This window comes from Cydia splendana, chromosome 21, assembly GCF_910591565.1.
Source record: "Cydia splendana chromosome 21, ilCydSple1.2, whole genome shotgun sequence".
Taxonomy (NCBI): domain Eukaryota; kingdom Metazoa; phylum Arthropoda; class Insecta; order Lepidoptera; family Tortricidae; genus Cydia; species Cydia splendana.
The window spans coordinates 11,869,913-11,942,001 of NC_085980.1; the positions used below are offsets into that span (position 1 = coordinate 11,869,913).

Consider the following 72,089-nt stretch of genomic DNA (forward strand, 5'->3'; position numbering starts at 1 on the left):
CTTAGTAATGACCTATAATATTTATTTATTTATTTTTATTTTTTATGTGCCTGTCAGATGCAAACAGATTTCCGGCAGACACATAATTATGTGCCTTAATTCCTAACATATACAACACAAATTACACCGACTATGATCTCAAAACACATCTACCAGAGATAAATCTGACGAATCTAAATCCATACTAATCCATACTATTATAAAATTCGGAAGTCTGTCTGTCAGTCTGTTACCTCTTCACGCATAAACCGCTGAACCGATTTAGATGAAAATTGGTATAGAGATTGTTTGAGTCCCGAGGAAGGACATAGGATAGTTTTTATCCCAGAAATCATCCCTTAAAGGGGTGGAATTTTGTATGGGGACTTAACAACAACTACATAACAAACCTTGTCAATAGGAACTGTCCCGCCCGCGCGGTGTAGCACCGGCGCTGGTGCACGATTTAGTTGAAATTTGGTATAGAGTTAGTTTGAGTCCCGGGGAAGGACAATTAGGACAAAGGGTAGTTTTCATTTAAGAAATCACTCTTTAAGGGGGTGAAAAGGGGGGTTGAAGTTTGTATGGGGAATCAGCAAAACGCAAATTGGATAAGATAATAGCTACCTACCTAAATTAATAATTCCACGCTGACGAAGTTGCGGGCAAAAGCTAGTATTTTATATAATCCGAGCTATTTCAACTTCATCCCGATTTTTTCCGTACCTACATGTTCTCAATTCCAGAACCTTTCCCCCCCAGCGACCATCGGGGCCCTAGACAGTACATTTTCTTGAAACTAAGACCTTTTGTTCTCGAACGAACTGAGAGGCGTATTTTCCATCAGCTTAACATTTTGAATGAATGCAGGCTGCGGTGCATAGTTTTTCATTAAAAGTATTCTGCTACCGTCTTTACACCGCTATTCTTCTTATACGAGTATTTTCGTTGGCTTAGACTACCTTTGGACATAGAGAAATATAAGTAAACAAAGGGTCTCTACCAGTATAATACTAGAAATTATAGCAAATTACGCTCTAAATTATGTTTAAATTCAATCTGAAACCCTTACTAGGTTTTTGTATGGAACAGGTGCAGTGCCCCGCACGTCTGCCATGCATTGATACCCAGTACAAAAACCTAGTAAGCCTGCCTGCTTGCTGGATAACCACGCTAAAACCTAGTATGTCTCAGTCCCTTACTAGGTTTTGATATGAAATTTGTGACTTGCTGAGTTTTACAATGGTAAACCGTCACTAGACATGCTTCTTACTAGGTTTGGAGGTGTCGAAATCTCTGTTATTTATGCCGATTTTTTACTATAGGTAGGTCCAAATAATAACACAAAAATCCAATTTTGAGAAATTTGTCACTTACTAGGTTTTGATATGGGACAGCCGAATGGGAAACGGGTCTAATTTAGCTTACAAGAGATTTGACAATGCAGTGCAATCAATCAATCAATCAAAATATACTTTATTCATGTAGGCCTAGCAACAAGCTCTTATGAATCGTAATTAATCTTAATCTAATTATCAGAGCAATTTATTGATGTTAATATTATTCCATAATAAAATTGGATTATTATACATATCAAATTTAACACTAAGAATTTCACAAAAGGATCGTCAAACATTAAAAAGATTGTATAAAAAAATACTAGTCTAGAATTTCTAGAATAAAATCTAAATGTCAAAAAAAAAGCATAAGTAACAAAAGAAGTAGATAGTATTACATCGGAATATCCATTTCCTCATCAATAATCAAATATACCTAATAAATAAATAATCATGTCGAATAACAATTAATCCCACGTTGTAATATCATTCATGTAGTCTTGTGTGGTATAATAAGCTTTAGAAATAAGTTTACGCTTTACATAATTCTTAAATTTATTAATAGATAATTCAGTAATATGGTTTGGAAGTTTATTATAAAATCTTACACAATTACCCATGAATGATTTTTTAATTTTATGGAGCCGAGTGAAGGGCACTGCGAGCTTATGTTTATTTCTAGTATTAATATTATGAATTTCACAATTTTTCCTAAAATTTACAATATTTTTATGTACATACAGAATATTCTCATAAATGTATTGACAGTGCACTGTCATTATGTCAATTTCCTTAAATTTATCTCTAAGTGAGTCTCTATGGTTCATTTTGTATATTGCTCGAATAGCCCTCTTCTGCAGAACAAAAATGGTATTTATCTCTGAAGCACCGCCCCACAGTAAAATACCATATGCCATAATGCTATGGAAGTAACTAAAATATACTAATCGAGCTGTTTTCACGTCAGTTAACTGACGGATTTTGCTCACTGCAAAAGCTGCAGAGCTCAGTCTATTCGAAAGAGTAGCAATATGGGGACCCCACTGGAGTTTAGAATCTAAAGTTATACCAAGAAAAACTGTACTATCAACTAATTCCAATTCCTCATCCTTCACAATGACACTTGTTTGCACATGCCTTACGTTACTACTAGTGACAAACTTAATACATTTAGTCTTTTTCTCATTTAACAATAAATTATTAACATTGAACCAAGTTAAGTGTTAAGTTAAGTGCAAGTTAAATATAAGCTTGTAATAAAGGCGATCGCCACTGTTAGCTGCAGCGACGGTGTGACAGGGTGCCAAAGTAAAGCGCCCAAAAATGTTTTGTTGTGAACTTGCTAAATCAACAATGTAGGTCACGTTTTGGATAATTTTAAAACATCACGAAAAAGAAGATTGGTAAGTTAGGGCATATCTGAGCGGCCGAGTATGTAAATATCGTGAAAAAATATGGTTGTCTGTAAAGTGGGTTTACGGACGATAATTTTGCGTGATAACGTCATAAGAAAACATTACCATTACATTAGGTAACGTTACCATGGAGATTTGTCCACAACGTTACCATGGAGATCCGTCCACAACGTGACACTTTTTCGTGCATGCTACCGGTGTTCATCGATTTATAAGACGTTATCACGTCAAAAATTACCATTGTTCACTATTAAATCTCATTCTACAAATAGTTGTCGACCCATGAGCGTAGGGATCAGCGAACTAAATTCACAAATACAAATTCTAAAAAAAATCCTTGTTCACTGCAATTATAAAAACATTCATACTTTCAACGTTTAAAGAAAAAAATAACAATTAAAGTCATTTGCTCAAAGAAAACGAAACAAAAACTCTTTTTAACGACGGTCTCGCCGGAAAATTTTAATTAAAAATTCGTTTATTAATGTCCGAGAACATTAAATAATGAAGTATATTAAATTAAATAATAAATTAAGTAAAAATGCAACTGCCTCGTTTTCATTTCATTTTCGTTTCGTTGCCTTTCGTTTCGTTTCGATTCATTTGATTTCGTTTCGTTACCTTTCGTTTCGTATTATTTCATCTACATCTAATATCACTTTCATAGGTACCTACTTCATTTAAGTAACTGAAAAATCATATTGAGTTAAATAGCATGTGTTGGAGGCCAAGACTCATTTTGGGTCACCACGCCAACCAAGTAAGTAAGTAAAAGTTTTTTTTAATTGTAATTTATGGTATAAGGTGAATTTAGAAATCAGATAAGGGGTCATCCATTAATTACGTCACACGAATTTCTAGGTGTTTTTACCCCTCCCCCCTCCTTGTCACACTTGGTCACATTTGGCAAACCCCTCCCCCCTGGTGTGACGTCACATTTCTTCAACGAAATCGGCAAATATTTATTTAATATTTTGTCAAAATATTTTTGACAAAAGAAATATTAGTAATTGTATAACCCAAAACTGATTAAGAAATAAAATTAAACGAATAAAAACGATTATCGTTTCAAAAACTTGTTATTTAACTGTGTAGCGAATAAAATAATTTAAATACATTTTCGGTTACTGATGAAGTTAAAAGTGACGTCACCAAGTTTGTGACTCCCCCCCTCCCCCTTGTCACAACATGTCACATTTTCTTGACCCCCTCCCTCCCCCTAAACGTGTGATGTAATTAATGGATAACCCCTAAATATTTAAAATTTACAAAAATAATTCACAGATATATTAGAGATCTCGATTCTAGTATTTATGTTTACAGTCTTTGTTCTTCACGTGTCTCCAAATTAAGAAATTTTAAAATTCAAGTCACGCTAGAGAGTTTCTCACTGTCTTGAAAAATACGTACCGCCCCGCGTCCGCTGCAGACGGTCCCGCGTGCTGAAGTTTCAACTAATAAACGGGTTCGTAATAAATTAACGCGTTAATATATCCAAACATTGTGACATATTTTTTTTGTATTTAGGTAGGTATAAGACGCGACCATACGAACGATGTTGGAGTTCACATAAGCTATCTCTGCAGTAGGGAATGCAAATCGGTTATTTTCGGTTATTTTTTGTATGGAAATTATCGGTTATTAACCGAAACCGCGGTTATTTCCATACAAAAAATAACCGATTTGCATTCCCTACTCTGCAGACTTTGATGAAATTTGACGTTTCCTGCCGTAATACAGTCGAGTCAGTATTGCAGCGCGAACGACGCGGACTGCATTACTGCAGCATATGTCAAAATCTATTTTGCTGCCAGGATTTTTGACATCTGTGGCAGCAAAAATATTGCAGCAGAATGCTGGTGTAGTCTGAAGCCAAATGCTATCTAAAGTTTGTAGTGACAGGCCATTTTTAGGGTTCCATACCCAAAGGGTAAAACGGGACCCTATTACCTATTACTAAGACTCCGCTGTCTGTCCGTCCGTCTGTCACCAGGCTGTATCTCACGAACCGTGATAGTTAGACAGTTGAAATTTTCACAGATGATGTATTTCTGTTGCCGCTATAACAACAAATACTAAAAACAGAATAAAATAAAGATTTAAGTGGGGCTCCCATACAACAAACGTGATTTTTGACCGAAGTTAAGCAATGTCGGGCGCGGTCAGTACTTGGATGGGTGACCGTTTTTTTTTAGTTTTTTGCATTATGGTACGGAACCCTTCGTGCGCGAGTCCCACTCGCACTTGCCCGGTTTTTTCCATATTAGGTAAATATTTCGTTGTCCGAGTACTCACAACACAAGCCTTCTGGAGCTTATTGTGGGGCTTAGTCAATTTTTGTAACAGTATGACATTTGTTACTGATACTACTTGACGCTAAATGTCAACTACGAAATAACTCGCGTTTTGGTAAGAAAACTGATGTATGGAACTATCTCTTTCCTTACTTATACTTCTCTATGCTCATATAATATTATATCTCATACCTACTAACAAACATACTTTCCGTTATTTTCCCACTAACCCTAAAATACCCGGAATCTTGACTTTGGAACCACAACAATAGCAGCAGGAAATCGGCCACATTTTCCTGTTAGGAACAAATTGTAATCAATCCGGAACAGATGGCATGGAACATTAGGTTAATTGGAAATGGAACTGCGATTATCGGGCGCACGTATCACAGTGGAATTACGGTGTTGGTAATTGTTTTTAATTATAAATGACGGGGAAGGAACAACTAAATTATTAATTTATGGAATTGCCAAGTTTCCACGTCTAAGAAGTTTGTACAAAACATAAAACTTCTTGCTTATTTAACTTAAATCAAAATAAAATAATGCTTTTAAGCACCTTTATCATTTTATTAAATTTATTATAATGATAGAGGAATAAAAATCTCTAAGGATTCAGGCATAACATTAATTACATTTAAGGTAATGGAATAATAAAGATAGATAAATCCGATTTAAACCCATCATTTTTAGGGTTCCGTACCCAAAGGGTAAAACGGGACCCTATTACTAAGACTCCGCTGTCCGTCAGTCCTTCCGTCCGTCCGTCCATCCGTCTGTCACCAGGCTGTATCTCGTGATCTGTGATACTACTAGACAGCTGAAATTTTCACAGATGATGTATTTCTGTTGCCGCTATAACAACAAATACTAAAAACAGAATAAAATAAAGATTTAAGTGGGGCTCCCATACAAACAAACGTGATTTTTGACCGAAATTAAGCAACGTCGGGCGGGGTCAGTACTTGGATGGGTGGCCGTTTTTATACCTAGATAATGGTACGGAACCCTTCGTGTGTGTGCGAGTCCGACTCGCACTTGGCCGGTTTTTTTATTTTTAGTTTTCACACATAGATAAAGCGCCTGTAGTTTTTTGCGGGCAATTTCGATGGAACCTGCATTTATCATATATGATTGAAAGGCGTAATTAGAATAAAATCTAACCCCCCTTATTCATAAACGTCTACTACTAAAGTTGACAAGCCGATAATAATAGTTTGTCCCTTTCCAACGTATTGGTATGATGGAAAGCGACAAACGATTATTACCTTGGAAGAGAAAAGAGAAAGAGAATTTAGACTAGAGGAATATTGTCAAAGCAAATTATGTAGTCAGTACATTTACTGCCATCTTTTGACACAAAGTTTAACACTTTTAGAACATTTGACTTTGATCCTTATTTTTTCACTGATTATGTGTTGTTAAATATTTAACTTAAATATCAAAAAGTTTAAATAACGACAGATAAATTTGTTAAAAATATGTATACAAGACCATCATACCTATACATTAAGGTAGTGTGTACATTTTTTTGCCCATATTTAAAACCTTGGCAAATTATCTTGTTCCTGAGACATAATGGAGAAATTCAGCAAACGTTTCAAAATTTACATAAGTTTAGTGTGGTCCAAGTTAGCACCGTCCCGTCCTGTTAGTCCCAGCGCCTCATTGACACCTCAGGTGACCGGAGGGCTGGCAGCTACCTCGGCCAGAGGATAAGTCTGGCAACCAAAAAGGTAACGCTGCCAGCTTTCTGGGCACCATAACGCATAAAGGTGACCAGGGGAGCATTTTTTACTTATAAGTTTAGTTTAAGATTTGTATATTTTAGTTTTAATTTTACCGTTTTTTTTTTGTTTGTTTTTAATAAATAATTTGTCTCAGTTAGCACAAACAAAAACAAGACGTAACCTACCGTCTCGCGAGTACGTGACAAAAGGCTTAATGCTTTAAGTAATTAAAATACAAAACGTTTAATCACATTACCAATTTCAAAGTGGCTTGCGGCTCTACTACGAAAAGGCGTGCGTGCCTCGTAATTATCGTTGATGGCGCTATTAATTAGGTATATTTACATCTCGTATGTCATCTTGCTTTTAAATAAAATATATAATATATAATTGCTTTTTGTCAAATAAATATTAAACTTAACTTACTTAACTTAACTATGTCTCTCTGTGCAGGTAGTCGAGTTTTTTAGGCAAGAAAAATGAGACGAATCTTGTTTTGAAAAATGCTGTTTTTGACGCCATCTATCGTTTTCTTAAAACACCAAAGACAAGCGTAAGCGGTGTACTTTCACGTTTCAAGCGTAACAAGACTTACAACAACTTTCACTTGGTGTTTGGAATGGCGGAGAATGTTCACAGATGGCGTTATTTGTGATATGTACGTAGGTACTCTACCAGGCGTGGCTCACTCCGCGATTTCGTCGCTTTGCTACAGGTACTTAGCCAAAACTACATCCGATCGGCCCCAATTTTGGGGTTTGCCATAAGCCGCGCGTGGCGCTGTCGCCACCTAGCGGCCATATCTGTGCTGATCGTAACAGACGCGTTTTGTTAGAGAGTGAGTCTTCTGTACCTAGTACTATTATTTATTCTGTGACTCTACTAACTAGAAATGATTCTACAGTAGGTCATTATTATACGGTTTAACCGGTTACATATCAGAATACCGAAAATCGATTTACCTAATGTTGAATCACCTAAGCTCGTTTCACCTATTTTTTTAAATACCTAATGATCAATTAACCTAAGTTCATAACACCTAATGAACGAATTACCTATTGCACGTTTCACCTACAATTGGTTTACCTAAGCTCAGAATACCTATGCTCGATTTACCTAAAGTTGAAACACCTAATACTCGAAATACCTAAAGCTAATATACCTAATACACGAAACACCTAATGTTGATATACCTAATGCACGAAATACCTAAACTCGGTATACCTAATGATCGAATTGCCTAAAGTTAACATACCTACTGCACGAATTACCTAAAGTCGGTATACCTAATGATCGCATTACCTAAAGTTAACATACCTAATGAACGAAATACCTAAATTTGATACACCTAATGCACGAAATACCTGAAGTTGATGGACTTAATGAACGAAATATGTACAGTAGAGTCCGGTTAGTACGACTCCGCATATAACAACCAACCGCTTATAGCGACGAAAGTATAGGCACTTGTTTGGTTTTAGTACAAGCTACTATGAAAGCACAACCGTTTATTACGACTCCGCTTATAACGACCGATCGCTTTTAACGACGGAAATTGACTCAAAATCCGTCCATTAAGTCCGGTTACAACGACGAGCGACGTAGTTTTTACAAATTAATTGTTGGTAAGAAGCTTACTCCGTCCCGCGCATCCAACTACCCTCCCCCTTTTGCCTATACGGAGCAAGATGAAATAGTCATGTGACTTTTCGTAATTTTGCAAACTAAATAAAACCCAATTCCCATTATTCAGTTGAGCTTAAACTTCACATACATAATTATGTAAGTTGGGTGACAATGCAATACATATTTTGGTAGGTAAGTACCTTCGAGCTGATCTGATGATGGACACAGGAGGTGGCCATAGGAACTGTGTGATAAAACAACGTCATCTTGATTAGATCCCCAAGAATTACGACTTTATATTTTACGGGATTCGAGTAATTTGCGGATGACGAGTGAGTACGCGTACCTTGAAAAGTGGCTTCTTCTAAACACACAAGTCTCTCCATTTAAGACAAGGTGTCGTAATACTAACGTAAATAAATATTTTAAAAGAAATGTTTTTTTTCTTCGATTATCGCATAAGTATTAATAAATACAATATGATGTAATTATTTTGATTAAATAAAATATATTAAAATTGGCAGTTCGTTTTGTACGACGTCCGGTTAGTACGACGTAATATCAGCGGTCCCTTGGGCGTCGTTATAACGGTTTTGTTTTGATTTTTATGGTAGATTATTAGATAATGTATGTGTAGTAAGTCATAACTTACCTCAGTTATTGTTTTCTGATAAAATATTCGATCTAAAAGTATGTGGTCCGTATGAACCCTCTGCCCGTCTGGGGCACGTTCGAGTGGTTTATAAGTGGTATCTGCCCTGCAGGGAGTTTACATGACATTTAAGGGTAAGATTCATTACTATGAATGAACCCTCATAGTACAAAAGTAATATATTTTCCTTTGGTTTTTAAATTAAATATTTATTCAACGGTCAATCTTACGAGCCACGACATCCATGCGAGCCAAGAAAGTGCTGGCAGTTAGTGCATTTTGTGACGCAAGTGTAAATGTGATGTGCACATGACTTGCCCTTAAAACTACTCTGTATGGCTAACAAGGCAGTGGCCATATAAGGACCACGTAGCACCATTGGTCACAAGCAGTGGGCATATAAAAACCACCGGGTTTTTTTTTATTTAATTAGGGCTAAAAAAAATCAAGAAATTACTTATAATTTTCAGCTATTACCTACCCGAATCAGTAACAAAAGTAAAAAATGCGTCAGGCCTTTTTAAGGGTTAAAACAGGGTGGCTTCAGGAAAATTTGGAACTTTGATAGTTTTAAAATGGCCACGAAACGTTCATCATATTTTGATATTTACTGAAACTGTTCGTGTAACTAGTGTCGACTTTAATAAGTCCAGCATAAAAATATATTATGGCTTACAAACTGAAATTTCAAAGTCACCCCTGCATTTTAAAGCCACCCCGTTTTACGGTGTTCCCTTTTTTGGAAAGGTAATAAAGTTCCCTTTCTTATCAGATCCGACTCGACGTCAAAGAAAATCATCAGATCTTCACATGTTCCAATTCCAATGTTTATGATGAGAAGACACTACTGTGTGAACTGTTAGTCATATCGTATATCGTTTATCGTATATCTGTTCACAATAATCTCGAACGTGCCTGTCAGTCTTCACTGTTAGCTGTTTTGTAAGCCGGTGGCATAGAGATAAAAATGCATAGAGTGCTCGTTCCATACATAAATTTTGATACCAAAACGACTATTATTTTCGTAGTCGACACCTAGTATCGAGTAACGGAATTATCAGTAGGTACTGCTACTTGACAATAGATGTTTCGACAACCGAAAAGTCTAATGCTCAACCATTTTCAGCTAATATTATAACCGGATTAACCGGAACTCTTTTTTTTATATAATAGTCAGCAAACAAGCAAACGAAGCCGCCTGATGGGATGACATACGGCCCGATTCGAACTTTAAGATACGTCAAATATTACGACAAGATACCATATGGATTATATAGGTATGTCAGTGTCAAAAGTGACGTTTTTATTTGAAGAAACGTCACTTTTGACACTGACATTTATCTAATAGATATTAGTTATAAAGCAACATTGTAGGAGCCATTTAATGCGTTGCCGACCCTTGAAACCCCATATCGCTAAGGAAATACCTTAAGATATAACTCATCCCACATTCTGCACGTTCGCGCGTTCTGGGGAGAAACAAGCGAGATAAGAAGAGAGATAATAATAATAAGAATCATATTTATTTAAAAGAAAAACCCTTATTAACAAATTATCAATGCCTTGTGGCCCCACACTAGGCTATGCCTGTCACGTGGTAGCCAAGAAAAAGTGTGTGTGTGTGTGTGTGTGTGTGTGTGTGTGTGTGTGTGTGTGTGTGTGTGTGTGTGTGTGTGTGTGGGGTGTGTGTGTGTGTGTGTGGTGTGTGTGTGTGTGTGTGTGTGTGTGTGTGTGTGTGTGTGTGTGTGTGTGTGTGTGTGTGTGTGTGTTAATCATTCAATGGCATTCTAAGGTTCTAAGCCGTCAGCAAGTTTAGGACCGCCAACTACTCTGACACCAATTGGATGGAGTGAAGAGGGAGGTATAAATAAATAAGTATTAATAAAGATAGCCTTTTTGAGCAGGTGTGATGAAAAAACATTAGCATCCCGCTTACACTAGAACCACCAGTGGACCACAATGCTGATGTAGGTTAGAAGGTGACGCGAATAAAGTGATCGCTTTTTTTGCTCTTGAAAAACGAACATTAAAACTCATGTTTACCACCGCTTTACATACTGGGTTTATATCGACAACATGGTCATAATATGTGTAATACATGTTCTGTGAATAAATGAGCAATTATTAGTGATTACACACACATAATTATCGTAAGCTCTCTGTGATGTGTTCAGGAACCAAATGTTACGACCGCCATTGTAGCCTTTGACCACACAAGTCATCTCATATGATACTAGAAACGATGTCAAATCAAACTCATTTATTTTATTTTTCAGAAATGTTCGAAATTTGAATGTCATTATTAAATCGATATTGACGTTATTAAAACGCAATAATAACATTTTCAACAATATCAATAACAATCAAATATTGTCAAATTGATATAAAAAAAATTGATAAGAAGAGTACTAGTGCAGTATCCTTAGTGTCAAATTGACTGATAGAATCAGCCGGTCTAGCCAAGGTGACAATCGCTTGCGCTTCGCCATCGAATCGCTTTGTATCTCTCTATCACTCTTCCATACTAGTGTGACAATTGCGTTTCGTTCGCTACACAGCGTTAGCGATAGGCATGTTGTCTACGGGGCCAGAAATTCCATCTTGCGCTCTAAAACCAAAGTAGCCGACATAGCCCTGACAGCCGCTAAGCTTTAATGGGACTGGGTTGGACACATCTGCCGTATGCCAAACGACTTGTGGGCCAAGAAAACTACCGAATGGACACCAAACATAGTGCGGCGTCACGGCAGACCTCGAAAGAAATGGCACGATCTTGACGTCTTTCGGAAAGATTGGCCTAACATTGCCATAGAACGAGACGCGTGGAAGAAAGAGGCCTTTGCCCAGCAGTAGGACACAACAGGCTAACAAATAAAAATACAAAAATAAAAAATGACGGAATGACGCTGATGCCTTGGAGTATGGGCCGGCCACTTGTCTGGGACGCTACGTGTGAAGATACCCTGGAGCTGTCCCATATTCCAGGCACCAAAGTTGGCGCTGCATGGTGCGGCCGCTTCCTCGGCCGAAAACCTCAAACACCACAAATATGTCACACTAGGTAGTAGCTACATATTTGCGGCGTTTGGTGTGGAGACCTTGGGGCCGTGGGGACCTAGCGCGTCATATGAGGAGCTGTCAAAGCAGGAGGCTTCCGGTGACCAGAGGGCTGGCCAATATTTTGCCCAACGGATCAGTACCGACGTGGTTTAAGTGTTCTTATTATGTTATAAAAATGTTAATAAATAAATAATTTTCATTAAGAAATTTGTTGAAACATATGATATGTGTAACAACAAGCTCACAAAGGCACGCGTCACACGGTTGCGAAGTAAAAGCAGCTTAATAGTATAATAGGCGGCATGTCCCGCCGATTGGATCATTACGGGAGAGACCGCGTTTTCTACACATAACCGGACGCTTGCAGGACAGTCGGCTGCATTTTCGATTTAGCACTATAATTATTTTATCTAAATGTACCTAAATCATAAATTTTCCATAATACGTTCAAAGATCTTAAATTACGGGAGCCTGTGCGGAAAAAGAAGAGTCGTGAAATATAAGACAAGACAAGAGCGTACTCCCATTTTAAATACCGGCAACGCACTTACAAACTTTCTGGTGTTGCGGATGTACATGGGTGGCGGTAATCGCTTACCATCAGCCGATACGTCTGCTCGTCTGCCTTCTATATCATAAAAAAAATAAGGGACCCAATACCTACTATGACTCTCAGTAGTAGTAAAACACTTTATTGTACAAAAATCTAAACAAAACAGGAAAAATAACATTCGTCATTAGTACAAAGGCGAACTTATCCCTTTAAGGGACTCTTCTCTTTCCGAACAGACTAGTTCAAAATAAAACGTCAATTGCAAACAGTGTCATCAATTGCTCAATACCGGTCGTTAATTTGCGGTTCTTGAACACATCATACAGAGCTTATAATATGTGGGTAGGTAAAGCAGTGTGTTACACTGTACATTTAAAAAAAAAGAAACCTACTTTGGAAACGATAAAATATAATATTATATTCCTTTTTCGAGGTGCTAGCAACTGATACGTTTAAAGTTGGTGCCATACGTGATTCTGATTCCATTAAGAAGCCGCTATAGAAATGCTTAACGGTAAGCGGCCACCTTGACTTATGAACGCCTGCAACCATCTGCCTAACCGGCCCTTTAAACACCTGTATATACGTTCCTAATCCTTGTTTTAAGGCGCCGTAGGTTCACAGAGCGGCTTTTTTAAATCACACTACGGTTGCCAGAACTACTTGCTCACGCTTGTGCTCAGTGAGAGAAAAGAACCTGGACCTACGGGGCCTTAAAGCATTCTTGGATAAAACGTCGGCATTCGTCAGTAAAGTATTATATTATAGCTGACTATACCACACTTGTCTAGCCGTGGCCTTGTTGTAGAAACTGCACCGCTTACTGCACTTTATGTAGCTGCTGTCGGATACAGCTATTTACGGATATTATTCCACTGCAGCTAACACTGTTGGCAAGCGCTCTAAAAATATAGGGCCTAGCCAACTAACAGTTTACAGAAAACGTTTATCCTTAACTGATCACGTGATATTTCATTCGTATACACAGCTGTAAAATTGCAGGGCCCCTTTATGGATGAATTCCATTCATAATGTGGCCATGCACTTGTGCATCTCGCTCTACTGTCGTACATCAATTGAACCTAATTAATGCATGTAATCACATCGTTTAGTAATACCACTGTATATCATCATCATCATCATTCAGCCTATATACGTCCCACTGCTGGGCACAGGCCTCCTCTCACTCGCAAGAGGGCTTGGGCTATAGTCCCCACGCTGGCCCAATGCGGATTGGGGACTTCACATACACCTTTTGAATTTCTTCGCGGATGTATGCAGGTTTCCTCACGATGTTTTCCTTCACCGCAACGCAAATGGTAAATATCAAATGATATTTCGTACATAAGTTCCGAAAAACTCATTGGTACGAGCCAGGATTTGAACCCGCGACCTCCGGATTGAAAGTCGGACGTCATAATAATATCCACTCGGCCACCACCGCTTTTACCACCACCACTGTATATATCTCGTTTGTAAATATGTAAATGATTTCAATTAATGCATGTTAATTTATGATAGAATTTTTAGGGTCGGTAAGGTGACTGCTCACAATCAGGCGGGCCGTATGCTTGTTTGCCACCAACGTGGTATAAAAAAACACACCAGTTATTTAAAATTGACCACGTCCAGACGGACAGAAACAGAGATATTTGGAAGTGGGCAATTGGGCATCCTGCAAAAGGCCTACGGAGCCTTCAGTGTCAAAAATTAGGCAGTTTACGGCATTAAGTAGTAGTTCATAATGGCACCAATTTGTAACAACAACTATAACGTTCTACAAGATAACATTAGTTGTTTAATCTCAATACAAATAAAAAACCTATTCTTGGTTTGCATCCCATCAGCAAAGCGGGGTCAAGCGTGGCTCACTCCGCGATTTCGTCGCTTTGCAACAGGTAGCTACAAATAGATCCATCCCACACCAATTTTGGTGGCTAGCCATAAGCCGCGCGTGGCGCTGTCATATCTGTCCTAATCGTAACAGATGCGTTTTGTTAGAGAGTGAATCTTCTGTACCTAGTACTATTATTTATTCTATGGCGGGGTCCATATATAATTATAAACTTAATTTTAAGACGAAACAGGAGCTAAGTTTTAAATATTTTAGGTAAATATACCCGTCTCGCTAACGGAAGCGGCACCTAAAAGTAGTGCGATAAGGACAAGGCGAAAAAGCCTGCGTGAAAATCTCAAAGATCGAGGTTTCGTACTCCTCTGTTTCCTCCTCCAAAACTTAACCAATCGTAACTAAATTTGGAAATCTAAATGATTATGAAATTATCTGTGTCAGACCGTTTTGCTTTTTTGGCTAATTGATATCAGTTTTGAATGCCACGCCTCTCATTGCGGCATAGTCAATTAGGCCATTTTGGCCATTTTTGAAGGGCTCTAGCGCCTTAAAAACAAAAATATCAAAAAAAGCAAAACGGTCCGACACAGATATTGACAATATTAATCTGTGTTGAAAAAATCATTGCTCTAGCTTCAAAAACCACGGAGGAAAACGAGGAGTACGTTTGTATGGAGAAATTACCACTCCCGTTGGCTCTTAAATGCATTTACATTTTCAACAACGGAGTTTTAACTATACTACGGGGTTTTTACCATAGTCGATAAATCGCGAGGCAAACCCTAAATCGGAGTCCCGAGCTATCATAGGTCCGGTTTCCTGTAAGTGATTTCTGTAGAAAGTAACATCCTACGATCAGCAACTAACATGATTCTTAAACCTTCATAAATAAGGATGAAAATAGCTTGAAGTTTTGTTGATCACCGTACCACGATTTACCTCGAAACACAGAAACTGGACGCGTGCTGTTGCTGTATTATACTGCAACATTTGTATGTTATAAGAAAGTGATATTAGGATACAAATGCATCGGATGTGTCAAGACACAGGGTTTTGCATTCAAATGTTGAAAGGAAAACTAACCGCTTGTTGTATTTACTTTGAAGAGAAAAGAGGATAACATGACACTTATATACCTTTACCAAATGAGGGAAGTCTTGGGAAGGTATCAAATTAAATTAAACTGTTTATAGGTACCATGCAATAGATGAATAGAGAAGACAAACTAAAGCTGATGCCTTGTCTTCTCTTTTATCTACCTTTTGCTTGCTAAATCTACCCATTGAAAAAAATAGGTACGTAGGTGGGCTGATGAGCAGATCTCGGACAGGGTGAGCTATTTGCCTTATAATATGACGTAAGACATGTCAAATTATAAGGTAAATAGCCCACCCTGTCCGACCTCTGCTGATGTGTTGAAAATAATCTGAACTCAAATTTATTGTCAAGGGAATAAGTAAGAGAGTGTGCTGAGCATTCTGATCGTCTAACAATAAAACTGCAAATACTTGGATTTTGGTAACATACTTTGGTAATAATTATACTATACGGATCAGTACGGTTACCATCAGTTTGTCACTGACATAAACGCCGTCGAGAACGTAATTTACTTTCTATACATCCCGTGCGCGGTGGTGGCCGAGTGGATATGACGTCCGACTTTCAATCCGGAGGTCGCGGGTTCAAATCCTGGCTCGTACCAATGAGTTTTTCGGAACTTATGTACGAAATATCATTTGATGTTTACCACTAGCTTTTCGGTGAAGGAAAACATCGTGAGGAAACCTGCATACATCTGCGAAGAAATTCAAAGGTGTATGTGAAGTCCCCAATCCGCATTGGGCTAGCGTGGGGACTATAGCCCAAGCCCTCTCGCGCATGAGAGGAGGCCTGTGCCCAGCAGTGGGACGTATATAGGCTGAAATGATGATGATGATGATGACATCCCGTTTGCACTAATATGCGAGTGCGAGCGAGATGTATAGAAAGTAAATTACGTTCTCGACGGCGTTTATGTCAGTGACAAACTGATGGTAACCGTACAGTACTTTTATGACAAACTCGCGAATCTGCGTAAGTAAAATCGAAATGAAAACCTTAAACCGTTCGAATTCACACTGCACAGGTAGCAATGTACAAGTTGCAGAACATTCTCAAAAATTCAGTAACATTCTGGGGAATTTCCGGAGCCTTACACGAGAATTTAAATTAAATTTCCAATGAGAACATTCCCTATGAGAATTATCAAAAACTGTACTATTAGTATTATTTTAATAAACTCGCAAATAAGACAGTCAGTTAGAATTATTGATAACGGCGGTGTCCAGCGACTTCCTGAATAATTTTTATGGTTCGTAAAATTTAAGTTCTGAGAACATTCCGTATGGAAAATTTCGCAACTTTGGAAACTTCTCGTTGGTGCATTGCTATGCACAGGCGTTCCTGCTGCAATATTTCGGAGTGACGTGACATTACTGCCGACTTTTAAGTCAAGGTTTTAAATCCGTAACTGATTCGCAACTTTGCCATGCATGGGACGATGCAGTACTAGTGATTAATCCACCATGTCCCAATTTTTACACCATCCCAGCCCAGTAACCTGACCTAATCGACAATGCTGTGAACTTTGCACAAAGGCTGCGCTGGTTCGCACTGGAGTAAAAAGCTTGACAATGGCCGTACATTTCATTAACACGGAGCTGGCTTGTTAATGGGTTTTAAACAATCTGTTAATTTCTTTTTTCAATCTTCTGTAGAAGACAAGGTGCGTAATATAAAGAAAATTTATTATTCGTAATAGTAATTTGCAAGCCGATTTTCTCTTTCTCTTGTCTACGATTGAGTCGCAGATCTAGAGTGTAAAATTGAGTATCAACGATCAAAATCGCTACCCACAACTTTTCTTTCACCGAGCCAATATGTACAGTCACCTGCAATAATATGTTACTCTTCGAAGGCCGCAAAATCATCTGACACGATCTTATTTGTAGAGCGATAAGAGCGTGTCGCGTATTTTTGCGGCCTTGGAAGAGTAACATATTATTGCAGGTGACTGTACAAGTAGGCATCAAAAATATTGTATTGTTTCATTTTACTCTAATTTCGTTGCTATGTACATGTATATTTATTAGGAACTAACGTTATTGCAGATTTTGCAACAAAAACGCTCTTATCTATGTTCACACTCTTAATTTCTCAGGCTTTTGAGCAAAGAATCCAACTTTTACTATTGTGTATGCTAACAAACATATACAGTTTGCTAATTGCATATCTTTAGCCGAGAACATTATGACTTCTGATACAGTTATACGTGAGAGTAAATAATGTATGGCCTTTCTTACTAATTAATGATATAAAGTTGCCAGTCATGAAAGGAAAAGTGTTTTTATGTCTTTTCACTCATTAAATTTTACCGTCATCATTATAATTATGTAGTACCAATAGAAACATATATTGTGAATATAGACGTAAAAGATTCAGTATATCCGGATGTACGTTTTCTATGAATAAAAAAAACTATGTATCTAAAAACACATCAAAAGTAAAATTTCTATTATAAAGAAACACATGCTTAAAATGAGAGAATAATCGAAAAAAATAATAAATATGTATGTAATAGTATTGTATAATTTATTCTAGGTATGACTACCTAGACTCCATCTTATTAATTTAAGTTTTGTAAAAATGCATGCTTTTTATGAAATGAACAGATTGTTTTTAATAATTTTGTCTGATGGAAGGTGGAATACCTTGTAGCGCTGCCTGGCAGATTAGTTCTACTGTCCGACTTTCAATCCGGATGTTGCTGGTTGAAATCCTGGCTCCGACCAATAGCTTTTTTTATTGAACTTATCTGAAAATATCATTTGATATTTACCACTAGCTTCCGTACATACAATACAATACCTACATCCGCGAATAAATTCAAAGGTATATGTGAGGTCCCTAACTCTCGCCAGCGTGGGGACTATTACCCAAGTCCGCTCGCACATGAAAGGAGGCCTGTGCCAAGCAGGGCGTATATAGGCTGAATAATAATTCCACCTTGTTGTGAGCTTTCCTACTTCGTTTTCCAATATGTGAATGCCACTCAATAAAGATTTCTGCTTCAGTGCTCCGCGTTACCTAACAGTATTTTAGGGTTCCGTACCCGAAGGGTAAAAACGGGAGGACTCCTCTGTCCGTCTGTCTGTCCGTCTGTCTGTCCGTCTATCTGTCTGTCTGTCACCAAGCTGTATCTTATAAACCGTGATAGCTAGACAGTTGAAATTTTCACAGATGATGTATATTATTGCCGCTATAACAACAAATACGAAAAACAGAATAAGTGGGGCTCCCATACAACAAACGTGATTTTATTGCCGTTTTTTGCGTAATGCTACGGAACGCTAATTGCACGAGTCTGACTCGCACTTGGCCGGTTTTTTATCACCGTTTAGTGTATTTATGAGTTCACTTTCATAAAAGCACTACCTACACATTGCAGTCATGATTTTGTCATCAAATGACTTTGAAATAAAATCATAATAAAAAGCTTTCTACCTACAGTCAAGCATGAGTCATAAGTCATGACTCTCATGAGTCATGACTCATGACTCTCATGAGTGAACGATCCGTAATAACAATTTAAATGTGTTGGTATTAGCGGTCATAGAGGTTACTTTTCACAAAATGGTGATTAGCCATATAATTAAATTAAGCGCTTCAGTATGATAAAGATAAAGATAAAGATAAAAAATAGTTTCTTCAAGTAGGCATATTACAATGCGCTTATGAACGTCAAATAAACCTTTACCGGCTCCAACCGTACACCTCTGCCCCGAGAAGATTTAAATCCCCCCTCAATTGGAGGAGGGTATCCCAATATGGGACCGGCAACAAACTCGGCGTTAACATGCATAATATGCATTATGATGCCATTATTAGATAGTGTTTCCGATGAAGAATAGTACATTACTACAGAGGCTGGGAAGTAAGGGGTTGCCGGCCGAATGCATATGGACAGTTATGAGGCCCTCTAATCTGCTCGTTTGGGCACAGAATAAATAATAGTACTAGGTACAGAAGACTCACCTGGAGTGAGCCACGCCTGGTTTGGGGCACATTCTAGTGGTCTATGTGGCCACTGCCCTGCAGGGAGTTTACATGAAATTTAAGGGTAAGTTTCATTAGTATGAATGAACCCTCAGAGTACAAAAGTTAAATATATATTTTTTTGTTTTTAAATTCAATATTTATTCAACGGGCAATCTTATGAGCTACGACATCCGCGCGAGCCATGCAAGTGCTGGGAGTTAGTGCATTTTGTAACGCAAGTGTAAATGTGATGTGCACATTACTTACCTACCCTTAAAACTACTCTGTATGGCTGACAAGGCAGTGGCCATATAAGGACCACGTAGCACCATTGGTAACGGGCAGTGGGCATATAAAAACCACCAAGATTTTTTTTACTAAATAATTAACAATAAAAAAAAAACAAGAAATAACTTGTCTTTTAAAGCTATTACCTACCCAAATCAGTAGGTAATCAAAAGGAGAAAGTAATAAAAAATGGGTCTGGCCTGTTTAAAGGTTAAAATCTTAAAATATACCAGGGCTGAGAGCGCCATCTACGTTTACTTTTTACCACAGCCTTCCCCATTTTTATCGCCTAAAGGAGACAGCAAACACTCATAATAACTCACTACTAGTAAGAATAGAACACACATATCACATAATGAGTGTTTGTGGAACATAATACGTCAACGTTTACACACAGCTTCCCGCGTTTGCGCTTCGCCACGCACCGAGAGTCACACAGACTGATTCAGATACATCACTTGACGACACCCCGTTTTAACCCTTTCGAGCGTCGGTGTCTAGTCAGCGCTATGGAAAATGGTGTCTCTGCGCAGTTGCATCAGACTAAACGTATGCTGAGCCGCAGGCGACGCAGTTCACGCAGTCGCAGAGCAAGTATGGAACGTCCTTACGGTCCTATACTTTACAAAATTTGCTCTGCGCTGCGCTGCGTAAACTGCGTCGCCCGCGTCCCAGCATACGCTTAGCCGCAGAATAAATAATAGTACTACCGTACAGAAAGGAAACTTCCTACAAAACCGAAGTTTGACAGCGGTTCAAGGTCGAATCATGCTGTCCCTTTCTAATATATGGCACTATCCCTTTCGGCTATTTAGGGTTGTCAAAAATTCAAGTCATTATCTTATCTGTGGTCGTGCATGCAAAGGGACGCCAAGTTGTGCCAACCCTAATAATTGCTCGGAGCAATGCAGGGCCGAAAAAAAAATTTGGCTGTTTCATACATTCCGGCTGACTTGATGCCGCTGATTTATATGGGACAGCCAAATTTATTTCGCGATTTCGGCATTGGCCCCATAATAAAAGTTGTTCAGTATGACCTATTAAGTCACTACGCAGAGTAGAACGGTGGTTAAAATTTCACCCTGTATAAGGAGTGAAGTTTACATCCACTCAAGAGTTCTGGAAAACTAAGTACTCCATAGACTGAGGCAGCCGTCAACCGATGTCGGCGTCATCAAACCTTGAGCATTGTAATCATCGTATGCGCACAAAGCTCGTCCCACATTACTATGAGAACGTCATAAAGCGATCCAGTTCACAACATTTTGCTTCTACTGACAATCCATTCGAGAAATGCTGGATCTTGTTCGTTATTTATTACTATTGTTAAGTACAGTCGCCATCAGATATTTCGAAGCGACCGAGGTGGTCAAATATATCTGAACACGCACTCTAGCGCCTTGACAATAGAGACCTGGTCGGATATTTGTAAGCACCTTGGCCGCTCCGATATATTATATGTATGTCGGAACCTGACACCAGAAAGACGTATTGCAGCGTTATAGTTCATTATTTTAGACGCCTGTATAAAATCGATTAGCAATGTTGAGCTACGTATTATTTGGTTGTAACGAAGTAAATAAAGTTGCGTAGAGAGTAACGCCGTCTATTGGCGCATTGTTGAAATAAAGTTGCGTAGAGAGTAACGCCACCTATTGGCGTGTTGTTGAACTGAGATGACAGGTAGAAGGCTTTGGAACGTCGAGAGGTTTCTCTCGAGTGAGCGTAGGCACGAGTTGGCGTTTTTGTCGGTATGTTGGTAGACTGGTCGAGCAGGTTTGCCAACTTGACTGAGGCGGGAGCGGAGAGGCTCCGCCGCTGGTAGTTCTTCTTGATCGGACCGCGCTAGAGATCGGACGTACTCGTTAGCCAACCTCGTGCCTAACTCGCTACGTTCCTGAAGGCTTATACCTAAAGGATTATTCTGATAGCTTATAAAATCCCGCGTTCTTTAACCATTTAGCTAAGTGTTTTATTTCAAGTGTTATTTTGATTTCTTATGTTTCATTAGAAGCTTACTTTTGTGAAATAAAGAAATGATGTGTTATGTGTTGTTTTAACTTGTTTTGAAAAGATTTGTCCCTCTGAGTTTGTTGCCGGTCCCATACAGGGCTAAATCTTCTCATGTTAGAGGCGTAGGGTTGGAGCCGGCCTAGTTTGACTTGAATAAAGATTTAAACTGTTTCTTTTTACTTTCATATCGCTCCCTTGAGTTAAACATAGCAATTAGTTCTTTTAAACATTTAGTACTGAAGTATAGTAGGCACTAGTATGGTTAACGAGTCCTAAGGTTTATTTCATGCACTGGTAGCATGGTAGCATACTGGTTTAGCTGTGAAGTAATACATTATCGTACTACCCCACGCGCCCACCGCCTTTTAGGACCATCGGTATTCGACATCAGCAAGTGGGATCGATGCAGAGTTTCATGTATTGCTTACACAGCCACCTGGGAGCGTGGTGTATTTCTGGTGACCTACATTCCATAATCTGGACACGTGGTAATGGTAAGCTCACGTGTCTAACCTTGATTGAAAGGTGAGTGTAATTCATTGTTATTTGGTGAGAATTATTGTGAAATTGTGAATTATGATTGAGGCAGTCTAGCATAACGGTTGTGACGTGACGTCATCTCTGGGATCGTTAAGTTTCTTTGTAATTAATTTTTGTAATCCATTTAAATCGAAGCGATCTTGAGTTATTTTGATTTGAAATCCATACTGTTAATTAAAACCGAGTATTAGCTATTACAACGTAATATTATTTCATCGCTTACTTGTGAATTTACCCTCAATAATAGATTTTTCATGAAAATACAATTAATTTTTATAATCCATTTAAATCTAAGTGATCTTGAATTATTTTGAAGTGAAATCCATGTTGTTAATTACAACCAAATATCGGCTATCACGACGTGATATTATTTCATCGCTCACTTGTGCTTCTACCCTCAAAAATATTTTTTTTTTAAATACAATGCACCGTTAGAAATGCATCCTGCTGATTTGCCAATGCATAGGATTGAGTAATCCCTACCCTGTAAAGTTTAGTAATTAGTAAAATTGCTACAAATTATTGCCCGTAATGCCGTGATAGATCACAAATCGTGCATACTATGAAAGCATGAGCTACGCATATGAAAATTAATGTTACAGTGTGCTGCAACCTGAGCAGGGACAACTTACAGACGCCATCACACCTGTAACACAGAAGCAGCTGTGCAGTATCGTCTGTTCTGGAGATTTGGAAATAAAAGGACAGGTTTCGTTCAAATTGTTTATTAGTGAATTTTATTATGAGTGTAATGGCGAAGCATAAGTCTAACGTAACTAATTAGCTGTCACTTTTCGTATTGGCCCATTTTACCGTGTTACTTATTTTTGGAACACATGTTTGTTTGTTCATAGAATGAAATAAAACGCACTCATTGAAGTTTAAATTTTATTCTGAGATTTTTGAAGTCCCGTATACATTGGAAACATGTTTTTTTTGTCTGCTACATTGCATTTAATAAACCTTTGAGTTTATCCTGCTTACATGATAAACCTGATGCCGTGCTAATGATGATTTCAGTAACAGCCAGCTATGTTAAACTACATCGTGCATCTCGCCATCTGCCGCAGCAACGGCAACTGCAAGGCGGAAAGCATCAGCCGTCGTGCTTGGGTTGGACTTCACCACCACCTTTGACTGGGACGCGTGCATCATGCTTTATTAATCTGGTGAGCAGTTCCCATTCTGTTGGGATTATTTTGAGAGGATTTACTTCTGCATAGAAGTTTTGAGCGAGTTTCTGTTGTTAAAGCTAAAGTAGAAAGCTGAGTTTCTGTTGTTAAAGCTAAAGTAGAAAGCTGAGTTTCTGTTGTAAAAGCTAAAGTAGAAAGCTATCTTTAGTGATTTTGATCAGTGATGTTCAGTTTCAGTTGATCAGTTGACGCTGATAGTACCAATGGTTCTGAGTAACATGATTTAAAGAACCGTTTTTATTTTCTTTTTGGAATTCACTCTTAACATTGTTTTTGCTTTCGATGGACTGAAAGCTTGTACTTTCGAAGGACTGAAAGTACGCCCGATGGACTGGGCACTACTGTTTTGCTTTCGATGGACTGAAGGCAAGCCCGATGGACTGGGCACTACTGTTTTGCTTTCGATGGACTGAAGGCAAGCCCGATGGACTGGGCACTACTGTTTTGCTTTCGATGGACTGAAGGCAAGCCCGATGGACTGGGCACTACTGTTTTGCTTTCGATGGACTGAAGGCACGCCCGATGGACAGGGCACTACTGTTTTGCTTTCGATGGACTGAAGGCACGCCCGATGGACTGGGCACTACTGTTTTGCTTTAGATGGACTGGGTATTGTTTAGTGACCGCATCAGAAGTGCCGGAGCATGTAAGAGGTGCACGTGGTCTGCTTTTTATGTGCAGAATGCTCTTTGCGAGGAGTAGCACTTACGCGGCTGAGATGGTTACTTCTGACGAGGGTCTGGTATCTACTGAAGGACTGGCAATGCACCGAAGGACTGGTGTTGTTTTGTTTATGTACTGTGTTCATATGAGTAAAATTGGCATTATCAAATCAGAATATTATTTGTTTTAAGATGTCTTACAAAAATTTAGATCACATATGACCAAAGATTTTTTTTTAATGCCAGATAATTTCCCCGTAAATTGATATTGATGACAATGGTAGTGATACTGCCGAGCAATGAATTAGAGCTGTTGTGATTTGTGTTTTTGATGTTTGAGATTGTTCTGTTTTCACATAAATTTGAGAGTATCCGCAGATGGAGGCGATAATTATTGGAGTATATCCGCTAGATAGCGGCGATGATTACTGATTATTTTTATTAAGTCGTTGCTCGATGGACTATTTTTGACTAGAGAAATGAGGATTGATTAATGACTTTGAACTATTTTTTGGTTTGATTGATAATAAAGTTTGATTTTAATAGTAATTTGAGAGAGACCCAAATTGTGGGTCAGGAATGACCGAGCGATGAGATACTGTGCTGAGTATTTTGTTACAGAATCAAATGCATACACCCACACACGAGGACGTGTGTAGCGCAGTACGGCCGTGTCGGAACCTGACACCAGAAAGACGTATTGCAGCGTTATAGTTCATTATTTTAGACGCCTGTATAAAATCGATTAGCAATGTTGAGCTACGTATTATTTGGTTGTAACGAAGTAAATAAAGTTGCGTAGAGAGTAACGCCGTCTATTGGCGCATTGTTGAAATAAAGTTGCGTAGAGAGTAACGCCACCTATTGGCGTGTTGTTGAACTGAGATGACAGGTAGAAGGCTTTGGAACGTCGAGAGGTTTCTCTCGAGTGAGCGTAGGCACGAGTTGGCGTTTTTGTCGGTATGTTGGTAGACTGGTCGAGCAGGTTTGCCAACTTGAGTGAGGCGGGAACGGAGAGGCTCCGCCGCTGGTAGTTCTTCTTGATCGGACCGCGCTAGAGATCGGACGTACTCGTTAGCCAACCTCGTGCCTAACTCGCTACGTTCCTGAAGGCTTATACCTAAAGGATTATTCTGATAGCTTATAAAATCCCGCGTTCTTTAACCATTTAGCTAAGTGTTTTATTTCAAGTGTTATTTTGATTTCTTATGTTTCATTAGAAGCTTACTTTTGTGAAATAAAGAAATGATGTGTTATGTGTTGTTTTAACTTGTTTTGAAAAGATTTGTCCCTCTGAGTTTGTTGCCGGTCCCATATAGGGCTAAATCTTCTCATGTTAGAGGCGTAGGGTTGGAGCCGGCCTAGTTTGACTTGAATAAAGATTTAAACTGTTTCTTTTTACTTTCATATCGCTCCCTTGAGTTAAACATAGCAATTAGTTCTTTTAAACATTTAGTACTGAAGTATAGTAGGCACTAGTATGGTTAACGAGTCCTAAGGTTTATTTCATGCACTGGTAGCATGGTAGCATACTGGTTTAGCTGTGAAGTAATACATTATCGTACTACCCCACGCGCCCACCGCCTTTAAGACCATCCGTATTCGACATGTATATCATACCATTTAATCATTAAAAAACATAATAATAATAATACTCGGTTACCGGGATGCTATTAAGTAATAGACTCTCGCTAGCTGGTTGGATCAAGCGTCAGATGCAGAAGGCGGTGATCTTGGACACGGCGCGGATAGTCCGCCGGTTCCTCTCTCTGCGGCCCTGACCACCGGTAGCTTGGGCCTTGCCTTGCCCCGCTGCTGGCGGCACCCTAGGTTAGGTTTTTTATAATGTGTTTATATGTATTTTTTATTGTTTGGAAGTGTTTTTATATTTTAGTTTTATATTCATATTATAAAAACCCTAGCCTAAGACAGATGATGTAAATAAAAAAAAAATTGATTGAACACTATCAAACTAATAATGGCGTAACGATGTAATTAGTATCAATTTCATTCGTACAGGAATTGCATTTACATAATCAAGACAGCAGACCGGTGGCAGACAGAAAACCTGTTTGGACGAAATTCTTGATCGTCAACTTTGGATAAAACTTCGTTTGTGGTGTAGTGAGAGACTAAGTATTATTGCATAATTGTTTTCCATCGTATTTTCTCGGAAAGATCGCATTTGTCATGCTACTTCAGTCAACCTCAGTACTTTTTGTACCGAGACTGACTGAAATAGCAAGACACGTTCGTACGTTTCCTTGAAAATACGATGGAAAATAATAGGGTATTTTCCTGTTAGTCATATCAGTTACTTTTTTAGATCTGTCAAAACGATTTGCTAATATGGAATTTATATGAAACATTACATCGTGACGTCACGGATAACTCACCTACTTTTTATATTTCTATCCGATTTATTAAATAGAACTTGTGTTTAAAAATAACTCCTATCAGTGTTTTTCTAATAATTATCTGGTGCTTTATTTCGTGCATGGTGTCAAATAATTTATTTAAAATACAGTATAATACCCTATTATGCACTACCTACATCTGTATAATACATGATTTATTTATTTACTTTTATGTAGCATTAGTCCGCTAGATTGCAAAAAGCGTTGGGTGAGAAAGCTGCCAGCTCAGAGGGCCAAGGCAAGATGCCAATCGTTTGCGCCGTAGCGAACGAAACTGTAATATCTCTATCACTCTTCCATATAAGTGTGACAGAGAGACATCCTTGGCTAGGCGTTTAGCTTTTCGGTCTCCTGTAGCGTCTTTTCTAAGGGTCCTCGGTTCGAAAGTTGTACAACTCAAATTGAATAACTATGCTGTGCCCATCACCTTAACCTCCATATTTTTAAATACCTACTACATGTTTTGTTACCATATTCACTGCGTAAATCGGCCATAATAATAATGTACGCTATAGCAGTTAAATAATCTCGTCAGTCATAGAAACCTGGTCGTTACTGAGAAACTAAAGGAAAAATTGCAGCAACATCACAACTAATAACCCGCAATTGAATTCACTTTCATACCTCGAAACCATCGGGGTCCATTCACAATCATCGCCCTATTGTACTATCATCCGCACTTCTAACTGATCATTCATAGGTCTTGTTGCATAGACATTAAGGTCCATTGTTGGTCAGTGAAGTTTTGATGTTAATATGTATGGGTCCGTACAATAAACTTTCACCCATACAATTCACACGCAGCTGTGGTGCTTGTGCGTTATTAAGTTCGAAGGTCCCATTTAACAAGTGCTTAAGCTATTAAGTATGAGTTGACAAGTTGTTATTTTTTTAACTCATATAAGTGCTTGTTGCTAGGCCTACATTAATAAAGTATATTTTTAAAGGTTGTTTATTTTAAATTTCACTAACTTGACTAATTTAATTGCATGTACCTAATACTGTTGACTGACGAGATATCACGAGTTGTGGAGTAGAGACATCATGACAGCAAGGGAGCGTGGAATAGACCGCGTGGGCACTAATTTTTTCCGTCATCGTACCCCAGGCGATAACTCGTAAAGAGGTTAATATAATGAATCCCTCGTATGTCAGCTACCGCTCCGTTGGTGGGTTAAGGAACCACCAGGGAGGTTGCCACGAACCACGAGGGTTCCTTACACATCACCCAACCAAGAGCGACCAGAATGTGCTTTTTCTGTTTCGGTTTATCACCCGTAACTAATTTACGGGATGCTATTGGTAATAGAAATCTATTCCTGGCCCGCGGTCTAGAACGCTCTTTGACATGAGGACTGGGCCGGCAACTGGGTGAAGAATATGGCCAGAAAAGTTTTGCCAGCTGGACGGCCGCCAGTCATCATCATCATTTGCTTTCTGTCAAACCAATGATTTCTGAATCTCGTCTGCAAATCAAATATATCGAAGAAAATAAGATGCTCACAGATATCTAAACACAATACTGTTATTGTTTTGACTTTAGTGCGTATGTTTCGATATTTTTGAGCACTTTAAGTAGGTACTTACAATTATTATTGTTTGACGCCGACTACATGCATTAAAGCTTTGCGTCTTTTTTTCTCGTGAACCTACCTATTACTACCTCATTTTAGGACATACTAACTCAAACTAGCGTATTTTTAGAGGTACTTTAAGGCATTTTTCATTTTTGGCACCATACTTATATAACAAAGCACACAAAACCCTTAATATAAACAACATTAGTAATTTTCAATTAAAAAACAAAATTAAGATTTGGTTAAAATCATTAAGTTATACTGAAGCAGAAGAGCTATTACGAAGCGTGTTCTAGTATATACAATCTAAAATAACCAGACACACGCGCGCGTAAACACACATCACAGTTTCATCTTTCTTTAAAATTAATTTTAATATTGTTAAATATGTAATATAAAATGTCTACCATTGTAACATTACCTACGCTTGTAATTGGGAAGGAACTGGCTCTTGAGACACAGGGAAACATACTTTGAGAGGCAGGAACCAATGTTATGTAACAACTCAAAGTTGCAATAAAGATTATTTTATTTTTATTTATTTTTACGCGCGTATACGGTCGTTTCGGTCGTAAGTATATACGCGCGCTGCATTTCGGGGCTTCAAAAATCCGAACGCTCGTATACGAGCTTACACCGGCGTGTGCGCTCGAACTGGTGCGTGTCAGCTCGTATCACAAGCTAGTAGGAGCTTATTTAGCGCGACAACGCTCGTATGAATGGCACGCTTGGGAAAGGACGAGCGTATATGCTCCTACGCGCGCTTATAAAAACGAGCTTAACGAACGCTCGTATAAAACGCTAATCTAAAACTGCCCTTATTTACTAAAGTAAATCTTTCACTCGAAATTACAGTAACTAAAAAAACCTCTAATTAAAATCACTTTCACTCATATTCAATTACTTAAGTATTTTTAAGTCAATCAAGCTGTCGCAAAATCGCAGCTAACAAGTCATACACAAATTACGATGAGAGTCATTCAACTTGGTGCTCGAAAAGTGAAAGGAATTCGTGTATGAAGCTTTGATAGGTACTGCGAAGAAAATGTATGGGGTTCCGTAGGTTTCGTATAATTTTGTTAGCCATAAATCACTACACCTTATGAAACAAAGTCCCTCGCCGCGTCTGTCTGTTTGTGTGTCTGTATGTTCGCGATAAACTCAAAAACTACTGAACGGATTTTCATGCGATTTTCACGTATCAATAGTGTGTTTCTTGAGGAAGGTTTAGGTGTATATGTTAAGCCGTGCGAAGCTGGCGCAGGTCGCTAGTCTTGTATAATAATATAATACATAATCGTATGTTTTATGCTATAAATAGTTACTGAGTGTGTAGGACCCACGGAATACCATAAATGGTGTAAGCCCCGGCACAGACAGACCGAAAACAATGGTAGCGGGACGACTTGGATTCTACCCGGATTCCTGGAAAGCTACATACGACAGGGCCAAGTGGAGGAAACTAAAGGAGGCTTTTGCTATTAAATTGATAGGTTCATGATATTGGGTCCGACTGCGCGTCTTTGCAGGAGGATATTGATCGCCTTCATCAATGGAGCATTAACAACAAGCTCCTCTTCAAAAAATCAAAGTGCTCCGTGATGACTTTTAGCCGTGCCAATAGTCCCATATTTGCTCAATACCTGCTAGGTCCTGATCCCATAACTCGTGTCGAGTCTATACGCGATTTGGGTGTTATCCTCGACACGCAGCTCAACTTTCATGAGCATATGAAAGCGTTGGCTACAAATTGCTATCGGAGGTTAGGGTTTGTGGTTCGGAATGCGCGAGATTTCGATGACGTCAGGGCTATTAAATTAGTGTACACTGCGTTAGTCCGGAGTAAACTTGAAGCCGCATCGGTCGTGTGGAACCCACATGAGGACAAGTACGTCTTGCTTCTGGAAAAAATCCAGAAAGCCTTTCTGCGGTTCCTTTCTAAAAAGATGCACGGTTATTACCCATACTTGTACCCTTCAAAGTTCCTGCTTGGCGTTTTAGGGTTTAATTCCTTAGAGGTAAGGCGTAACTACGGGCTCTTGACCACAGCATGTAATGTCTTACGGGGGAACTCGGACTGCCCTGAACTGGTTGCACAGCTCGTACGCCTGTTCGTTCCATCTATGGCTCAGAAGGCCCAATTTAATTTTCAACCACGAAGTCATCACCTGTTAGATGTGCCTAAAACACGCATTATGTCCCCTGGCAAATCACCACTTGTCCGCGCACTACAATATATCAATGCGCTCCTCGCATCAGCACCGGAATGTGATGTATTTGCAAGTAGTTGGATGGATCTGTGTAAAGAATGTATGAAGTTCTGTGAGGCGTTGGATAAGCGTGAATCATCTGTCTTGTATTCGTTTTTCTTTCTGACATTTTGTTCTGTTTGTCCTTTCTAGACTGTATCATGTACCTTGTTTGTATAAATACTGTCTATTATAAATTTCACAGTGTATTAGTCCGCTGTAATGCTGTGTAAATTTTATGAATCAATAAAATAAAAATAAATAAATAAATATTGTCAAAGTAGCTGGGCATGCTTGGAACCGTAAAGCAATTACAGGACATGACACACTGGAAGAAGCTGGAGAAGGCCTTTGCCCGAAAATGGGTCTTCTTCATAAAATATTCCAGATAAGTAATTTATAATATATTATTTTGTTGAATGACCTTAAAAAGCTTCTACGCGATGAAGAGGTAAGGAGGGAATAAGTTTTTACATTTTTAAAATAAATATTATGCCATGTGATAACTTTGGTACATAATTATACAGGACAGGACAGGTCAGGTCAGGCGTGAACCATAAAGTATCAGTCCATTTTTACTTAAGTCCAATCCAAACGGAAAATCTCTAAGAGGACTTTAAAAAATGGATGGACGGATAATATAAAGTTTTCTCTTAAAAAAAGTATAGTCCCATGTTCAGTCACCTGCAATAGTATATTACACAACGAAGGCTGCAAAAATATCTGACTTGATCTTATTTGTAGAGCGATAAGAGCGTGTCACATTATTGCGGCCTTCGAAGAGTAACATATTATCGCAGGTGACTGTACGGACCTTTGATAATGTTTTCTATTTTTGAGTCAAGATTATAAACATAGATAGACACGTTTTACCATTGTGAACGTGTATTTATATGTACCTTGACACAAAAAAGGCAATGTTAAGAGCGTGACACATCATATTTGTACAATCGCCATCAGATATATCGGAGCGGTCAAGGTGCTCACAAATATCTGAACACGCCTCTATTGGCGACTGTACTTGTTGACATAGTTTGAGAATTTGTAAACCTTATATAAAGAGATAAAGTCTACCGATGACACTATATAACAGAACAGAGGTACTATATAATTATGTAAGTAAATATGTGTATACGTACCCTACATCTATTTAAAAATATATTTGTGAACTATACATGCCGTACCTATATATACAGTAAAAATTAAAAAAAAACTTAACGATCTTGAAATTTGGTATATGATCAAGAAATTGAAATAAGACATCCAAATTATAATAGAAAGCATATCTATAGCAAAAAATAGCAATTTTACAACTTCTAGATTTACCCCAATGCGTTTTTCACGTCGGTCCGAAAGTTAACTAAACTATTATCCTCCAATCAGATAAACCTAAAACTATCTAATAGGCAAGAAGATAAGAAAAATCTGCATAAAATTCCAGTAAAAGCGTGAGATAAAATGTTGAATTCAAAAACTTTGAAATACGGATTTTGACCACGGGTAAAAGCAGTAGCGAAGAGTCTTGGGCATTAGAATAGAAATAATTAACTTACTAATAATTTAAGTAATTAGCATTAAATCTTTCTGCTGTTATACTCGTATGTATTGTATATATAAGTACACATAAAATTTCGGGCACATCCGGTTCCATTTCAAAAAATGGGTAAAAATGACACTCTGTACTTATTTGCTTGATCATTTTATTTATTATATAAACAAATAAACATATGTACATACTAATCTTTAATTGTTTCGTCAAATGATATTTTGTATGTACTAATACAAAATACAAATACAAATGTTTTATTTCGGAAATAAAATTATACCAATATTAAATTGATGCTGGCCTCCACACCAGGCATAGCCTGTCCTGTCCCATGTAGGTAATGATAAAGTTGGGAGCAACACCCATTCGCTTAGCATAAGGAGCAGAGGAGAGGTACGCCTTTTGTATTTTATTTATTCATTGTTTATATTTATTGTTTAAATGATAACCTTAAACCAAAACAGAATAATTTAATACCATATGGCACTCTCTAGTGGCTGATTTTCACCAAGGATCATCCGAAATCCAATATCGGAGCGGACAATGTGTGTCGCATAACTTCAAACTCGGGTAAATCCATTCGATCCTCTCAGCCAATATCTACCCTATTACCTTTTCTCAATACCATAATCGCATAGCCTCATAGATCGCATCGCATAACTTCAAACTCGGGTAAAGTTTAAAGTTAAGCGACTCATCTGAAAACGTTCTGGCATCTCCGCCCGAGGCAGCTCCACCGCTTTCAATGCTACTTGCCCCATTGTTACCAAATTTGAATGATGTCGGTCATTACACAAGTAACACGAGCAGGTGACTGATCGCGTTTGCATGGTATATCATCCAAATTATCGCGAAGAAAGCGGGATGAAAGCGAAATGACAGGAAAATTTGACATTGAAGGTACAGAGCGGTTTAAAATGTCATATTAGACATAATAATGAGGCAGTAAGCTAATTTTGGGAACAATTCAGTTCTGTTGGTCTAAGCTAAATCTGCACCGACTTTGACAAGTTTGACAGAAAAAAATAAATAGGCATTTGAACTGGGTCAAGCAGATGTTGTCACTAGAAAAAGGCGGCAAATTTGAAAAATGTAGGCGAAAAGGATATCGTCCCATAGAAAATTTGAATTTCGCGCCTTTTTCTACTGAAAAGATTTGCTTGACCATCTATATTACATTTATTCTAATGAGACTCCCAGAACTAAGTAATCATTTTTAAATGTATTTTACCACCCCACTTTTGAGGATAGCATTTAGAGGAAAAAAAATCCAGAAAAAGGTCTCCTGAAAAGGTCTAATTAGAATGACTAATGTATATTCGAAAATATTATGAGTATAGTTGAATTATCGAGAAGATGGAATTGCATTTGTAGTGGTTGTATGCTGATAGTACAAGAAAATAGAAAATTCAAATATAGAATGCCTGTAAACAAACAATACTACTACATATGCAATTCCACGCTCTCGATGATTCAACTATACCTAAATGAATTTAAGCTTTTGAACAAACAATATCTCTAATTATTTCCTAAATTAGTCCAGTCCAACGAACTCCTTTTTGAAGTAGATTAAAACAAAACACGTTAGAACTGACATTGAACTTGTGTCCGCCTTTTTACTCGTTTCGTCGTCGTTTTTTCCGCAAATCTGGGGCATATTGACCAATGACCAGTCTTACGTAATTCGAAGTGGCGTGGGGCGTGGATGACGCTTTTAGTTTCGATAATGCAAGATGTGCTTTTGTTTTTTTTTATTAAGTAATGCAAAGAATGTTTATTTTTATTACAAAAAGATTTTATGATTGCTTAACATCCTGAGGGACATTTTACCTTCTTCTTTTCTTATTCGGCGTCTTCTTTGCTGAAGGTCGTGTCTAGTTTGAAGAGTTAATTTCCTGCGCGATGTACCATGCTTTTCCAAGTGTTCCTGTCCTCGGCGGTCTTAATACCTTCAGGTATTGGCAAGCCGGTGATGGTTTTTATTAAGTCACCCACCAGGTAGGCGATCGGCCGCGTCCTCTTTCCCCTTCGACCTTACCAACTACCATCAGCTTTGCTAAGCTACCCCGGGTCTCTACGAGCGACGTGTCCGAAATACATAAGGATTCTCTGGTAGCAGATAGTGGACAGCCTTGTAGTTATTCCGAGCTCCTTGAGTATAGACGCGTTGGTCCGGCGTGTGATCCAGGGAATTGGCAGCATACGTCTCCAACACCACATCTCAAAGAATAGAGAATATTTACTTACTTACTCAAATGCGTTAATTTTCGCTCTTTCTTTCTGCTTTAGTGTCCTGGATTCGGCACCATAAAAGATCTTTTTAATTTTACTGTATTGTAATAAAGTGAAAAAGTGGATAGCTACATTTCTTTGTTGGCGACTGTACATTGCTGGGTCGGTAAATAACGACAGTACATAACATCAATGTTTACTTGTTGGATCAGCAATGTACTTGATAGTGGCAACACTGATGAAATCTGGGCCCAGGATTTGCAAGCTTTCCTTTGTCTTCTTGTCCACCTTTTCAACCGATTCAATTTCATAGAAGGAGGAAGTTCTTAATATGGGTAAACCGTACTTTTGTTCAAGCCTATACTCTGTATCTTTAGGTATTTGAATAAAAGTAAACAAAATCTACACTCAAATGGCTCCATAAGCTAGTTGAGGGTAGATGAAAACATTACACGATCAAATAATGTAGGTTAAAGTCAGGTCGTTCAGTTACAGATCCCGGCGGTTTTGTAATTGGTCGGTTAACCAATAAATGTTATAACTACCCGAAAATTTACCAATTGTTTGTTTACTTTTATTTAAGTACCTAAAGATACAGACTATAGGTACTAGGTTATATTGAAAAAATAAATAATAAAAATAAAACGGAGAAACACAAAGGAAAAGTTAAGATATGTAAGTATTTAATTCGTCTAGACTTCAACGGATGCATTTAATTGTAATCCACCAGCATAAGTAAGCTATAAAATGCTTTCTAACTTTCATAGCGAGTAACAGTTTTCCTGCACTAAACCAGTTTAGCCTAGGTTTCCACCTAGCATTCCTAGATTACTAACAAATAACAGCTATTATGATCAAATGTGTGTTAAAGAAATGGAGGGTTGTATTTTATTAATATGGAATATGGTTTGAGATTATTATTTATTTCTGTATGTAACTAACACATCTCTTTATCAATATTGATTTATCACATAATACTCTTCATCCTATTTATGCCTAGTCGCGCTCGATGTATATGAGAGTAGGTACATTACAGATTTAGTGCATAATATTATTTTCCATCGTATTTTCACTTGCTATTTCAGTCAGTCTCGGTAAAAAAAGTACTGAGGTTGACTGAAGTAGCATGAGAAATACGAATGTTTCCGATAAAATACGATGGAAAACAATTATGCACTATATCTGTGGAGATGCAAAATGAGATTACATATAAAATATTTCCGTTACCGTAAAACCACCCAACTATAATAGTTCAAAAGCTCCCTACTGTGGTTCAAAATTAACTCCAAGATATTCATTCAGAGCTGACAACTAATTATTTGATTGTCGTGGTTTTGTGGCAACATATTTTTATGAATGAAAAAAAATATAGTAAAACGATTTCTTGTAATACGATCCCTAAGCGGGTGTAAACGGGGTTGAAACTGTTGAAAGATTTTAACAAGTTCAACGCCTTTTAAATGATCTAAGTTACCTTTATCAGAAAGAATTAATTGCATATTGAAGAATTATTTATGTTTATGTATACCAACAAAATAGACCTTAAAAATATTAAAAGGTCCGCTAGCCAGCAAGTAACTATATTGGATATTTAGTAACAATGTCGCAACAATGGGCCATATTTTGTTGTGTCGAGAGGAGAGGCAGTGCTTTAAAGCTTATATTGTAGTATGCTTATTTCTTTTTGAGAAACATTACAATACAGTATTATTAAACATAGGTACAGCATTGGAAAATAAATTTATTTTATTCCAAAACATTACCATTGCGACCATAAATTTATCATCAGAAATTTGATAGTTATGCGATAATAGTTCATAAATATTTTAAAAAACTATTCCAGTAGGTATGAATATGAAGGTTATACAATCTTGCCTGAAACTTGTTGAGCTTCCAATCTGCACTAAAGTCATGAATGAACGCAAAAACAAGTGCCAGACACGAATCCGCGACCTTTACGATTTCCGCTTACGTTTCAAGTAATAACATGGGCTTTCACATTAATGCAACGTCTTATGAAACCTGGACCACACTTTTACTTCCAGACCGAAGAAAGTCCATTCTGTGATTTCGGTGAGTTTTTTCAACAGGCGAGGGAAGGAGGGTATTTAAGCTACAGCGAATCGCGAGCGCGCCAGTGTAGTGCACGAACTTAGTATGTGGCGGACTTGTGTTGTTCTCGCGCTCGCGTCGGCGTGCGTCGCGCTCCCGGCCCAAGATACGGGACACTCGGAAAACGACCTGGATGGATTGAATGACTGCTTGCGGAAGGATTCCACGTCATGTTTGAAATACAAGTTCTTCTCTTTCGTCGACAAGATGATCGGACAGAAGGACAGCTTCGCCCTATCCGATGGAGTCACTGTTGTGAGAGCTACCGATGCTCCTCAAGAAACTGGTGCGCCGCGATCTTTGGATCCTCTTTCGAGATTAAAGAGATATTTGGACACGCACTCCATCCGCGTTGAATTGAAAGGATCTGATGTTGTGGATACAGTTTCGAGCGTAGGACGAGCTTTGGAAGAAACAGTTTCTTCGTACACGGAAGACAATGAGGTTTCAGAAGAGAGTAGGGGGAAGAAAAAGAAGGCGCAGAAGATTCTCGGGCCGCTGATGATGGCTTTGGCGATGAAGCTGATGGCGTTGATGCCGCTGGCTATTGGAGCGATCGCGTTGATTGCTGGAAAGGCGTTGCTGATTGGCAAGTTGGCTTTGGTCCTGTCGGCGATTATTGGTCTGAAGAAGTTGTTGTCCCAGCAGAAGCACGTGACGTATGAAGTAGTGGCGCACCCTCATCATAGCTCCAGTCACACGTCAAGCCACGACTACGGTGGTTCCAGTGGTTACGGTGGTGACTCCTCTGGAGGATCTGGAGGATACGGCGGCAGTGCTAGCAGTGGTCACAGCAGCGGCGGCTGGGGCAGGTCTATAGATGCACAGAGCCTAGCGTATTCAGGCCAAAAGCCCCAGTGAAATGCCCTAGATGTATGACCTAGTTTCGAGATTTCTCGTACACACCCATCGTTAAATTATTAACTTATTTCGCTATTTATAGAGTGTGATTGTTTATTTATTGACTGATTTGTTAAGTTTTTCTTTCGCTCAAATTTATTTAGTCATCTTTCGTAACCTTTTATAAGGTTATCGAGTAACTATTATTTATAACGTTATATGTAGTATATGTATTTCATAATTCATAAAATATATACGGTTGTGACAACCAGTACTTGGCTTTAATATTGTATAAGTACTAAGTATGTTGTAAGATTTAACAAGACTTGTTATGTAAATATCTGTCATATTCATTATCATAATTGTATATAAATCATTTCCGATGTGTTTGTTTAATTACTATATTCATTAATTTATTTATTAATTATTTATATCGCCTTAGCTTTAAATTATTTATTTTTAGAAAATATGTAAAAATGTCAGCAAACGACTGTTGTTATTAAAAAATAAAACCATGCAGTACCTTTTATTTTCATCAACCTTCAATCCAGCTATAACCAAAAATAATTGAAACTTTAAGCTTAAAAAACAACTTAATAAAGAAATTTACAATGATCCCACTTATTCTGAACTAAAGTCAATAAACAATAATATAGCCGTAGTAGATAGGTTCGTTAGAAACGGTTAGCATCTTAGTAATATGAAAAACCGCTAAACCAAGAAACCGCTTGTCTAACACTAGGCTACGGTAAAATTGCCAATTCCTGACATCCAGTCAAGGAATTTAACGCCTGTGCCACTTGTACCTTGTCACACTGACAATAAATATGAAAGCCTCTAGGGATTTGATATACATACTTGTCACTGTGACAAGGTATGGAATGGCACAGAAGAAATCGTTGATAGTACTTTTGTTGGGTGTTTCCATATCCTGTTCAGATTTCCATATATTCCCACAACATTAAGCCACGGTGCTAAAACTCATAAAAACAGTGCTTTCGATGCATCACACGCGATGAGAAAATAATTGAGGCAGTAAAAGTGACGGGCAACGAGCGATTTCAAAAAAGTTTGTGTTTTCATAGCATGATTAAAATAAATTTATGTTGCTAAAATCTATAACAGTGACAATATGAAGGTAATTTTAACAAGAAAATAAAAATTTACACATAACAATAAAATCTAAATCCTTGCAAGTTCTTTATGTCAACCAACTGTAACGTCATGGTTATGCAATGGCAAAATGCATACCTATGTTTTATTCTTTTAATTATTACCACTTTATTTGTATTTTTTGTTTTATTTATATTTAAAAGTTATGTCTTATAAAATTAAATATATCAAAACAGGAATGTGCTTACGCAAACGCCTTGGGCCCGTAGACAACATGACAATCGCTAACGCCCCGTAGCGAACGAAATGCAACTGTCACTGTCACACTAATATGGAAGAGTGATAGAGAGACACAAAGCGATTCGATGGCGAAGCGTAACCTTGGCTAGGCCGCCTGCTTCTCGCTTTACTCTTCTATCTTAGAACATACACATTGCAGCTTTCCTTATATCCAGGTCGGACGTTTGCCCTCTAACTTCAGAGAAAGGTAATGGTGAAATCATCATCCAGTCACGTTTATTGCATGAAAAGTAAAAATCTCGATTACATCAAATTTCGTGTTTTCATCATGTACCTATGTAAATACAATCAGCATTAGTGACGGCAAAGGTAGCCAAAATATCGGAACATTATTTCTATGATGACATAGATGTGCTACGATATATTTGGCTACTTTGACCGTCACTATTTTTTTGATGCTGACTGTACATAAAAACTACAAAAGTTTTAGCTGACACCTATTACTTTTTTTGTTTTGAAAGATCAATCAAGTATTAAAAATGTTACAACACGATAATCAATATTTGTTCAGGTCATACTGATAACGATTTATACAATACAATACAGTACAACTCAATAAAATAAAACAAAACAACAAAAACAGGAACACAGGCAGAGGTAAAATACATTTTCTCAAACATGCAATGAAATATTGATGTTATGTTCCTTATAATAGGCTGCGAAGTATGACGTTTCAGGTGCGGCTAGGACAAAAGGTCGTTAATGGAATTTCATACACATCTTGCAGGCCTAGGCCGGCAAAGTCCTCTTTTTTAATTTTCATTTCACAGATAATTGTGACACAGCATCGTGGCATTCATCCATTAAAAAAAACTAGAGGCAGTATTTGCTTTATGGTTCGTAATGACACTCTGCCACTACGCCTATAAAAAAAAACAAAAAACAATTATTGCTATATTTTGCAGTTTTATTTGTATAAAATCAACATGAACTTAATAAATAATACATTCTATAATTTTAAATTATAAATTTAACTACACAAATAAAAACATTTAAAATATTTCATCTAAACGGTAAAAAGGTCTACTCAAACACGCGTAGTTATATTTTTTAAATTGTTATGGAGGTAAAGTTGAAAAATATTCATTCTGTTTTATTGGATTTATGGTGCGTTGTTGATTTTTTGACTTTAATATGAGTTCCGACGAAATAATGAAATTAACATTAATTGTAATCGTAGGTGTTGGAATTGGCAGCGTAATCAGAATTGATTTTAATAACTTGCTGCCTCTGCCGCCAAGTCAAAGACGAAGTATGTATATGGTTGCTTATGGCAATTTTATTATTTGAGAAACTAAGAAAAATGGCTTACAGTTTATTAGAAACAGTTTTGTGGCATATTTTAAATGAATGTAACTACAAATTCGTCAACACTGTGGAAATTATACTTATTTACTCCATGCATAAAGCAACGATGTATGTGAAACATGATATCAACATGAAAGACTATGTAAACTTATGTGACGAAAACGACAGTCAGACGGATACAAGGCGAAAAAATCAAAGATACATGAAAATATACGGGTAGTAAAAATACACGACTCGTGTAAAACATACGCGTGATAATGATATAGGTACGTGTTGGTTATATTTTGGGTGTAGTTTACTTTTAGATTTTTCTATAAATAAAACATGGGTTTCGTGGATTTTTTATTTTATTTATTTCATTGCATGTTTGAGAAAAGCACTATACATACCTCGGCGGGAAATGGGGTTGCCCGCGCTCAGACCTATCCGGCCTCGCTTCGTTCGGCCGTCTATATGTCTTCGGCCGGCAACCCCTTTCGTCCCGGCCTCTGTAGTAATGTACTATTAAATATTTCTAAACTTCAAAGTTAAAATAATAAACTCTTGGCTTAAACTAGATATACACCGTGTTTTTATTGAATTCCGTTAACTTCGGGGTATAGTTAAGTACGTTTATAAGAACTAAATGGCATAGTTAATTTTCAAAAAAAAAAAATTTTTTTGTTTTCTTTTTTGTTTTTTTTTGTTTAAAAAGTAATTAAATGTAGCATATAGCGTTGTTGTAACACGGGCATTACATTTAACTCAACCAAACAATTGAAATCTGTGACATATCAATGTCATTTCGTACATCAATCGACCGAGATTGTACTTAAGTTTAGTAGCAAATGTATGAACTCATTCTAAACACTAATCAATATGTAAGCCGGCCCTAAGGCAAGTGTACACGCTTGTAGAGGCCTTATAGGAAAAAAATAAATTATGGACTATCTCCGAAATGGACTTAATTAGAACATCGGTGTCTTTGAGAAAGTTACTTGATTTAAGCTCAGGAATGCACCCTTGAAATTAACGGAAATCAAAAAAAACACGGTGTATTATGTTACTAATATCGAAATAAGGAAAACTGTGTCCTCATCTTCCTTAACTATTTCAAATGCAATCACAAAATTTTATGATAAAATTAAATATAAAGTACCGACGACCTTATTGTCAGTATGAATGAATATGAATATATCTTAGCCATATATACCCATTGGATCGTTTTCGACCCACTGGATAAAACTCGCTCCTAATCATTAAAATTACTGGGACAATGAGTCTGTAACCTCAAGGAGTTTAGAGTTAAAACAAGTTTTGGGCATATATGGATTAGAGTCATGTAAGTACATATATTTTTGAAACGTTAGCTTGTACATAATAATATGTTTGTGAACTCGATTGTATCTTCGACGTTTAACCTTGTTTCATAGTTATTCTCAAGACACATGTTGTGTTCAGAATGTCATGAGCTATTTGTATTGTTGTCTGCGAAGCTGTGATATGAGGTCATTGACACTGGCTCAGGTTCATTGATCGCAAGAAAGTTAGTGCTTTTCCTTGTAGCACTAGCTTAGGTTATGTATCTCATGCCTTTATAGGCTTAACTTGCAAATTCAGTGGATATAGACTGATAGAAAATTTTACAGAATAAAGTAGAGCGACCTACCTAATACACCCAAATACAGAATTTCTTCCTTGAAAGTGAACTAGGTTAAAGAAGGACAGAAATATCAATTTCAAAGCCTGTTTTTATTAGGTACAATCTGAATATTTAACAGACTAGTTAAGAGAGAGTTAATTAAAAAAGATAGTCAATTAATAGATAGTTAGTAACGAGATTACGGAGTACTGCGTGATCGTGTTAAGGTACCGTTGGGATTAGGATTTGCTCCCGGGAAATACCGGAACCGAAAGTACCGGGAATTCCCGGGATTTAGAGCCAAGCAGAGAACCGGGATTTCAAAATTAAAATCCCGCTATTTTCGGTACTTTCGGGACTGCCTTCAGAAATCTGTTTTTCCTCAATTTTCAGTAAAAAAACGCGTAAAACGACCATAAATCTTTCTTCAAACAATGGTACAATATAAATCCCGGTTCCATTTTTGCCTGGTACCGAAAATCCCGATTATTTTAAACAGTACCGGTTCTGCAATCCCTAGTTGGGATTCAGACTATACCAGCACTACTGAAGCAGTCCTGCAGCGTGACATACTTAACTGCCCATTACATTGCTGCCGAAATTGTCAAAAATCCGGGCAGCAACAAGAATAGGCCTGTTGCAAGTAACAAATAATCACGGAAATAATGGTTACAAAGAAACATATATGTTAATATGATTCTAAAAAATGGCCCAATCTCAGTATAAACTGAAGGATTATTAATATATTCAATAAAATAAAACTGCAAAATTCTCCAATCGGCCATTATTACTGAAACGCCAATCAGAAGCGTTCTAAACAGTGACGTCATCAATCCATAACATATTTCTTAGAGCAACATAGACAACCTCATTGACCGAAATCCATACGTTCTCGCCAAAGAGTTCGAAGGTGCAAAAAAAATGTTATTTCGCCACTAAACATTTATTACGTCCAAAAAATATTATTACACGATATAAAGGAGATATCTATTTGTTATTATCTAAATAATACGATATTTCACCAACATAATTTTTTAATTATTTGGCCGAATGGAACTATCATTGCCATGTTGGCTGTCGTAACTAGAAAAAAATAAAAATTAAAAAGGAAAACCGGCGATGGTGATTTTCACTCAAAATTTACATGTATCTAAATAATTCATCTTAAATTGCAACCGTGTGAGAGTTTTTGTGTAAAATGAGTTACCTATTGTGATAATTTTTTGTAATGTATTTATCATCCCTAATCGTAATATATGGTGCTGAATTAACAATATCATTCGGATTCAAGGGAAATTCGTAACTGTAAGTATGTAAACAATATCTACCACCCTACCACCAACTAAATGGTGACGTCACAAATGTCGTGCGAGGCGTTTTCGCGCGAGTTTTAAACTAGCTACAATAAAATGCAATTATTTATGTTAAATCTTATGAGTATAGCTGAAATATTGTTTTTTTCGGAACCAATACAAGTGTACCGACAATAATAAAAGGGATTTCAAAATTTGTCAACAGGCCTATTGCAGCTTTAGTGCTGGTTCTGAACGGTACCTTAAGGCCTAAGATACACTTGTAAGGTTTACTTACGTAAGTGCTGCTATACTACAGAATGAGATATGAATATCATTATCTCATTCTAACAAATAGCTTTGTCCCACTTACGTAAGCAAAACTTACAAGTGCATCTTAAGCCTAATTTTATTCAGCTTCTCTTAAGAGCGCTCTTACAAGAAAAGTCGAAATAATGCAAAATTGATGATACTAGTCGACGAAATTCAGGACTTTGCGCTCATTATTAGAAACAATGAGTACGTGTTCCAGTAAAAGCGTCTTCTTATCTTTATAAATATCGTTGTAAATATTAGAAAAAGGACTTATTAAATTAGTAATGATTTTTTTTCTGATGGTCGTTTCCGAAAAACCCCGTGAAGCACTGAATGGCGAGCTCTTATTTGGAAATGTTGAGAATTTTACTCTGCTAAACCTGGCTATTTTGTATTACTAATACCCTGTACTTTAGGCATATCAAACTATATTTTTCCTACATACCTTTGAGAAAGAGAAAATCAAAGTAAAACGAACTCGATTTTCTCTCCGAAACAAGTGTCAATTCCTACGAAAATCTACTTAATATCGAAGTCATTTTCATACTCAAGCAATCTGCAACGTTTGCTTATACTGTTGGTATACATTAGTGTTTATGAAATTCTACTATAATTTTTTGGCAATTTTTTGAAAACTACTCTATATTACCGATGACGCGCGCTGCGCCAGCTCAGTGCCGCGGCAGAGCTTGTAGAGGCAGGACGTGTGTCGGTCGGCTCCGCACATTTTCAACGGCGACGACGAGGTTTTTTATCATTGTGTGCGGCGGGCGCCGTGTAAAACGCTATACTGTGTGCGTGTAAACCGCAACGAGAGACTTTGATCCTAGCACCGTTTTTATAGTATTATAATTTATAATGATACAGTTTAATAAACTACCGGACAGGATTAAAAATATTTGAAACGACCTGACATTCTATATGTATTTATTTGACTCAGGGTCTGATGATGGAGCCGGAAGGTGGTCACCGGTATCAATCAACCATGCAACTAAACCACTTCGTGTTTGGGCTCGTTTGATTCGGCTCAACAAGATCTTTGACTTAAGATAGTACTCAGGGTCTGATGATGGAGCCGGAAGGTGGTCACCAGTACCAATCAACAATGCAACTAAACCACTTCGTGTTTAGGCTCGTTTTATTCGTCTCAACAAGATCTTTGACTTAAGATAGTACTCAGGGTCTGATGATGGAGCCGGAAGGTGGTCACCGGTACCAATCAACCATGCAACTAAACCACTTCGTGTTTGGGCTCGTTTGATTCATCTCAACAAGATCTTTGACACAAGATAGTACTCAGGGTCTGATGATGGAGCCGGAAGGTGGTCACCGGTACCAATCAACCATGCAACTAAACCACTTCGTGTTTGGGCTCGTTTGATTCGGCTCAACAAGATCTTTGACTTAAGATAGTACTCAGGGTCTGATGATGGAGCCGGAAGGTGGTCACCAGTACCAATCAACAATGCAACTAAACCACTTCGTGTTTAGGCTCGTTTTATTCGTCTCAACAAGATCTTTGACTTAAGATAGTACTCAGGGTCTGATGATGGAGCCGGAAGGTGGTCACCGGTACCAATCAACCATGAAACTAAACCACTTCGTGTTTGGGCTCGTTTGATTCGTCTCAACAAGATCTTTGGCACAAGATAATACTCAGGGTCTGATGATGGAGCCGGAAGGTGGTCACCGGTACCAATCAACCATGCAACTAAACCACTTCGTGTTTAGGCTCGTTTGATTCGTCTCAACAAGATCTTTGACACAAGATAGTACTCAGGGTCTGATGATGGAGCCGGCAGGTGGTCACCGGTACCAATCAACCATGCCACTAAACCACTTCGTGTTTAGGCTCGTTTTATTCGTTTCTATAAGATCTTTGACACAAGATAGTACTCAGGGTCTGATGTTGGAGCCGGAAGGTGGTCACCGGTACCAATCAACCATGCAACTAAACCACTTCGTGTTTAGGCTCGTTTGATTCGTCTCAACAAGATCTTTGACACAAGTTAGTACTCAGGGTCTGATGATGGAGCTGGACTGTGGCCACGGGTACCAGTCTACCATGTAACTGAACCACTTCGTGTTTGGGCTCGTTTGATTTGTCGCAACAAGATCTTTGACACAAGGTAGTACTGAGGGTCTGATGATGGATCCGGAAGGTGGTCACCGGTACCAATCAACCATGCAACTAAACCACTTCGTGTTTGGCTTCGTTCGATTCGTCGCAACAAGATCTTTGACACAAGTTAGTACTCAGGGTCTGATGATGGAGCTGGACTGTGGCCACGGGTACCAGTCTACCATGTAACTGAACCACTTCGTGTTTGGGCTCGTTTGATTCGTCGCAATAAGATGTTTGACACAAGATACTACTCAGGGTCTGATGATGGAGCTGATGATGATAGACAGGTACCCGTCGCCACCTTCGCGCTCCATCATCAGACCCTGAGTACTACCTTGTGTCAAAGATCTTGTTGAGATGAATAAAACGTGCCTAAACACGAAATGGTTTAGTTGCATGGTTGATTGGTACCGGTGACCACCTTCCGGCTCCAACATCAGACCTTGAGTACTATCTTGTGTCAAAGATCTTGTTGAGACGAATCAAACGATCCTAAACACGATGTGGTTTAGTTGCATGGTTGATTGGTAATGGTACCTTCCAGCTCCATCATCAGACCCTCAGGACTGTCTTGTGTCAAAGATCTTGTTGAGACGAATCAAACGAGCCCAAACACGAAGTTGTTTAGTTACATGATAGACTGGTACCCGTGGCCACCTTCCAGCTCCATCATCAGACCCTGTGTATCTTCAGTGTCAAAGATCTTGTTGAGACGAATCAAACGAGCCTAATCATGTTACTACATGGTTGATTGGTATCCGTGACCACCTTAATCATCATCAGATCCTCAGTACCAGTTCGTTTTTAAACCCTCGTTGATACAAACTTTACAACCTATAGGTACCAAATGCAATGACGAAACATGTAAATAAGCGAGTAGGTACCTATAATTTCTTTCGAGTAATATACCTTCATAAGTACAAGTATGGGGCTATTCATAAATTACGTCGTTTCAAATGGGAGGAGTGGGGGGGGGGGGGTCTGGACATCGGATGATGGTAACATGACGTAGGAGGAAACAGATTCATCCGAAGCTTGATGAAATCGTCAAAAATAGATGACGTAATTTATGAACAGCCCCTATATACATTTGCACTGCATTTAGTATTTTCGTACTTACCAAATAACAGTTTTAGAACTTTAAAAGTTAAGTACAGTTAGTGTTGTTATGGTTGATTTCAATATGCTTCGCGAAGGATCAAGAATGTTTAATCCATCATTTTAGTGCGAGTGTGGTAGAAGGGATCGGCGTACTGAGCTCGCACGGCCTGCCGCAGCGCGTAAAATACCTAAACTCGCTCAACGCCGAAATGTAATAGCGCTCTTAAGAGAAATGTTGAATTGCAAATTGTATTACAAGTAATGGTAAAATTAAAATTCAAAGAAGCCGAAAGCTAATTACTCACGAAGTGTCAGAACATAGTGCCTGTCTGGTAACGATCAATCAAGTCCAAACAAGTTCAACTCTTAAATTATTACTGGCATTTTATCTCCCAATATGTTTTAAAATTGCTTTTTGCAAGAGTACCGTTGGTTTCCGAGTACCGTCATGTAGGTACTTTTTTTTACAAAACCGCTTTCTTAACATATGGCCATTGTGTTTACTTGCCACAACTTTTTCAGGTGCGAATCCGATTGAGGCAGTCCAGAACATTGTCAAATGCGTTATGCGTTTTTTTAAACAATGATGCTAAATTGTACAACGGGACTTAATCGCGTATTTAAGTTTTAAGATTTACCTCCGACGTTTCGAGGACGGCGTTGTCCCCGTGGTCTCGGAGAAGACTGGCTACCATGGTATAATAATATACTCCGCCTGGTACTCCATTCCCGTCTTTTCTAGGTCACCTAACTGACACGGGCTTACGTCATCATGCGACAGCGCTATATGATAATATGCGATAGCGCTATATATAGCGGCCATGTTGTTGTGACGTAGCCCCGTGTCACTCTGGGAATGGAAGACCATGTTTTATTAGACTATGACTGGCTACAGACATCAACATCTTCTAGCCGCGCGAGTTTTTCGAACTACCCGCACTTGGTCTTGTTTATCAGTTTGAAAGAACGTTTTTCGCACTAGGGACGTTACTCTGTCGACACACAACACTAACGATATTCGATTGAAGTCCCGTTTGTACAATTTAATAATGTGTATAAAACGTGAAAGTTTAAATCAGTGAATTCTGCTAAAGCTAATAATCCAATATTTGGCATGATAACGTTGTATCATCCTCCTAGCGTTTGTCCCGTACTGTGACGGGGTCCACTTCTACTTTTAACCTTCCACTTCGCTCTATCCTGGACATCGGTTTCCGCTAACCCACACTACCCACAGGCGTTTAAATCTTTGGCATTGCGCTACCGCTGCCTTGGTTTAATAAATCAAAGCATTGAAGTTAACAAAAGGTACCTATATGATACAGATTTCTGTACCTAAGTAATTAGGGTAGCTGCCTTACGAGTCAAGTCTCCAACAAAGTAGACCTTTTTAAAGAATGCCTCGAAAGTTGTGGAAGTATTGTTTGGGAAACCAAATCAGTTGAATTCGTGTATTTTTTATAAGTTTCCAGTAACACCTGCTGTATTTCTTATAGGAATATGTTATGACTTCTAAGATACAGTAATTATCTAACGAGCGAGCGAAGCGAAGTGAAGTTCTTACATTCGACTTTGAACACACGGCTGGCTAGGGGCACGTCCCGGCATTTCGATGTTTTTAAGGTGAACTATTAGAGGATAGTTTGATACTCGATAACTTAAGTAAAAATGTTCTAATTTAAATGAATCTGGGTGAACGTATAGTTGAGGGCATTATATTTTAGCCATTAAATTTTGAGCTGGCTCGAACAAGAGGTTATTGAGCTAGAAGAGCTGAAAGTGCTAAAAAGCTATTTGTGAGGAGTCTTGCTATTCTGGTCATTTTAATTGCAAGAAAGTATGGTCGAGTTTGGTATCAAATAAAAGTGCTCGGTTTACACATTTATTATTTTAGGTTGTATTGTAGGAACAATTGCTTCATAAGTCAAGAACGCGCATGTGACACCCTTAATATATAAATATCCATAGACTACGAAAACCGCTTAGCGTTACTTGTTAGTCTCTATAAGCTACGGTGGCTAAAATCGAGAAAAAAAACTTTTTAAAAATTGAATTTAGCAAGGGGCAAGTACCAGGGCCTCATGAGTTACGAGAAGGTGTCGTTGACCAACCCGCCGTGGGGCGCGGGGCGCGGCGGCCGGGGCGCGTACCATTATGAAGGTATCGCGGCTATATACTCGCGTATCTTAGCTGTATACTTTTGGTTTGGTTTGTTTGTATGAGTCTACTAGTTTAAAGACTTTAAAGTATTATTTATGTTGACTTGTAGAAAAAGTATTACAAAAGTATTATTGTAGTTTTAAGTATTAAAAGTATACAATAGTGATGTAGTCAAGCTTTTCAGTCTCGTGCCTACTTGGGCAACTCAGCAAGCTTTGTTGCCTTAACACGGTGCTCGACTGAAGAGCTCTCTATGGTATCGCGATTGTATGAAATATTATTTTTTTATATTAAGTTTTTTTTTAAATGATGAAAGTTTTGGAAACCAAAATGGTCATCATTTTCGAAATCTGCGCCCCCCAAAACCTATAAAACGACATCCATGACGACTTTTATGACATAGTGCATGGCCGCCATTTTGGAATCCAAAATGGTCATCATTTTCGAAATCGGGGCCCCCTAAAACCTATAAAACGACATCCATGACGACTTATGACATAGTGCATGGCCGCCATCTTGGATTCCAAAATTGTCATCATTTTCGAAATCTGCACTTCCTAAAACTTATAAAAGGACATCCATGACGGCTTTTATGACATAGTGCATGGCCGCCATTTTGGTATCCAAAATGGTCATCATTTTCGAAATCTGCGCCCCCTAAAGCCTATAAAACGACATCCGTGACGACTTTTATGACACAGTGCATGGCCGCCATCATGCATTCCAAAAATTGTCATCATTTTTGAAAAAAAATCTTAAATTAAAAAAACAATATTATAAATGCGTAACAAACCGAGCACTTTCATTTGATACCAAACTCGACCATACTTTCTTGCAATTAAAATGACCAGAATAGTAAGACCCCTCACAAATGGCTTTTTAGTATTTTAAGCTTTTCTGGCTCAATAACCTCTTGTTCGAGCCTGCTTAAAATTTAATGACTAAAATATAATGCCCTCGACTATACGTTCATCCAGTTTCATTTAAATTATAACAAATTTACTTAAGTTATTGAGTATCAAACTATTCTCTGATAGTTCAGCTTAAAAACATCGAAACGCCGGGACGTGCCCCTAGCCAGCCGTGTGTTCAAAGTCGAATGTAAGAACTTCACTTCGCTTCGCTCGCTCGTTCGACTATAACTCTAAATGAATCACGTTCATGCTTTTATTATTATTGCCAAGTTCAAACAACATATGAAGAACTAATCTGGCTCCTTTCGTCACGGTACCTTCATCGTAATCTAAATCTAATGCCCGTGACCGGACCGACCATGTCAAAAGCCTGCCCAAAATCCACGCTTCATATAAAATGTTAAATTGCGTTTTCATGTATACTTTCACTTTAAGTACGAGATTTTATGCTCTCTTTCATTATTATAATTACTCATACAACGTAATTTCTGTGTGTAATACAAAATTTATTAACAATTTTTGGTTGTTAATTTAGTTTCAAGATCGTAGAGTTTTTTTAATGAATCACTGTTTTCTGTTTTTATGATACATATAAATCTGCAGAGTCGCTGCAGTTGTAATCTGAATTGAACCTTTGAATAGTAGGAAGCATGTAGGTTCATTTGACAAAGTTCCTGCCCCATAACATTGATATAAACGAGTATGACGCCTTTGAACTTCGAGTAACACGAAGCCTTTGAAGGTTTTTAGTTATAAAATAAAACTGGTTTAATAGCCAGTGAAGAAAATTTTGTGGTTATCACATTATGTATTGTGGTCCAACACACAGCCCTAATGAAGCAGCTTTGAATTCGAATAAAGTACGTTATAATTTTGGATCATCGGAAAAATACCGCCTCAACACTTTAAAATAAATCTATAAATTAAATACCGTGATTTTTGACAACCATGATATTTATAACGTTTGTATCTTAATGAAAGTATTTATTTTACTTTTTTAACTTAATAAATTTCTGGTTCCAAAAGAATAATTTCTATCAGTTTATTCCATTAATTTCTAAGAACATTTCCAACATTTAGAAAATTTTCCGCATAAATGTTCATCTATAACAGTAACCAACCTCATCCCAACAAAAACTGCTATATCATTCAAAAAACGAATCCAACACTTGCCAACACAAAAAGAAACAAAACAAGCTCCGTTGCGCCATCTAGGCCGCGTCGGTTGCAATAAAACGACAGCAACCTCACGTAACTTGAATGGACGTAGTAACCTTGATAGTAAAAGAACAGAATTACCTAACTTTGAGTAAACAGCGGGGAATATGAATCGACTGTAATGTTGGCATGAGGTTGGCATTGATGTTTTGTTGTTTATTGTTTGTAGTGTTTATAAATAAATATTTGGACATAGGTAATACTAATAAATAAATCAAACGATTAATTAAATACAAATATTATGTATTCCGCGCAATATAATTTATTAAACGTTTTTGAATATGAATAGGACTGCAAATTAATTTACTGTCAATCTGATAATGTGTACCTAATTGTGTAGGTACATAAATGTAATGTCTAGTACATAAACCCTATTTGGATATTTAGAATGCCTTTTTTTTCTTTCTAAATGACTAGACAATTATTTTAAATGATAGACCTACGCAAAAGGCAAAAAAATATAAACAGGGCTACCAAACTAGCAGTCAACGCTGAAAAAAGAATAAATACCACAAAATGCATTATTACAGTCTCAGTTGTTTTTTTCTCGGGCACTGACCGCTGCCAGACGGTAAAACGACCCGCGCGGCGAAGCCTTGAACTTCTGTTCGTTTTGTAAACAAACTTGGCCGTGATTGCAGTTCAAACGTTTTCTCATAGATGGCGCTGAGATACATATTAAATTTTGCAAATAAAAATAAAAGAAAACATGTTTTTTTTTTGTATTTTTGTACTTGGCTTTTCTATAATACTTAACTAACTTAATATTACTTACATTGTAATGCAATGTAAACTAACTTATTATGCCCGTATCTATACGATGTGGATGAGTCTTCCTGTAAGTGTTTAGAAAGCTTTCTTTTGTTTTAGTTCGCACGTGTAGAACAAAGATGTCGCTTTTTAAAAGTATGATTTATTATGTCATTTGTGTTTTTTGACTTAGGATCTTTATTTATTTGTCATGTATTATTATCTGTGGGTTCTGCAAATAATTTCTGTTACATTTTAATAAAACGACTGACAGTTTTGTTGGACGATATTGTCTACGATTTACCGTACGTTACCATTTTCATGATAAAGATTAAAGCGCCCATTAAATCCTTTACTTATTCTAAACCCTTTCGTGGGCCACTAGCTCCTTGACTCGCCACCATAGGCTATATTTTTTCCACAGCCAATTTGGCACCCGACTTGCATATGTATGCAAATTTTCAACTTCATTGGAAGTCGGGGAGTGGGTCTTTAACTTGCAACACTTGACCCGTACAAACATATGTACATACATTGCAAGTTAATAAAAAGCTTGTAAAGACCCTGACACTCGCCAAGTCCACCGCAATCCTAACAAAAGACCAAAATCCTGGCACGTCAGAGAAAATCCTGACCTTACACTGCGTGGACGCATAAAATGGGTCAGCAACCCGACGCGCATACCAAGACCCGCTGACCCACTGCCCGCCGGCTATCGAAAAGGCAATATAACGTGCTTGTCGTCCTTAATGCATACAGGTAAAGCTTGACCAGTATTAATAATTCTTAGTCTATAAGATCAACCACTGTACTATATTTTTCTCAATAAATTATTTGTATTTATTTGTCTTAAGTATCGATGGGCGGATCGAGTGGAGGCTGATCTCCGGGAGCTCGGCGTCAGTGAAAACTGGCGTGAATCCGCGCAGGACCGATTAAAATGGCGTGATCTTGTGTTGGAGGCCAAGACTCTCATTTTGGGTCATCGCGCGAGTAAGTAAGTAAGTGTATTTATTTGTATTTGTGTATGATGATCATTGTCAAGAGGGCGCTGATGTTCTCATGTAAAGGGTGACAGTTCAGTATAGTATGTAAAAACCGGTCAAGTGCGAGTCGGACTCGCATTCCAAGGGTTCCGTACATTACCCAAATTTTTAACAATGATTTTTTTTAAGGTGTAGGTATGTGAAGCCTCCAATCCGCATTGGGTTAGCGTGGGGGCTATAGCCCAAGCCCTCTCGCGCCTGAGAGGAGGCCTGTGCCCAGCAGTGGGACGTATAAAGGCTGAATTTTTTTTTTTTTTTATGTGGAACGAGAATGAAATGTCTTTAAAAAAAACCCGTAGGGGTCGGATCAAAAACTAAGTAATTTATTAATTTACCATCAATACTATTAGAAGTATTAGAACAAAGTCTTATAAGTATGTCAGTTTATAATTTACCATCGGCTTGATAGCTACACTTTATGATGCATTTGAATTTCCAAGAAAAGAGCGTAATCTCATCTTAAAGGCTGGCAACGCATCGTATGGTATTTTATACCATATACCTACTTCCTTGCTTCCTTCCTTCCTTCTTTCCTTCGCTCCAGGCAACGATGCAGATGGCCGAAGATCGAGAAGCCTGGAGAGCAGTGGTAGGAAGAATAACTCATAGGAGTCACGTCCCTCAGACATGAGGTATCGACCACGAAGAAGACTTCCTTGCTTCCCATTATTTTTTACTTAAGGTAGACTTCCGACTCAAATTCAAACTCGACGGTAGTTCCGAGCAAAGCGGCTCCGGCGTCATTAGCGCGTGTGCTGAAGTACCTATGTGGAATACTTGTTGCTCATACCACTTGGACACAAAAGAAACTTAGCCTATCTAACATAGAAACTGCATTAGCAGAAAGCATAGACTACTACGCTAGTGTTGGCAAAAGACTGGAACTAAACGCACAAAGAGGCTAAGAGTCTTTGGAGTCCTTAAAAGAACCACTTCATCGAAATCGTTAGAGCCGTTTCCGAGATCCCCGAAATATATAGATAAATAAACAAATATATATAGAAATAAACAACGGGTTGCACTCCGGGAGTGCCGGCAGAAGTGAAAACTCAACGACATTGGTACTCAAAATATTAATAACAGCGCCATCTAGTGCATAATGTTTGCAGCACTATGTATAATTGAGGTTAACGCCATCCAGCGTTATTTCGTTGCATTATTTGATACCTCTAAGCACATCACTGTAAGTACTAGAGTTATATTAATATCAGTTTGAGGGAAACTCACTAGCTGGCATTTAAATCAAAAAAGAAAAACACAATGACATTGTAACAGTGACCGTCACACGTGACGTCACGCAAGCGCCCTGCGCCGCCTAAACGAAACAGCAGGCTCAGGCATACATTTCCTTTCATTTTCTTTGTACCTTTATTTCTGTGAATATTATTATGTAAACCTGTGTTGTGGACAATAAAGTGATTACTACTACACTACTACTACTATTTTCGCCGGGCGGTAGAAAGAGAGGGTTACGTCTTACGTCTTACGGTCACGTGACACCTGTTACGAGTTTGACATTTTTTTCCCATCACAAAAAGTCCTCAGCGCCGTTAAAGAAGTTTTCACTTTAATAAACAAGAATTGCTCGTTTAAAGGTATTAGATTTGTTACAAGCACGAGCCTTTAAGAAATTCTCGAGTTCTAACTACAGAAATCTGAAAAGTTTTTCGAAAAATGACGTGCAGGGACGTACGTAATTGGTATACAAAACAACTTATTAATTTTATTTTAGAATTAAATTTACGCCCACACCGTAAATATGTCATCGTTATTGATATGAGCCATCCCTTGTGACACAATTTGCTGTTGTTTTTACAGCTTTTACCTATTTTTGGATAATGTAAAATATTTCTACACCCAAAACTTCGAGTCATTTAAAGACCCGGACGTTTTTCGAACACAGACTTTTGAAAGACTGAGTCGAGTACTTACATTTTAAGCTTTAAATTGAAAAGACTTGAGTTCCTCTTCCCACCACTAAATCTCATGTGATCTGTGGCAGAAAGTTAAGCTGCAGCCACAATACCACATAAAGTGCTTTCATTTTCAGCCCGAGTTGCATTTGCGGCCGTATAAATGTGCCAGGGATTTAGTTTAGCGAAGAGAATCCAACGCACAAGAATTTTATTGGTTATTGAAATGTAACTAATCTTTTGTTTTAGACTTTAGGTGGTGTGGAAGTTTAATTATATTAATGATACTGAGTTTTGTTGCTATGTCATAGTTTTATATGCATATACTCGTAGTTGGATGCAGTTCCATAAGGCTAGCATTAATCATGGCTTGGTTTTGTAGCATTGGTACTAAAAACATGTTTTTTTAATCGATAGAGGGTTTGGTCACTTTTCAGTACAATTTTTTCCAATAAGTTGAGTTTGGACAGCTAAAATAACATTCGTGTCTGTTATTTTAAACTACTCTATAACATAATTATATAAAAATAAATCAAATAGAAGCCAGACATTAGAGTAGGTTTCCTTGTTAGTTGAATCATATGATGATGTAATAAGATTTTTAATTTATATTTTCAACAGGTTTAATAAAATGAAACGTCAGAGTAAAATATGAATGACTGATATATTTTCATCTTTAGTTTATGCATGGCCCATTATGATATTATAATATAATAATAAACGAAGAAAATATTTGTACAATTAAAAAAAATAAAGAGAAAGAAATAGAAAGATTCACATATTAATATTTACATAATTAATAGGTCCATACTTACAAAGTATATATGAAAATGTAATATAGGTACATATATACAATATAATCATATTTTAAACGAAGATGCATTAATAATGATTTACACATATACTTCGATATGAAACATATTTACAAAAGATAATATATGTATAAAATAATACAATACAATAATATACAATTACATAATATATGGAAAAGAGAAATTATAGAGATACATAATAATAATACGACTAGTTATGATGAACACATTAGTATAAGTACTTAAATATAAATATATGTACATAATTATAAAGGTGGTGATAAAATTAAAGCTATAATGATTTGTACTAAGAAACATAAACATACAATAAAAATAGCAGGTACTTTGCAGTAGAAGACAACAAGATGAAAAGACATGAATGTACAAAAAGAAGACAAGATTCACTCATTCACACAATTAAATTAACATTTGATTTCAATAAGTTAAATAAATAATGACAATAAATTAAATCTCGATCTGAGGTCCGAACTAGACTAACCAAGATAAATAGACTAGTTGATCGGTGGATCAACTTTCTTAAACTATCTTAGGTATCAGTTGGCGTAGGCGTTGTAGGCCATGTTCTGGGCGTCAGCCGACCGTCCCCAGCCTCCGTGGCCACCACCGCCGTGGCTGAAGTGCTCTTCATGGTGAGGATGAGCCACAACCTCGTAGCTCTCATGACTCTCATGCTTAGACAGCAGCTTCTTGAGGAGGACCAGGGCGGAGGCGAGGAGAGCGGCCTTGGCGAGCATCAGACCCTTAACGGCGGCGAAAGCGATGATGCCGAGGAACAGAGGGATGAGGGACTGGATCTTGAGCTGCAGGAGGCCGAGGATGGGCAGCAACTGCTTCAGCTTCTTCTTCTTGCCACGACCTGAAAATAAAATATTTAGAATTCTTATTTGGTTCTCTCTGGTACCATCAAGCTCCGCGATTGTTGTGCCATTTGGGGTGTTAGCTAAATTGATTGTTCAATACTTAAGCTATAGAATTTCCAATTAAGCAAGAACCCTAAATGGCATAACAATCCCGTGTGGTGACTGTACATATAGGTACTTCTATTTTCTCAGGGAAACATTATGAAAAGGTTAACTAAGTTGTCATCTACACTCATGGACAAATTTAGAGGAACGCAAAAAAAAATTACTAATTATGAAATTACTTTAGGTGCTGTAATCCAGTAATTAAACTTTTTTTTCGTTCCTCAAAATTAAATCTGTCCATGATTATGAATCTTGAGTGTTAAACGTCATACTCCTAAGTTTAGACAGCGCTTTGTCTACTAGACATCATTCGTTTAACTTAACAAGACATGACATCAAAACGGTAAAATTAAACTTGTACGTCAAAGTGACTATAAACAGTATTAAACCTAGCGGCCGACATAACTCGAAAGTGGAGTAAGAAGTGCCACATTCCAAAGGAAATATTTAAATTCGACTTACTGACGATTCAAAGGAAATTTGTAATTGAAACTTGTGATTGTAATTCAGCGCGTGAACTTTAAACAATGTCGCTTTCATTGTAATTCATGTTATGTCCAGTTTGCATAACAGTCTTGTTCATCTAGAAAGTGCATCGGTTACCGGACCTTACGATTCGAAAGCTCAAGCCTACTTCCATATTTCGTCAACGCCTGGAGCGACACTTTTACTCGATCCTCGATCGAGATTTCGATCACGGCTTGTTAACGGATCTCTAAAACTAGTTACATGTAGTCCTACATACTTGCGAGTACTATGGAAATGTGGCAAAAACTAGACTTGACCATCCGTCCGCTTTCCACCATAATCAAGCTTGTTAATAGGTTAGAGAAACTCCTGCAAGACCTGTTTGCCCATTGAGATTTCTAGCCTCTTCTCTGTACGTAGGTACTCGTACGTTCTCTAGATGATCGAGATACGGATGTCCGTTCACAATTTAAGTCCGTTTACGAATTTCTCAGCTCAATTTTAATTTTATTGCTCATTTATGTACTAATTAATATCTCGCTTACCATAACTGCGAACTTTCTATTTTAATATTCTCACACACGCATCTGTAAAACTGGTTTTTCTGCAGAATTTAATTTAATTTGGCGAGAGTGCTTCAAATCGTTTCTTTTTAAAGTTTTACGTAATGTTTCCTACTTCTTTATGGAGTGGTATATCATATCACGCAAGCAGTTTGTTTCTGTTATTGCATGCTTAAAATAATGTAATTTAGAAATCTTTATACCTTAGAAAGTCTTGTTGCTCCAATTTTTTTATGCTCCTACTACATAAAGAAATCAATAAAGATAATGAGTCGATTGATGAATCATCGACCATTAAATCTTCAACAGCTTCTAATTATGTTTTTTTTGTGCGTATCAATGGAGCGGCGTAGTGACCGAAACCAGTTATCGAAAATAAATAAAAGATACGGCAACTTTTTTAACAGCTTGTGATCTAACTGTTTTATTTGTCGACATAATTTTGTCTGTAAGCGATTCATCGATGTTTCGTAATATTGCAACAATGAAATAAGATGTTTTGGGGCATTGTTCTATTTCCTGGCGGTCTTGTTAAAGTATCTTTATCTTGTTGACAAAGGTAAGACAATTGGTATAATTTTATTCAATTTGCAAACACGATTTTCTACTTAGTATGTTCTCATTCTCATGAATTGAAAAGCACCTGGGCAGGGCGAAGGAAGTACCAAAAAATAATTACAGTTCCATGCCAAACTTTCACTTATTTCGGTCCGGTTTTGACCACTATATTATAATTAATGCTCCAGATACGAATCGTAACAAGAACTCTTGTATTGTATAACTATTAATTGCGGTGAACAAACGATTCTTTTGTTTTTGGTAACGGAAGTTGTTTTTTTTTACAAAAATGTTAGTGTTACTAGAATGATAATAGGAACATGTAATATTTGCAAAACTGTATTGAAGAATTTTGTAGTTTTGATCAATTACTTGTGTTATATTTTGTCTTGTATCTATGAACAATTGACGCTTTGAGTATGTTTTCATCTTTGTTTTTTTTTTATATTACAAACGCCTAATTTTAACTTTTTGTGTTGCAAATTTAGCGCCCGTACTATAAGTACCTAATGGTAATTTTTAGAGACTTATCAGCTGTAAAAATAAACATAATATTCGCATCAACTTGTTGAAAAGAGCTTTTAAAGCTTTGATACGTGTGCAGTTACAAATTACACGTAGTTTAACTTTTTAAAAATTAGCAACAACTGCCCAAATAGCATCTCATTTATAGTTCAAATCTTTTAAGCTGATCACAATAAAAAAAATTCAACTATACACATTTATGTACATAGGAAGCACAGAACCAAAATACGTTTCAACACTGACCTTCCTCAAGCGACCTCTTGACATCTTCGACGGTGCTCTTAGGCATCCGCAGCTGAATCACATGGTTCTCCAAGAAGTCGGCTGTGGCGTCAAGCAGTCTGGACTCCACTTGGTTTTCCCGGGCAGCTGGGTCTTCAGGCAGAGGTTCGAAGGAGCGGGCTGAGCGGGGGGAGCCGGAGCCAAGGAGGCTGATGCCATCAGCAATATTGACTTCCCGGGCGGTAGCGAGGTTTTCGACGTATTTCAAGGCGCGTTCCTGTTGGTGATACGTTTTTTTGAATATTATGTTGGAGAAGATGCTATTTTGAGGGAATAATATGTTTATGGTGTTCAAAAATCGTGAGCTCAAACCTAGGTTGGATAGAGCAGAAGAAATCGTTTTCGAAAAAAATGCGATAAGGTGACAAAAAATTTGGTCAGGTTTCTTATCATACACTGAGAGGTTAAGAAAATTTGATCAACAATGAAGCGTTGTTTGAAATTTTATCGTATTTTAAATTGAACCAACTTAAAATACGTTAGTGTAATGTATTATAAGTAAATCATGATAAGTTTTGTTTTAGGCTTTAGATTTTGACTTAATAAAACTAAAAAAGCAAATACGAGAAACATGTTGTTAGGTACCCCTATAAACTCTACTCTGTAATACTATACGGTATTTTTAAAAAAGTCAGAACACATGGCAGAATTAACACCTGCAATTACGATCCGCTGATTTTCTGTTTTAACTGTTTAGTAATTACTTACTATCGTTATACTTCAAGAGCAAAATGTTTTTGAATTATAAATGAACTAAAATAAAACTATTAAGTACACTAAAAAAGTCGCAAAGGATCTCAACATGTTAATGGTTTTTACAATAAAACTTGATTCAAAAACTTTTTACAAAGGATCTCAATTGAAATGTTAACCCTTATAATCAGGTTATGGAATTTCTAAAAAGAAAACATAGGACTTCCGACCTAAAAATGTATTCAAAAAGTCCTAAAATTCAAGTGTGATTACGTAAGCTTGATAACTCGAGCTTATTTGCAATATTTTGAAAAAGAAAGGGAAATTTAAATGTTATCAATCAACAAAAGCTAAGGATCTAAAAGGAAACTCAGCAACTCAAAAATCCTAGAGGACACACATCACTGCACACACCTTCAGACACAACGCGACGTCTTCCTCAGCACAGCTCTTGACGACTCCAATGACGGAGCCGATGACGTCATCCTCTCCTGTGGGCTTCGCACTCACCACCGCCACACTCACAAGTATGAGAAGGAACGCCTTCATTTTTTTTTTGTTTTTTTTTTACCCGTCTACTTCGGTTTGTGAAATGTGGTGTCTGGAGCGAGGCATAGCGGTTTTATTCCGCGTACCCCCACTTCGAGAGTCCCGCCGAAACAAGCGAGCAACTGATACAGTACGAGACCGGGGAAGGCTTTAGAATGGTTTAGAGGCGGCGTTCAATACAATTTAGCCCTTGTAATGCAAGTTATGAACTGTTATCTACTTTTATTTTAATAGCATAACACTAACTGAACTTACAAACTTAAAACCTTAACCTAAAAAATAATAAAACTCATTTTAAAAAGAAGCAGGATTTTAAAACTAAATTAACATTAAGCTATGGCCGATAGTAATGTACACGTAGGAGTTGGTGTCACATTATAGCTACGAAATGATTTTTGTGAATATTATTAGAATCCATATATGAATGAGTTTTGTTTTTTGTAGATATAGAGGTAAATTTAAAAGTATCATAGTTTAGCTCGGGTTTAATAAAATCACTACACGCTATGACATTTCCACTTCACTTCATTATACCTCGAGACTATTTTTTTTTTACTTCTTGCCTCACAGCATGATGGAAAACAATACAGAGAGTACAAAAACGCAAAAGAGAGCTCAAAATGTGAAAGTCTAGTCACTAGTTTAATTAAGGTACCTATTATAATGAAAGAGCTTCTAAAACATTTATTTTTACAGTGAACAAAATAATTCACGAAGGAAGATGTACAAAATATTATGGTCAAAAATCATTCGTTTTTATAATATAATAATATAATATGGCCGTTTTTTTTTAATATTTGTGTTATTTCCGTAACTTTGTCTGACTTAAATTTTCCTCTCATCTACTCGAACGCTTAGTTTAGCTAGAAGAGATCCCTTACAGGGATAAGTTCGCCTTTGTACCTCTATTTCTGTAAATTTTATGTAGACCTGTTGTGTACAATAAACAGCTAACTACCACCACTTTAACATTAAAAAACTACTTATATTAATATAAAATAAACAATCAAGGAATATTATAACTTTTCACTAATATATAAAACCAATTTCCGTAACAATGTATGTATACGGATTTCATCATCCACAGTTCTACCCATGTCAGCTCTAACCATTCCTAGCCCAAACGTCGGCACAGGTTCGCGCGTAGGGAGCGCTCCATTGGTCGAAACCTCTCAATGAAACAGTGGCCATTTTCTACGGAAATTAATATTTATGTGATGATTTCTAAAGTTACATAAGGCGGCGTAACGGGCAAGTTCAAAATTTGAATCACTACGTTATTGATTGATGACAGATTCGCGCGTGAGCATTTGTTCCAGTAATGGTTTGATTTCTTGTTGGAGATTTAATTGCATGATAATATACCGTAAAATCAGGTAACTTTAGTCCACAACTTACAACTATGGTCCAAATCCAAGTTCCCGTAAAATAATGTATAAGTATTTTTCAAAATATGTTGAGTATGCATTAGTGTCTCTAAGCTCCAAAATTAATTTAACGAATACTTACTTACTGCTTACTGCTAGCCTTTCTCCGCAGACGTTTTGTCCGGTTGCCCTTGGCATAGGCCTCTCCCATATTCCTCCACGCGTCCCTGTCCAGAGCCTGTCTTCTCCACAAGGCTCCAGCCACCTGCCTGAACTCGTCTTCCCATCTCATTTTTTGTCTACCATCATTCCTTTTTCCGTCTCTTGGGTACCATGTTGTGATGTCTTTTGACCATTTTTCTCTTTTGTCTCGGAGCATGTGGCCAGTCCACTTCCACTTTAGTTTTTTCATAGTGTGGTTTACGTCGATTATTTTTGTTCTCTTTCTAATGTCCTCCAGTTTTATTCTATCTCTAAGTTTAACATTCAACATGCTTCTTTCCATACTGTTCTGGCATACTTGGAGAGCTTTCCTTTCCTTGACAGTTAGGGCCCATGTTTGACATCCATATGTAAGGCAAGGAAGGATACAGGTGTTAAATACTTTGGACTTAATATTTGTTGGTATTTGGTTGTTCTTCACTATTTCCTTTAGTGACCAGTATCGTTTCCATGAGTTCCCGATTCTAGTGTCTACTTCTTGTTGTGTCAAGTTTTGAGGTGATATCACTTGTCCAAGATACGTGTATCGTTCTACATAAGCAATGAGGTTGTGGTCTATGTATATATCTTCTTTTACACTGTTGGTCATTAACTTGGTCTTTTCGGTGTTCATCGTTAGTCCCACTTCTTTGCTGCCGTCTGCAAGCTGTTGTAGCATTATGCTTAGGTCCCTCGGGTTATCACTCATAGAAATCATAAAGGCTCGTTAAGAATCAACGTTAAAAACTGGAACTAGGACTAGGACTATAATAGTTACCTGAGTTTACGGTACTTACACTTCATCATCATCATCATCATCATCATCATCATCATCATCATCATCATCATCATCATCATCATCATCATCATCATCATCATCATCATCGTCGTCATCATCATCATCATCATCATATCAGCCAGACGACGTCCACTGCTGGACATAGGCCTCCCCCAAAGAGTGCCACAATGACCGGTCCTGCGCCACCCGCATCCAGCGGACTCCCGCGACCTTTACCAGATCGTCAGTCCACCTCGTGGGCACTTACACTTCGCTGCCCAAATATTACAGGGTTCTATGTTTCACTTTTATCGAACTGAAATTTGAACATTGTCTTAGTGACATTAAGTCGAATTTCAACTATCTTGAAAATGTAACATAGAACCCTGTAATATTGGGGCAGCGACTTGTTATTAAAATTTGTTAATTTTTTCATCTCGCAAATTAAGGGTGGTCCCTATGACAGTTAATTTTCACATGGAGTACCTGTCATTCACAAGTTTAATACGTAATTAAGTATCCATACCAATGATCTTTTCGTTTTTTTTTCCAGTTTGGCATGCATGAAAACATTTTGCCTTAGAATTGGTTAATTCAATTAATAGTCTCACTTAAACTAAGATATTCAAGTTACTTTTGGATCAGGATTTGTTAGCTGTAGGTACGTCGAATACGCAGTTCGTCCAAATGCTATTTCAATTCGCATTTCGTCCAGCACGTATTTGGTCCAACATGCATTTCGTCCAACCAGCATTTCGTCCAACGCATATTACGTCAACACGTATTTCGTCCAACAGCATTTCGTCCAATAGGCATTCCGTCCAACCCGTATATGTAGAAGTCTTGTCAAGAAAAATATTGCAATATAGATGGGTTACGATACATATTTAAATTATCGAGTATATCTAATTTAATTTGTTAGGTACTTACTTACTCCGTTGGCTCAGCGACCCAAAATTAGACTTGGCTTCCGACACAAGACAGCGCCACTTTTCTCGGTCCTGTGCGACCTCTAGCCAATTGTTGACTCGAAGTTAGCGCAGATCTGCCTCTAACATGTCGCACCACCCGTCCTCCTGCTGGGCAGTCCAGGTAGGCTCTTTAACATTCCGATCTTCATCTATTCTCTCAAGATGGCCCAACCAAAAGAGTCTGTGAGTTTTAGACCCCCAACCTTACGTTCGGCCACTAGGTCTTCAATCTCACGGTTCTTAAGGACTGTCCAGGTTCCATCCGGTCTTTTCCATCATTTAATTTGTTGCTTTCGTATTATCTAGTTATTTAATTACACAGACGGTTCTACCGCGATATAACTTCATTGTTTTTAGAGTCGGTCCATAAAAAGTCTGCAGCGGATTTGATAGCCCACGCAGTGCAAGTGTCATTTATACGTCATAATTTCGTAGAGGTTTGATTGACGTTTAAAATAACACTTGCACTGCGAGGGCTATCAAATCCGCTGCAGACTATTCTTGGTCTGACTCTACCTTAAATTCCGACGTTTCAGCTGAGTTGCACCAGCTGTGGTCACGGAATGACTGACGTCCCAGCAAATGTCAACGGAGATATAAATAAAACACCACTAAACTACCCGAAATTAGTTTATAAAAATGTTCGGGGTAGACAAATACATCTAGTCTACGTAAAGTACGGGGTAGTCTTTCCGTGACCACAGCTGGTGCAACTCAGCTGAAACGTCGGAATTTAAGATAAAAACAATGAAATTTTATCGCGGTAGACACGTTTGTGTAATTAAATATGTGTACAAAACGCGAGAGTTTAAAGCGACTTGTTATTAAAAGCTGCCATAAATGAAGAAAGCAAACATATCATCAGCAATGATTATCTATAACTTGACAGTCCTCAATTTCATTGTTCCCTCTCGTTCTCACTATTAAAACTTTTACTATCACTTCTTTAATTTTCTTTATTAGTGTTGTCTAATTTTCTAGTGTGGAAAATAATTTCCATCGTCCACGAGTATGGGAAGTTCGCACATTACCCGCTATTACCGCTGGAGATATATGTAATTTCGTAAACAATAGAGATATAGTGGTACCACGTAAACTGAGTATTAGGATCGTTACAATGTGGTAAGGTAATTGTTTAGCGGCTTGTAGCAATAGTCTTCTACTTTCTCGCGTTATCCCAGCATTTTTGCCACGGCTCATGGGAGCCTGGGGTCCGCTTGACAACTAATCCCAAGAATTGACGTGTGCTTACTAGTTTTGACGAAAGCGCTGCCACCTGACCTTCCAACCCAGAGGAAACTAATCCTAATCCACTTTTGTCCGTCCGTCCGCCCTCTGTCTGTCTGTCACCAGTCTGTACATATCTCATGAACCGTGATAGCTAGGCAGTTGAGATTTTCACAGATGATGTGTTTCTGTTGCCGTATGCCGTATAATAACAAATACTAAAAACTAAATAAAATAAATATTTAAGTGGGGCTCCCATACAATTAACGTGATTTTTTTGCCGTTTTTTGCTTAATCGTACGGAAACCTTCGTGCGCGAGTCCGACTAGCACTTGGCCGGGTTTTATTACCCATGTCCTCATAACAAATACCTAATGTGTAGATTTTGATATTTTCCTGCTTCCGACAACAATAATGATTTTGATTTCTTCTTGTTTTGGTTTTGATATTATCTTTGTATTCTTCGAATGACGAAAAAATAATGACCCAAGTTCGCAGTCATCTTAGCTGCATCAGTTTACCACGTGCAGACTAATTTTGTTTTTATGTTACGAAATACTTTCTTTTGCAGTAAAAGTGGATATTAGCCGCAGTGGGATGAGTTTGTAAACAATATTTACGAGTAAGTGTCATTACTGGGTTAAGAGGCTACTTACGCCCTTCTCAATAATGTCTGCCATACTTTGTAGACAGTACAAACTATTTATGATTAGATGACTCTGATTGTATAAATTTATTGTTAAATCGTACCTACGTTTAATTAGAGTATTACTCGATAGGTAAAATTGTAAAATTTGACTGTATCTGTGATTTTATTTTAATTATTTTAGCTGTAATTGTATTAATTTTGAATTAGTTCATTTATTTCAAATGGTATATTTTAATTTGCATGCCACTAAAATGGTGAATTGTGTTGAACCATGTTATTTTAAGTCCATCACTTTGTACCTGACCATGATTCTCGCAGATAAAAACTTTGACTTTGGAAGTATATTCACATTTAGTTGTTAGGGTTCCGTACCCAAGGGTAAAAACGCGACCCTATTACTAAGACTTCGCTGTCCGTCTGTCTGTCCGTCTGTCTGTCTGTCTGTCCTTCTGTCTGTCACCAGGCTGTATCTCATAAACCGTGATAGCTAAACAGTTGAAATTTTCACAGATGATGTATTTCTATTGCCGCTGTAATAAGAAATACTAAACTATCACCAGGCTGACAGACAGACAGACAGACGGACAGTGGAGTCTTACTAATAGCGTTCTGTCTTAACCCTTTGGGTACGGAATCCTAATAATCGGATATTATGCGTTAAATATTCACAATTTGCTTAAGCGATTATCAAGTAGGTAGGTAAGGTGTAAAATGTAACGAGTCATTGAACTTTTACGTTTCATTGTAGTATGTGATGAATGGATGTACACCTCGTGTAATCGTAAAGTGAGTTACAAATATGCATTCATTCATATGATTAACGATACAATTCTCCTATATCTCGTAGATTTTTCAATGAAATTGTTACGCAATTGATAATAGTACTCGAGTATAGAGATGCCTCGAATAGTGGTCTTGGCCGAATACCGAATACAGAATATTCGGCCCCTCTCTCGGCCGAAGCGCCGAATACTCGGTCGCCGAATTGACATGCAAACATTTTGAGTGACAATTATTATGAAAACTGTTCGCCAACAAAACACAATGTTCGCTAAGATATATATTTTGTTAAACAGAATTAATGAATGTCGTTAGACTCAAACAAATCAGAGCCGTGATAAAAATACAATATTTTGTAATTAGAAATGCTCAAAAAAGGTTCTTCATATTTAACAACTTTCCAAGAATACATTTTAAATATTAATTATACCTAGGTTTTGGTTATTTTTATTGTGTAATTTTTCTTTTTAGGTAGGAGCAACAGATATACGGTATTCGGCCGAATAGTACGTAACATTCGGCCGAATACCGAATATTCGGCAAAGTGGCCGAATAGGCCGAATACCGAATAGTTGCCGAATATTCGTGGCATCTCTAGTAATTATTACTGTTATTAGTCAAAGTAACGTTCGTATTGCGTAGGTACTAGCGACCCGCCCCGGCTTCGCACGGGTTAACAAGTTATACACCTAACCCTTCAAGAATCACTCTATTGTTCTGTGAAAACCGCATTCAATTTCTTACTTGGATTTTGAGTTTTAAAACTTTGTCTTTATCGTTTAGAATATTAATATGTATAAACACGTTGTAAGCTTTAATGAAGACATATTCACTAACACACACATATAGACATATTTTCTAAGCACTTAGCATATCCCAAGCTCAATTATGTACACACCACCAGGCGTGGCTCACTCCGCGATTTCGTCGCTTTGCTACAGGTAGCTAAAAGTGCATCCGTTCCACACCAATTTTGGTGGCTAGCCATATAATAAGCCGCGCGTGGCGCTTTCGCCACCTAGCGGCCATATCTGTCCTGATCGTAACAGACGCGTTTTGTTAGAGAGTGAGTCTTCTGTACCTAGTACTATTATTTATTCTGGGACACTACACTCAAGCGGGTCAAATGTTCTAAGTACTGTGCACAGACACAAGCGAGTTTCGCCTATTATCTTTGAAAGCATCGAGATTTAACCTGACATGGGATGGTAAGATAGCAGTTTTGCATCGCTCTTTCTGGAGTCTGTGAAAATGTTTTATTATCTTTTGTCGAGATTACGGGGAATTATGCGCTTTATGTCTTCTGGTGCAGTCGCCATCAGATATATCGGAGCGGCCAAGGCGCTCACAAATATCTGAACACGCCTCTATTGTCGAGGCGTTGGAGTGCGTGTGCAGATGTTTTTGAGCACCTCGGCCGCTCCGATATATCTGATGGCGACTGTACATTATGGTTGCAAAGAATTTATATCTATCTGTGTAGCTTTAATCTTCAATATTAAAAAACCTTGACATATGGAGAGAGATAGTGAAACGCAACATCGGCTTTGACATTTGCGGCAGCAAAGCAGTCGGCAGTAATGTCGCACTGCAATCCATCATCATCATCATCAACAATATTGGCCACAGCATCTTTGCAGATGATAGTTGCAGCGACTAAAGAAGGTATTTTGAGGAGGTATTCTACAGCCTACATCGACTGCGATGACGAAGTCGCACTGCAATAGTGCTGCAGTAATGCTGGAAGGAAACGAAAAAATAAAAAGGTTATTTGTATGAGATTTTATATTTAATTTGACGTATCCGGCAGTAATGCATTCGGCACTATAGGCCCCGTGCATGAACTCTATTTATGATTATGATTATTGGCGCGTGGCGTAAATGTGATGTTTATGCTATCGATGTAGCCCACAAGATGGTAGAACCTACTATGCACAAGGAAACGTACTGACGAGAACGGACGCACTTGCTCTGGCAATGTACATGTGCACATATGTTTCCGATTCAGGCCACAAGATGGCTGACCCTCCAACGCGCACGGTCCCTATTGGGTCCCTACTGCCGACTGCATTATTGTCGTTAGTGTCAAAATCGATGTTTCTGCTCAGATTCTTGACATTTTCGATAGCAATCGCGATGCAGTACTGCAGAGATAACGTAGCTCTCTCAAATAGCCTCGTGCCACCATACAAAATGATAGCCAAGCAAGTTAGAATCTTGCTGTATTTCCAATTGGGTTGAATTTCATTTGTTCGAATTTTTTACGAGACAAATGAAATGCTACCTACTTTGTTTTTACTCAAGGTTGACATTCCATCGAAACTGAGTGTACATCCTAAAGTACATTACGCGGCACGAGGATAGCTATTTGCTTAAATGTCAATTATAGGTCAGTTACTACAACATCGTCCCAAAATTGTCTTTTCGACTTAACACTTCCGTCTGCCCATTTTCTCTCACGTAATTCCTATAATGGCGGAGCGCATACGGATCATCGTATTATCGGTAATATTGACTTTGGCGTCGTGATCGCAAAGTCTAGCACCGTTTAATGGTAAATACGGGGCCATAGTAAAGGTACACGCAGTAGGGAAGTAGTTATTGAAGTGAAAACTTCTTTAGCGGCGCTGTGCACTTTATGTGATGGGGAAAAAATGTTAAACTCGCGACAGGTCACGTGACTGTAAGATTCGTAAGACGTAAGACGGACACGTAACCTGATCGAAATACTGTTACAATGTCATTGAGTTTTAACTTCTGCCGGCACTCCCGGAGTGCAATCCGTTGTTTTTTATTTTGTAGTATCACTCGTATCTGCTTGATGAAAAATTAGTTGACCGAGCGTTAGCGAAGGTCTCCGTTTCAGGCTTGGGCAAAAATGCTTTCGTATCTCCGGATGTTCTCCTGTGCAGGTCGCATTTCTAAATCGACTCTCGTGAAATTTTGTGAGTAGGTTCGGTAGTTAGATATATTTTTTTTCACCTCAGCAGCCCGAACAAGGGTACTTTGCTTCTTAAAAACAGTGAGCAAAATGCGATTTTGCTCACTGATTCATTTTGTCTCACTCAGTGAGCAAAATGCGATTTTGCTCACTGAGTGAGACAAAATGACATTCAAGCGACCTTTATAGTCAAATATCATTTCAACATGCGGGGTCTAATACAAGTTCGATATACTTGGGTTCTATTATCTCTGTCCCTCTAGGAATGTTCTCACTGCTTAGGGTGAAAAATTTTGTGTACTACACGAGATCAAAGTTATTTACATCTCGTGCGCTTTTGAATCCCTTACTACGCTCAAGATTCTAAATTAGATTCACTCGCTACGCTCGTGAATCTATTATAGAATCTTTCGCTTGCACGGGACTCAAAATAAGCACTCGAAGAAATATCAAACTTTGATCTCTTGTTGTACAAATAACTATTGTCGTTTCGTTTTTTTGAAATTGTTCATATGGTGCATATTGGCATAAATGACTTAATTGTTAGTAGGACTATGGCACTTAAGACCATTGTGAGTTTGCTGTGATAAAATAACCCAACGAAGTATTTTTTCATTTTTACATTTATTAAGCTTATGAAGCTTAAAAAGAGCTGGTGGCCTAGAGGTAAGAGCGTTCGACTTTCAATCCTGAGGTCGCGGGTTCAAACCGCGGCTCGTACCAATGAGTTTTTCGGAACTTATGTACGAAATATCATTTGATATTTACCAGTTGCCTTTCGGTGAAGGAAAGCATCGTGAGGAAACCGGACTAATCCCAATAAGGCCTAGTTTCCCCTCTGGGTTGGAAGGTTAGATGGCAGTCGCTTTATCGTAAAAACTAGTGCCTACGTCAAATCATGGGATTAGTTGTCAAATGGACCCCAGGCTCCCATGAGCCGTGGCAAAAATGCCGGGATACTCGTAACGCTAGGAAGAAGACTAAGATTATGAAACTTGTCGCAAGGTCTACAGCTCACAGAGCCACTAGTTTAGTTTGGGTTAGTACATTGGTATCGGACAAAATCTCAGTTTAAATTGGGACTCCAATGTCGTTAAGATAAAATATTCTTACGCTAGGTGTCGCTATGCGCCTCCCAAAAAGGCAAAAAAAGGAACGAATGGAAGGATTCGCACGCTTTGGTAACCATCGGTAGCTCAGATGGTTAAGAGTGGTATGAAGGCTTTAAAATCCATTTATTTTATTATGTCCACAGGAAAGTCGTATAAACCTTAACTAATACTAAGATAAAAGATAAGATAGTTTATTATTCAAATAGGCATATTTCAATGCGCTTATGAACGTCAAATAAAGCTACACCGGCTCAAACCCTACACCTCTGCCTTGACAAGATTTAAGTCCCCGCTCAATTGGAGGAGGGTATCCCAATATGGGACCGGCAACAATCTCGGCGGGACACATCTTTTCAAAACATTACATCTTATAATTAACATGCATTACGAATAAATGAGAAAAAATACAATTTATATTACTATTACTAAATAAGATTTCGTCCGTACTGGTAAGTGCAATACTGTGACAAATGAAAGTGATGTTTCGGTAGTATAAATAGTGTCTAACAGTCCTTTGTTCCGTCAAATGAGTAGCCCATTCATGGCCGACACGATTTTACGATCTATCATTTATGTTCGGACGTTCATCAAACCGTACAAATGGTTATTGTCAACATAACATAACTACCTGTACCTACTCTGTTTCTTTAAAGTAAAGTAAAATAAAGTAAAGTAAAATTGATTCATTTTCAAGAATATAGGTTACAGGTTACAGGTTATGTCAGGGGTCTCCGCACTAGGCTTTGCGTAAGGTATTTAAATAAAAGTAAACAAAATCTACCCTCAAATGGCTCCTTAAGCCAGTTGAGGGTAGATGAAAACATTACATGATCAAATTTAATAATGTAGGTTAAAGTCAGGTCGTTCAGTGACTGATCCAGGCGGTTTTGTATTTGGTCGGTTAACCAATAAATGTTATAACTACTTACCCGAAAATGTACAAATTGTTTGTTTACTTTTTTTTTAATACCTAAAGATACAGACTATACGTATAAAAGTAAATATCTTTGTGAATCATCATCATCATCATCGTCATATCAGCCAAAGGACGTCCACTGCTGGACATAGGCCTCCCCCAAAGAGTGCCACAATGACCGGTCTTGCGCCACCCGCATCCAGCGGATTCCTGCAACCTTAACCAGGTCGTCAGTCCACCTTGTGGGGGGTCTACCCACGCTGCGCCTTCCGGTACGTGGTCGCCACTCGAGAACCTTTCCGCTCCAACGGCCATCGGTTTTACGGGCAATGTGCCCCGCCCACTGCCACTTAAGTTTAGGGATTCGGAGGGTTACTTTGGTTCTGCTGCGGATGGCCTCATTTCTGATGCGATCACGCAGAGAGACTCCGAGCATAGCCCTCTCCATTGCCCTTTGGGAGACTTTGAGCCTTCTTATGAGGCACACAGTAAGCGGCTACGTTTCAGTTCCATATGTCATCACTGGCAACACACACTGGTCGAAGACTTTCGTCTTGAGACACTGCGGAATATTGGACAATAAGATGTGCCGATGCCGTAGCTTCCCAAACGCTGCCCAACCGAGTCGGATTCGTCGATTAACCTCTTTCTCGAAGTTGGACCTACCTAACTGGACAGTCTGTCCTAGGTATATATAATCGTCTACAACTTCAAGTGTAAAGTCTCCGATTGTAACAGGAGTTGGTTCTACGCGGGCATTTGACATGATCTTCGTCTTGTCCATGTTCATCCTCAGACCAACTCGCTCGGAAGCTTTACTGAGGTCATCGAGCATCATACTCAAATCCTCCGTAGTCTCAGCGAAGATTACTATATCGTCCGCAAATCGAAGGTGAGGGATGTACTCGCCGTTTATGTTGATGCCAAGTCTTCTCCAGTCCAGAGTCTTGAAAACATCCTCCAATGCAGCGATCTTTGTGAATACATTGGTACAGTTGACGTTAAAGATATGTTTACATTTTTTGCCTTTATTACAAAGGATTAAGGTTTAATAAGGATTAATCCCTGAATTAACGGTAAGAGTAAGAATCTGTGTCAAAGTGTTGCTGATTACCTGACCGACTGACCGATCAATATTTAACCACTAGTAGAAACGTAATAATTACCACCCGTGCAAGTTTCTCGAGGATACTCTCTACGGATGCAAAGCATATCATTTTATACGCTTTTCATTTATGAGCTTATGGAGGTCTGCTTTTATACGATATAGCCTAGTCAGTAACTCTGCCAAT

The 72,089-nt window shown here is 38.0% G+C and overlaps 2 protein-coding genes across 2 annotated transcripts; one reads left to right on the forward strand and one right to left on the reverse strand.

Annotated features, from left to right (window-relative positions):
- Positions 1–36,167: 36,167 nt before the first annotated feature.
- On the forward strand, positions 36,168–37,454 carry LOC134801242 (uncharacterized). The gene has a single exon (XM_063773774.1). It carries the CDS (start codon positions 36,449–36,451, stop codon positions 37,262–37,264), a length of 816 nt encoding a protein of 271 aa, XP_063629844.1. The 5' UTR covers positions 36,168–36,448; the 3' UTR covers positions 37,265–37,454.
- Positions 37,455–55,406: 17,952 nt separating this feature from the next.
- LOC134801051 (uncharacterized) lies at positions 55,407–60,024 on the reverse strand. Its single transcript, XM_063773578.1, has 3 exons — positions 59,721–60,024; positions 58,575–58,830; positions 55,407–56,108 (listed from the first exon to the last, which is right to left on the reverse strand). Exons 1-3 carry the CDS (start codon positions 59,853–59,855, stop codon positions 55,786–55,788), a joined length of 714 nt encoding a protein of 237 aa, XP_063629648.1. The 5' UTR covers positions 59,856–60,024; the 3' UTR covers positions 55,407–55,785.
- Positions 60,025–72,089: the final 12,065 nt, after the last annotated feature.

Coding starts and splice junctions, on each gene's coding strand:
- LOC134801242 (XM_063773774.1), top strand. CDS start 36,449: ATGTGGCGGACTTGTGTTGTTCTCGCGCTCGCGTCGGCGTGCGTCGCG.
- LOC134801051 (XM_063773578.1), bottom strand. CDS start 59,855: ATGAAGGCGTTCCTTCTCATACTTGTGAGTGTGGCGGTGGTGAGTGCG. Junction 58,831..59,720: donor ACGTCGCGTTGTGTCTGAAG/GTGTGTGCAGTG, acceptor TATCACCAACAG/GAACGCGCCTTGAAATACGT. Junction 56,109..58,574: donor CAAGAGGTCGCTTGAGGAAG/GTCAGTGTTGAA, acceptor TTTTATTTTCAG/GTCGTGGCAAGAAGAAGAAG.